Source organism: Oncorhynchus keta, chromosome 17 (genome assembly GCF_023373465.1).
Source record: "Oncorhynchus keta strain PuntledgeMale-10-30-2019 chromosome 17, Oket_V2, whole genome shotgun sequence".
NCBI lineage: Eukaryota > Metazoa > Chordata > Actinopteri > Salmoniformes > Salmonidae > Oncorhynchus > Oncorhynchus keta.
Window position 1 is genome coordinate 277,999 of NC_068437.1, and position 72,089 is coordinate 350,087.

A 72,089-nucleotide genomic window follows, 5' to 3' on the forward strand; every position below is an offset into this window, starting at 1 on the left:
CACGCCACCTGGTAGGAGCGACCTGTCAGGTAGGACGCGATCCAAGAGTGGGCCGCGCCGGAGATGCCCAACTCGGAGAGGGTGGAGAGGAGGATCTGATGGTTCACAGTATCGAAGGCAGCCGATAGGTCTAGAAGGATGAGAGCAGAGGAGAGAGAGTTAGCTTTAGCGGTGCGGAGCGCCTCTGTGATACAGAGAAGAGCAGTCTCAGTTGAATGACTAGTCTTGAAACCTGACTGATTTGGATCAAGAAGGTCATTCAGAGAGAGATAGCGGGAGAGCTGGCCAAGGACGGCACACGTTCAAGAGTTTTGGAGAGAAAAGAAAGAAGGGATACTGGTCTGTAGTTGTTGACATCGGAGGGATTGAGTGTAGGTTTTTTCAGAAGGGGTGCAACTCTCGCTCTCTTGAGGACGGAAGGGACGTAGCCAGCGGTCAGGGATGAGTTGATGAGCGAGGTGAGGTAAGGGAGAAGGTCTCCGGAAATGGTCTGGAGAAGAGAGGAGGGGATAGGGTCAAGCGGGCAGGTTGTTGGGCGGCCGGCCGTCACAAGACGCGAGATTTCATCTGGAGAGAGAGGGAGAAAGAGGTCAGAGCACAGGGTAGGGCAGTGTGAGCAGAACCAGCGGTGCCGTTTGACTTAGCAAACGAGGATCGGATGTCGTCGACCTTCTTTTCAAAATGGTTGACAAAGTCATCTGCAGAGAGGGAGGAGGGGGAGGAGGATTCAGGAGTGAGGAGAAGGTGGCAAAGAGCTTCCTAGGGTTAGAGGCAGATGCTTGGAATTTAGAGTGGTAGAAAATGGCTTTAGCGGCAGAGACAGAGGAGTAAAATGTAGAGAGGAGGGAGTGAAAGGATGCCAGGTCCGCAGGGAGGCGAGTTTTCCTCCATTTCCGCTCAGCTGCCCGGAGCCCTGTTCTGTGAGCTCGCAATGAGTCGTCGAGCCACGGGGCGGGAGGGGAGGACCGCGCCGGCCTGGAGGATAGGGGACATAGAGAGTCAAAGGATGCAGAAAGGGAGGAGAGGAGGGTTGAGGAGGCAGAATCAGGAGATAGGTCTGAGAAGGTATGAGCAGAGGGAAGAGATGATAGGATGGAAGAGGAGAGAGTAGCGGGGGAGAGAGAGCGAAGGTTGGGACGGCCCGATACCATCCCAGTAGGGGCAGTGTGGGAGGTGTTAGATGAGAGCGAGAGGGAAAAGGATACAAGGTAGTGGTCGGAGACTTGGAGGGAGTTGCAATGAGGTTAGTGGAAGAACAGCATCTAGTAAAGATGAGGTCGAGCGTATTGCCTGCCTTGTGAGTAGGGGGAAGGTGAGAGGGTGAGGTCAAAGAGGAGGAGAGGAGTGGAAAGAAGGAGGCAGAGAGGAATGAGTCAAAGGTAGACGTGGGGAGGTTAAAGTCGCCCAGCACTGTGAGAGGTGAGCCGTCCTCAGGAAAGGAGCTTATCAAGGTATCAAGCTCATTGATGAACTCTCTGAGGGAACCTGGAGGGCGATAAATGATAAGGATGTTAAGCTTGAAAGGGCTGGTAACTGTGACAGCATGGAATTCAAAGGAGGCGATAGACAGATGGGTGAGGGGAGAAAGAGAGAATGACCACTTGGGAGAGATGAGGATCCCGGTGCCACCACCCGCTGACCAGAAGCTCTCGGGGTGTGCGAGAACACGTGGGCGGACGAAGAGAGAGCAGTAGGAGTAGCAGTGTTGTCTGTGGTGATCCATGTTTCCGTCAGTGCCAAGAAGTCGAGGGACTGGAGGGAGGCATAGGCTGAGATGAACTCTGCCTTGTTGGCCGCAGATCGGCAGTTCCAGAGGCTACCTGACCATACAAACGCTCCACACCGCGTGGCCGCGTCCACCCTAACCTGGTGGTCCCAGCGCGTACGACCCACGTGGAGTTCCAGGTCTCTGGTAGCCTCTGGAACTGCCAATCTGCGGCCAACAAGGCAGAGTTCATCTCAGCCTATGCCTCCCTCCAGTCCCTTGACTTCTTGGCACTGACGGAAACATGGATCACCACAGATAACACTGCTACTCCTACTGCTCTCTCCTCGTCCGCCCACGTGTTCTCGCACACCCCGAGAGCTTCTGGTCAGCGGGGTGGTGGCACCGGGATCCTCATCTCTCCCAAGTGGTCTTTCTCTCTTTCTCCCCTTACCCATCTGTCTATTGCCTCCTTTGAATTCCATGCTGTCACAGTTACCAGCCCTTTCAAGCTTAACATCCTTATCATTTATCGCCCTCCAGGTTCCCTCGGAGAGTTCATCAATGAGCTTGATGCCTTGATAAGCTCCTTTCCTGAGGACGGCTCACCTCTCACAGTTCTGGGCGACTTTAACCTCCCCACGTCTACCTTTGACTCATTCCTCTCTGCCTCCTTCTTTCCACTCCTCTCCTCTTTGACCTCACCCTCTCACCTTCCCCCTACTCACAAGGCAGGCAATACGCTTGACCTCATCTTTACTAGATGCTGTTCTTCCACTAACCTCATTGCAACTCCTCCAAGTCTCCGACCACTACCTTGTATCCTTTTCCCTCTCGCTCTCATCCAACACTTCCCACACTGCCCCTACTCGGATGGTATCGCGCCGTCCCAACCTTCGCTCTCTCTCCCCCGCTACTCTCTCCTCTTCCATCCTATCTTCTCTTCCCTCTGCTCAAACTTTCTCCAACCTATCTCCTGATTCTGCCTCCTCAACCCTCCTCTCCTCCCTTACTGCATCCTTTGACTCCCTATGTCCCCTATCCTCCAGGCCGGCTCGGTCCTCCCCTCCCGCTCCGTGGCTCGACGACTCATTGCGAGCTCACAGAACAGGGCTCCGGGCAGCCGAGCGGAAATGGAGGAAAACTCGCCTCCCTGCGGACCTGGCATCCTTTCACTCCCTCCTCTCTACATTTTCCTCCTCTGTCTCTGCTGCTAAAGCCACTTTCTACCACTCTAAATTCCAAGCATCTGCCTCTAACCCTAGGAAGCTCTTTGCCACCTTCTCCTCCCTCCTGAATCCTCCCCCCTCCCTCCTCCCTCTCTGCAGATGACTTCGTCAACCATTTTGAAAAGAAGGTCGATGACATCCGATCCTCGTTTGCTAAGTCAAACGACACTGCTGGTTCTGCCCACACTGCCCTACCCTATGCTCTGACCTCTTTCTCCCCTCTCTCTCCAGATGAAATCTCGCGTCTTGTGACGGCCGGCCGCCCAACAACCTGCCCGCTTGACCCTATCCCCTCCTCTCTTCTCCAGACCATTTCCGGAGACCTTCTCCCTTACCTCACCTCGCTCATCAACTCATCCCTGACCGCTGGCTACGTCCCTCCCGTCTTCAAGAGAGCGAGAGTTGCACCCCTTCTGAAAAAACCTACACTCGATCCCTCCGATGTCAACAACTACAGACCAGTATCCCTTCTCTCTTTTCTCTCCAAAACTCTTGAGCGTGCCGTCCTTGGCCAGCTCTACCGCTATCTCTCTCAGAATGACCTTCTTGATCCAAATCAGTCAGGTTTCAAGACTAGTCATTCAACTGAGACTGCTCTTCTCTGTATCACGGAGGCGCTCCGCACTGCTAAAGCTAACTCTCTCTCCTCTGCTCTCATCCTTCTAGACCTATCGGCTGCCTTCGATACTGTGAACCATCAGATCCTCCTCTCCACCCTCTCCGAGTTGGGCATCTCCGGCGCGGCCCACGCTTGGATTGCGTCCTACCTGACAGGTCGCTCCTACCAGGTGGCGTGGCGAGAATCTGTCTCCTCACCACGCGCTCTCACCACTGGTGTCCCCCAGGGCTCTGTTCTAGGCCCTCTCTTATTCTCGCTATACACCAAGTCACTTGGCTCTGTCATAACCTCACATGGTCTCTCCTATCATTGCTATGCAGACGACACACAATTAATCTTCTCCTTTCCCCCTTCTGATGACCAGGTGGCGAATCGCATCTCTGCATGTCTGGCAGACATATCAGTGTGGATGACGGATCACCACCTCAAGCTGAACCTCAGCAAGACGGAGCTCCTCTTCCTCCCGGGGAAGGACTGCCCGTTCCATGATCTCGCCATCACGGTTGACAACTCCATTGTGTCCTCCTCCCAGAGCGCTAAGAACCTTGGCGTGATCCTGGACAACACCCTGACGTTCTCAACTAACATCAAGGCGGTGTCCCGTTCCTGTAGGTTCATGCTCTACAACATCCGCAGAGTACGACCCTGCCTCACACAGGAAGCGGCGCAGGTCCTAATCCAGGCACTTGTCATCTCCCGTCTTGATTACTGCAACTCGCTGTTGGCTGGGCTCCCTGCCTGTGCCATTAAACCCCTACAACTCATCCAGAACGCCGCAGCCCGTCTGGTGTTCAACCTTCCCAAGTTCTCTCACGTCACCCCGCTCCTCCGCTCTCTCCACTGGCTTCCAGTTGAAGCTCGCATCCGCTACAAGACCATGGTGCTCGCCTACGGAGCTGTGAGGGGAACGGCACCTCAGTACCTCCAGGCTCTGATCAGGCCCTACACCCAAACAAGGGCACTGCGTTCATCCACCTCTGGCCTGCTCGCCTCCCTACCACTGAGGAAGTACAGTTCCCGCTCAGCCCAGTCAAAACTGTTCGCTGCTCTGGCCCCCAATGGTGGAACAAACTCCCTCACGACGCCAGGACAGCGGAGTCAATCACCACCTTCCGGAGACACCTGAAACCCCACCTCTTCAAGGAATACCTAGGATAGGGTAAGTAAGGGTAAGTAATCCTTCTCACCCCCCTTCTCACCCCCCAACAAGATTTAGATGCAAGTGGCTGTTCCACTGGTTGTCATAAGGTGTATGCACCAATTTGTAAGTCGCTCTGGATAAGAGCGTCTGCTAAATGACTTAAATGTAATGTAAATGTACCGGAGACCTGGAACTCCACGTGGGTCGTGCGCGCTGGGACCACCAGATTAGGGTGGCCGCGGCCACGCGGTGTGGAGCGTTTGTATGGTCTGTGCAGAGAGGAGAGAACAGGGATAGACAGACACATAGTTGACAGGCTACAGAAGAGGCTACGCTAATGCAAAGGAGATTGGAATGACAAGTGGACTACACGTCTCGAATGTTCAGAAAGTTAAGCTTACGTAGCAAGAATCTTATTGACTAAAATTATTAAAATGATACAGTACTGCTGAAGTAGGCTAGCTGGCAGTAGCTGCGTTGTTGACACTACACTAATCAAGTCGTTCCGTTGAGTGTAATAGTTTCTGCAGTGCTGCTATTCGGGGCTAGCTGGCTAGCTAGCAGTGTTGTTTACGTTACGTTGCGTTAAAAGAACGACAATAGCTGGCTAGCTAACCTAGAAAATCGCTCTAGACTACACAATTATCTTTGATACAAAGACGGCTATGTAGCTAGCTATGTAGCTAGCTACGATCAAACAAATCAAACCGTTGTACTGTAATGAAATGAAATGAAAATGTGATACTACCTGTGAATGCGACCGGGTTGTTGAGTTCTATTCAGTAGACGTTGGCTAGCTGTTAGCTGTTAGCTGTTGGCTAGCTAGCAGAGTCTCCTACGTTAAGGACGACAAATAGCTGGCTAGCTAACCTCGGTAAATTAAGATAATCACTCCAAGACTACACACTCTAAACTACACAATTATCTTGGATACAAAGACAGCTATGTAGCTAGCTAACACTAAACTAATCAAGTCGTTCAGTTGAGTGTAATAGTGTAATAGCACTACAGTGCTGCTAATCTGTGGGCGTTTGCTAGCGTTTGCTAGCTGGCTAGCTGCTGGGCGAATAGCAGTGAAGGCTACGTTAGGGCGACGAAATACGATAATTATGCAATTATCTTTGATACAAGGACGGCTATGTAGCTAGCTAAGAAGAAATTGCTAAGATTAGACAAATCAACCGTTGTACTATAATGAAATGTAATGAAAAAGTTATACTACCTGCGGAGCGAAGTGCCGATGCGACCGCTCGCTCCAACCCGGAAGCATTGACAGCGACAGATCAAGGTAAACGGCGATAGCCGACACTCGGAGGTTTAACTGCATTGGAGCTGTCAAATCGGTGAGCAGCTGCTCTTGATCATTGTCACGAAGCCACACTCATCTCACTCATGTTAGAAGGTCCCACTAGTTCAGAACGAGAAAGTGTAGGCTATATAGAAATAATTATGCTTAAATTGAAATTATTAAATAAGATAATTTGGAGTTTTATCAGCCTAATCGAGGCGATGTAGATTGTATCCCACATTCCAATGTTCAAACGTGGCTCTTAATGTGATTCCATGCAGCCAATGGCAATGTCAGCTTTAGGTATAATGTCAATTGCTAAGCATCATAAGTTTAAGCATCATTATTTCTATATAGCCTACACTTTCTTGGTATGAAATTCCCCTTCTCCTTTCGTCTGGTAAGGCTCCTCCTGCTACCTTCTGCCACTCAGAAAAACAATATGGTTTTCACTTTAGCCAGCATGTTTGAGGCAGAGGAGGCAGGTGAAGGGAGAAATAGGGAGGAAGGGCTCCTTGTAATTGCTGCAATGGAATAGACAAACAGTACCTCACTGGTTTAAGACATATTTCAAAAGTCTGATGATACTGGGTTTGTGCTAGCATGGAACTGTGATTATACCACAATGGTAGTGGGTTGGTACTGGGATGATACTGGCAAAATCCTGGATGTGTCCTTTCATTTCAGGTTCTGCAGGCAGCTAAGATATTACTCCAGCAGCAACAGAAGAAGAGTGGTTTGAACTCTGCAAAGAGTCACACTAAACCACGTCCCCTACAGGTGCGTATTAAATCAAATTAAAACCAAAATCAAATTTTATTCGTCACATGCGCCGAATACAGCAGGACCTTACAACCTTACAGTGAAATGCTTATTTTCAAGCCTTTAACCAACAATGCCGGTTTAAGAAAAATAATTGTAAAGAAAGTATTTACTAAAATAAACTGAAGTAAAAAATTAAAATGTCAAATAAAAAATATAAAAAAATAAGAAAAGTAGACATTTAAATTATTTAATTATACTGAAATTATATTATTATTATTATACCAAATATTCATTTTTATTTTATTTAACCTTTATTTTAACAGGGAAGACATTTTGAGACACTGCACTGTATAATACAACAAAAAATACACATTATACTATATTGTCACACCCTGACATTAGTATTCTTTGTTTTTTTTGTTATTTTGGTTAGGTCAGGGTGTGACAAGGGTGATGTACAGTGGGGCAAAAAAGTATTTAGTCAGCCACCAATTGTGCAAGTTCTCCCACTTAAAAAGATGAGAGAGGCCAGTAATTTTCATCAACTAATCCAGAAAATCACATTGTAGGATTTTCAATGAATTTATTTGCAAATTATGGTGGAAAGTAAAGTATTTGCTCAATAACAAAAGTTTATTTTCCACCATAATTTGCAAATAAATTCATTAAAAATCCTACAATGTGATTTTCTGGATTTTTTTTTCTCATTTTGTCGTCATACTTGAAGTGTACATATGATGAAAATTACAGGCCTCTCTCATCTTTTTAAGTGGGAGAACTTGCACAATTGGTGGCTGACTAAATACCTTTTTGCCCCACTGTATGTGTTTTTTGTTTTGTCTAGGAGTTTTGTATGTTTATGGGGCTGTTTTCTTTCTTGGTAAATTGTATGTCTATGGTTGCCTAGCTTGGTTCTCAATTAGAGGCTGCTGTCTATCGTTGTCTCTGATTGGGAACCATATTTAGGCAGCCATATTCTGTGGGTATTTTGTGGGTGATTGTCTATGTTAGTTGCTTGTGTTCTCTCAATGTAATTGTCTGGGTAAATATATAATATATTTATATAGGTTTTTAAATATTTTCCTTCTTTATTATTTTCCCTCTTTGTAGCACCTGACTACGCAACTGAACAGTAGTCCAGTAAACTAATCGACAACGATACTTAAGCTTACACTTCCAGCTTATACGTACTTATGACATTTCACGGACAGTATATTTTACATGAGTCATTCTTTGTTCGTTTTTAGTCCGAGTCCTCATCTACCCTCAACCCCTCGCATCTCTGAAGACCATAGAAAAGTTTTTAATCTGGCGGCGCTTTATTTATCAGTTCATACACCATGTGCTATCGAATCGGTACATCAAAAATCTCCTCCCAACTTCAAATTTTTGGCCCTTATCCCTTGTGTAGTCTTAACATTATTTTAGTGTATACTCCCCTAAAAATGACCCGCCTTCAACAAACACCTAAAATGAAGCAGCTTTAATTGAATTTTAAACCCCAAATCTATTTTGCATGAAGAAACAACCTGTCATTCATCACAAACTTTGTGAATATCTAAGTTTTCCCTCTTCACAATGCAGAAAGACTGCATTTAATCAGTGGAAACCACTCATTTTTATTACAACACCTGTCATAATTGTTTTCTCTACGAAAGTACAGGTTTATTAGTATTGCTAAAGGTACTGCATAGGTGTAAACATACTTTTTTGTAGCAAGCGATAGCACTTGTATAGCCTAAGAAAGGAGCAGAAATGTGCAGAAATTTGTTTTGCATGCATTTTATCGAAGGGAAATATTGTCTTGAACTTTTTTGGCAACATAGTGATATTTTCTTATATAATGTACAATGAGGAATTTAACTACAAAATTCTAGTCTTCTCCCATATTTTAAAACATTGCCCCCATTCAAAAGGTGTGTAAACAACAACAATAAATAAGAAAAAAGTAAGATAATAGATAAAAAGACAAAAACAGGAAGAACATAAATCAAGCAACTCTAATTAGCACATGTACGACAGTATGCAAGTGTGTGTGCATGGACTTTGCAGATTTATTTCTCACATGTGCAGCACATAGTATTTATTTTACAGTCCTTCTTTGGGGGACAGATTTGGAATCCTGTCCTCTTGCCTGCCCCAGCTGCAGCCTCAAGTGGATCAGGACAAGATTCAGCCCCCTGAACAGCTTTCACAAGCGCTGCAGTGGCTGCTGTGCGGGGGAGGCGCTCCCTTCTTTGAATGTGTGGGGTTACAATTGCCTTTCCCAGCTGCTTCAGGAACACCCTCCTCTTGTTCCGCTTATCAGGCATCCAGGTAGGGTTAATCTTGTTCCATATCACAAAGGCATTATATGAGGACACATCAATGATGTCATGTAAGATGACCAGGGGCTAGCAGGCAGTCATCCTCCTGCAGCTGTAAGTGCCAATCACCGTGTCCAGGTTGTCCACGTCTCCTTTGTTGTGGTAGTAGTCCAGGATGATGGCTGGCTTCCTGTCCTCATGATCACTGATCTCAGCCGTTTTGTTTTGTGCAGTGTGCTCAGGAGGACCACATTCTTGTTCCTCTTTGGGAGGTAAGAAACTAGAGTGGTGGTGGGGTTGAAGGCAAACTTTGATGAGAAGGCCTTTCTCCCCCTTGTCGCGCAGAGGGGAACTCAGGCTTGTTCTTTCTAACTGTGCCAACCATGGTGATTTCCTATTCAGGCTGAGTTCAATCAGTAGCACACATAATCTCAATTTCTCATTGTGTGTGTGTGTGTTTTCATGGTGTGTAAATAATTTTAGAACTACCGGGTAAAAAAAATACCCTAAGACAACATTTGTACCCTGGTGGTGTACAGCTTTCATGAAAATATGAACAAAGGCGATGTTTCACTTTCCCTCATTTTGGGTCCACTCTAAGAAAAGTCAACAAATGTGAAGTTGATAAAATATCATTTAGGGGGTTTTCTCTGCTGTTACACATAGTGCCATGTCATTTTCTACCCTTAAGACAACACAAAGGAAACTTTTTTTTAATCATAATTTTTATTAGCCAATTTTGGTCTTTAATGCAGGGCCGACCTTTCTACCTGCCTACTCCATTTTTGCAGCAATGCTGTAATCAGTTGGTTGTCATTTTGGATAGAGCATTTCCATTTATTATTTAATTTACCAAGATTATACGTAAATATCTCCCAAAATTATTTTTTTAAATCTATTTGTATATTTCAGTTTCAAATACCCCGAAAGTGAGCGGTTATAATTTGAATGAAGGGAAACAGGACATTCTTGAACAAGGGGTGAGCTATTCTTACTAATCTTCTGGAGAACCAGTTCAAATTTAAGTATAGTTTTTGTATGACTGAAACCTTTAGGGAGAGGTCAAATGCTTAAATGTTTAATTATTTCTGTCCTCAGAATTCATATTCCTTGTAATAAATAGGCCTGGTTCATTTTGTCTGGCTGGTCTTTCCAAATAAAGTTCAATATTTTTTTCTCATATAATTAAAACAAGTCGTTAGGTGTAGGCAGGGCAATAAGTTCATAGGTAAACAGGGATATGACTAAAGAATCAGGGTGATTTATCCACAAATGGACAGGTGTTGTCCTTTCCACTGTAGCAAAATTGTGTACAACTTTCTATAAAAATGTATTGTAGTCAGATGATTTCTTTCTTTTGGGATATGAATACTGAGTATGTCCACTTCACCTTGGACCACTTTATTGGTAAATTACACGGTAATGTAAAAGTAGTATTTTTTTAGAGATCCAATCTATAATATGGTGCATTTATCATAATTCGTTTTTAATCCAGAGAGGTTAGGGATCCAAATTGCGGATTTAAAAGAAAACATGAATTGTCAGTGTACAATTTTAACCACTGGATATTTTGTCCCTTGATATTATTGTTGGATCTGATTTTAATAGCTAACTCTTCAATGGTCATAATAAATAGATATGGCAATAATGGACAGCTTGTTTTACTCCTCTTGACAATTTAATACCTTCTGAGAAGGAGCCATTATTTACTATTTACACCTGGGGTTAATATATATCATTTTAACCCATTGTATAAAGAGATTTTCCAAAATTAAAATAGTCCAGGCATTTATATATATATTCCAGTCATACTTCATCAAAGGCCTTTTCAAATTCAGCTATGAATACCAGGCCTGGTTTCCCGGATTTTTAATAGCGTTATAGTCTTTCCAGTACTTGTCTAATATTATCTCCATGTAAAAAACCTGTCTGATCAGGATGAATAATAACTGACAATACCTTTTATATTTCTATGAGCTATGCATTTTGCTAGGATTTTGGCCTCACAACACCGAAGTGTAAGGGGTCAGCAGTTTTTGATTGACTGCACATTTATATTTACCATCTGGGTCCTGTTTCAGTAAAAGTGAAATCAGACCTTGCTAGGTATCAGATAGTCTACCATTGTTTTAGGAGTGGTTTAAAATTCTTTAATTTGCGTCTTACAATTTCCTCCTCTGTAATTAGTAATTAGGCCTTTTCATGAGTCTTTCTGCATAGCTGTTCATTTTACACTATTAATGTAAGAAAAATCCTTACAATTAGCATGGACATGGAGGAGACTGAAATGAAAACATATACTTAAGGCACTATGCTTCCCCTTTCAAAATATTGTTTAAGGAATCATGGATTACTCTGTCATTAGTAACAAGGTTCTGTATATTATTTTTGGTAGTAATTATATGTTGAAAATTAAAAACGTTTTTTCTGTATTTTTCACCATATTCCATCCAGTTCACTTTATTCCACTTGATCGTTCCTCCATATTTTTTTTTTCATCTAACTTATTCTGTGCCTCTGTTAGTTTCTATTGCAATCTATCTGAACTCTTTTGACTTCAATAGTGTTGACTTGTATGGCCTCTAAAGGCACATTTTAAAGTGTCCCATACAATAAGGGGATCTGTTGTACCTATGTTACACTATATATACAAAAGTATGTGGACACCCCTTAAAATGTGTGGATTCGGCTATTTCAGCCACATCCGTTGCTGACAGGTCTATAAAATTGAGCACAGTCCCATGCAATCAACATAGATAAACACTGGCAGTAAAATGGCCTTACTGAAGAGCTCAGTGACTTTTAATGTGGCAGCGTCATAGGATACCACCTTTCCAACAAGTAATTTAGTTACATTTCTTCCCTGCTAGAGTCCTCTATCAACACTCTTTTAACTTTTGGTGCAGGCAAAAATTACATAAGAAAGTAGTCAAGACGACTAGCTTGATTGAGCCTCCGCCATGTATATCTCAGTAAGTAAGGATTTTTAAGCCTCCATATATCCAGTAGTTACAATATATCCATAATATTCATAATTGCATGAGGGTGATATTTTGTAGTGATTTCCTTTCTGGTCTATTGAGGTACTTAAAACCGTATTATAATCCCCCAACATAATTATTGAGTCATGTATTGCCTGTAAACTTGATCAATTATTATGCATATTTTCAAAGAAGCTTGGATCATCATTATTTGGGCCGTATAGATGAATGAGCCAAATCTGTTTATAGGATCCACCTTCCTTGCGGATCTGTTTGAACAGTTTGCACATTTGGACCAAAATAATTTTAAATTGATATCATCACTCCTATTGAGTCCCCCCCGCCCTTGCTTTTTCCATACAACTTCATCTAAAGGTTTAGAATGAGTTTCTTGTAAACAATAGATATTATATTCCTTATCTTTAGGCCAGGTAAAAACAGATGGTCTTTTCTTATTATCTGCTAAGCCATTACAATTATAACTACTTATGTCACACCACTTACCATAATGAAATAAACATTTTGATTGTACTTACCATAATATATATTTGTAAACTTACCATTACGAAGTACCATGATAATTAAGTGTCCATATAGTTGTACCAGGATATTTGCACTGTTAAGCATACTGTAGCTGCAACTAAGTAAACCTCTAATTGTCCTCAAATATTCCACCCTCTAAAGCCTCCCCCTCATGTCAAGTTGGGTTGTCATTCCAGTGACTGGCTGACCTGAACACATGGATCCTAGGGCCTTTAGCCCATCCTTTAAAAAAGAGCACATAGTGCCACCTATAGTACAGAACCAGATCTGCAGCCAACATAATTTTGAATGGCTTCGCCTCGGGTATAGTGTATCTAGTGATTTAAAAACACATATACACACACAGGCGCACACACACAAGCACAAACTCAAATATTTAACAGTTGTTCAATCCCCGAGCCCAACTCAACAGTAGACTTGATGCGTTAATGCGTATACAGTTATGCTGTTTAAGAAGGCATGCCAAATTGCTAAATTGCGCAGGAATGGAAACATTTGATTAACCAATATCTAGTCCAAGTTGATGGAGCTCAGATACCCCCCAACACCCACACATGTTGGTCCCTCATTGTGACACATTTTTCCAAGTACCTGTGTGCAGTCAGACCGTTTAACTACTCTGTACCGCCAGGGCCACAATAATTGTTGCCAGCACTGCCATTACCTTGGTATGGTACTCCACCAGAATTCCTAACAGCTAGGTACAAGGTTATCAAGGTTCTCATTAGCAGCTTTAAGATAATCCTTGTATTTTATGCTCACCCATCTGGGGACTTTGACTTTTGGACCAGGCAGGCTCAGACTCTTGATGGGGTGGTGCTGCTTTAGTGGGTCTCTGACAGCGTCCACCTTTCTGTCATTGCTGCACAAGTTTAAATTACCAAGGGATTCCTGCATAGCTATAGAATCGGACTGTAGTTTTGACACAGACAGATCAACAGTCGGGGCATTAGCATACATAATAGTCTCATCCGCATATAGATGAACCATTTTTAACATAATGACCAATGGTTTTACTACAAATAGTGACGAGAACATGTCCCAAAATTGACCCCTGAGGTACACCTTCATGTACTTCAAGAAACTCCCATGAAACCATGATCAGGCCTTTTGAAGACAACTTATTCAATAAAATAGCATGATCAACAGTATCAAAAGATTTTGACAGGTCCTCAAAGAAAGCAGTACATTTTCTTTTTTGTTTGAAGCGTTGTCAAGATCATTAACAGCTAAAGTGGTTGCTGTAATAGTGCTATGCCCAGGCCTAAACCCTTTTTTTAATGACATTTACCAGATAAAGAGCAAAGTTGTACATTTACCAAGGATTCAAGAATTTTAGCTAGACAAGGAAGCCTTATGAAGATCACGACCATCCCTGCACTTATGGAGTGGCAGCACAAGAGGTGAATTCCATACTTTCAGAATATTTCATGATATCAATGTTAAATAAAATTATTGAGTCAACAATTACTATTATTTCATCATACCAGAATCATAGTTTGCATTATTTGTGTGTTTTCTTAACAAAAAAGTACATTTTAAGTGTGTTTGCATTACCAAAATAATGACAGTGTACATTTTTATTTGATATTCTGTTTTGCAGTCTTTTATTTGATGTTTTCTTGCAATTGAAACAATGATAAAATATTTATTTCCAATTGGCATTAGATCTGTCGAGGTGTATTTTGTCCTCAGATTGCATAAGACATACATTTAATTTAGTCATGTCAGTTGTTTAGGTTCCTGATACAAAATAAGATAAAACATGCTGCTGTTTATTCTTTATCACTGTGGACATTCACCAGTATCATTGGGCACTGGTCAGTTAGTATTCAGTGTGTATTTGTCTCGAATAATGTCCATAAATTCCCATTAGGAGTGACATCATGCATGTAATTATGTTGTTAATTAACCAGTGAACACAGCTTCTTCTCATTCTAGGGTCACCTTCAGAAATAGACGCAACCTATTGTTATGCAGTCATATAGTCAGACATTTATGAATGTCTGTTCTCTTGTGCGCTACCCCTGTGTCTTCAAAATTCCATACTATTCCATATGGTTTATAGGTGCAAATTCAAATAAAATAAAATAAAATTGTATTGTCATGCGCCGAATACAACAGTGAAATGCTTACTTACAACCAATAATGTAGTTTTAAGAAATAAAATTGTACTAAAAAAACAGTAGCAGTAGAGTAGAAATGGGGGGGACAATGCAAATAGTCCAGGTAGACATTGTATTAGCTGTTCATGTGTCTTATGGCTTGGTGGTAGAAGCTGTTAAGAAGCCTTTTGGGCCTAGACATGGTTCTCCGGTACCGCTTGCCATGACTAGGGTTACAGGAGTCTTTGGCTATTTTTTGGGGCTTCCTCTGACACTGCCTGTTATAGAGGTCCTGGATAGCAGGAAGTTTGGCCCAAGTGATGTACTGGGCCGTATGCACAACCGTCTGTAGTACCTTGTGGTCGGAAGCCAAGCAGTTGCCATAGAACCTTTTGAGGATATGAGGACCCATGCCAAATCTTTTCAGTCTCTTGAGGGGCATTGTCGTGCCCTCTTCACGACTGCCTTGGTGTGTTTGGACCATGATAATTTGCTGGTGATGTGGACACCAAGGACTGCTTGTATGCAGGATAATGTTATGAGTTATGGTCAGATTTCCCAAATGGAGGGCGAGGGAGAGCTTTGTACGCGTCTCTGTGTGTGGAGTAAAGGTGGTCAAGAGGTTTTTTCCCTCAGGTTGCACATTTAACATGCTGGTAGAAAATAGGTCAAACGGATTTAACGACATCACGCTACCACGTTCCCCAAGGGCCCCCCCCACACTCAACTCAAAAGGTGGCGCACAGAATGCAAAAATATTCTTAGAAATATTTAACCTCCACACATTAACAAGTCCAATAGCTCAAATGAAAGATAAACACCTTGTTCATCTACCCAGCTAGTCAGATTTCTAAAATGTTTTACGGCGAAAACATAGCACATATTTATGTCAAACCACCACCAAAGACACAGCTAATTTAAATAGCCATTTTGTTGAACAAAAGATGCAATCACAAACGCAGGATTAAAAGAAAAATAATTTACTAACCTTTTGAAAATCTTCATTAGATGACAGTAATAGGACATGTTACACAGTACATTTATGTTTTTTTTCAATAATATGCAATTTATATCCATAAATCTCTGTTTACAATGACGACATGTTCAAAAAATGCTACTAAAATGTCCGGAGAAATTATGATAACTCCACCAGATAACAGCAATACACATCATAAACTTTGACTAAATATACATGTTCTACATATAGTTAGAAAGATACACTGCTTCTTAATGCAACCACTGTGTTACATTTATTTTTAACGTTACAGAATTCGTTCACTAGGCTATAATCTGAGACGGCGCTCTAGTGGTTAGAGAGTTGGACTAGTAACCGGAAGGTTGCGAGTTCAAACCCCCGAGCTGACAAGGTACAAATCTGTCGTTCTGCCCCTGAACAGGCAGTTAACCCACTGTTCCCAGGCCGTCATTGAAAATAAGAATGTGTTCTTAACTGACTTGCCTGGTTAAATAAAGGTAAAAAAAATAATAATAAAAAAGACATTAGCAATATTTCTCCGCTATGTTGGAGTCAACAGAAACACAAAATTACCACATAAATATTCCCTTACCTTTGATGGTCTTCAATCAGAAGTCGTGGAAGGAGTCATACTTACCAAAAACAGCGTTTGGCTTTCAAGTCTGTGTCTTTGGGTTATCAAACGCGACAAATTCCGGCTGAAATGCAGTGAAAATTTGAGGGGTTGCGCATCAAAACTTCAAAATTACATATTATATGTCGACAAAACTGGTCAAACTAAGTGCAGAATCAAGCTTTAGGATGTTCTAAACGTGCAAAACAATTCTCAACTCGAACAGACAAACTCACATCGTGTAGTGAATCATGGAACAAAGGGAACTCCAGGCACGACGCGCGCATGAGAGTGCATATATTTTCGCGTGACCCGAAGGGTTTTGCCCGGCAAAGGGTGAGAGAGCGCGGGATTTTCACAATGAAACGCCCTATTGAAAGGAGACATCTCGCTGAAGACATAGAAACTGTTCCCAGATCCGTAGCTGGTTGGGAAGGGTGGGGGCGATGACGTCAAAGTTGGCCCAACTTTCCTGATGACAGAGAGAGTTTGGGAGAATGGCTGCCCTGTGAGTTCTGCTTTACATACAGACATAATTTGAATGGTTTTAGAAGCTTTAGAGTGTTTTCTATTCAATAATCCATCCAACCTCACTGAGCTCGAGCTGTTTTGCAAGGAGGAATGGGAAGAAATGTCAGTCTCTCGATGTGCAAAACTGATAGAGACATACCCCAAGCGACTTACAGCTGTAATCGCAGCAAAAGGTGGCGCTACAAATTATTAACTTAAGGGGGCTGAATAATTTTTGCACGCCCAATTTTTCAGTTTTTGATTTGTTAAAAAAGTTTGAAATATCCAATAAATGTCGTTCCATTCCTTCATGATTGTGTCCCACTTGTTGTTGATTCTTCACAAGAAAATACAGTTTTATATCTTTATGTTTGAAGCCTGAAATGTGGCAAAAGGTCGCAAAGTTCAAGGGGGCCGAATACTTTCGCAAGGCACTGTATTAGCAATTTTGGACAGATTTTTTTTCTGTTTACTATGGGCACGCAATTCCTCCAAAGGGGCAGTATTCTGCCTAGCTCTAACTGGTTTTAAGTTTCCCTGCATTAAAGTCCCTGGCCACTATGAATGCCGCCTCTGGATGAGCATTTTCTTGTTTGCTTATGGCCTTATACAGATCATTGAGTGCTGTCTTAGTGCCAGCATCGGTTTGAGGTGGTAAATAGACAGCTACGAAAGATATAGGTGAAAACTCTTTTGATAAATAGTGTGAAGTACCACTTTTCATGAGATAAGAAACATTGAGACTTCCTTAATATTCAATTTTGTGCACCAGCTGTTATTTACAAATAGACACAGACCACCACCTCTCGTCTTACCGGAGGCAGCTGTTCTATCTTGCCGATGCACTGAAAACCCAGCCAGCTGTATGTTATCATTCAGCCACGGCTTGGTGAAACATAAGATATTACAGTTTTTAATGTCCCATTGGTAAGATTGTCTTGAGCGGAGCTCAACCATTTTGTTATCCAATGATTGCACGTTGTCTAATAGGACTGATGGTACAGGGGGATTACTCACTCGCCGTCGGATCCTTACATGGCACCTCGAGCTATCTCCGTCTCATCTTCATGCAAATGAATGGGATTTGGGCCTTGTCGGGTGTCTGAAGTAAATACTTTGCGTCCGACTCGTTAAAGAAAAAGTCTTTGTCCAGTACAAGGTAAGCAATCGCTGTCCTGATATCCGGAAGCTCTTTCCAGTCATAAGGGATGGTGGCAGAAACAATATGTTTAAAATAAGTTACAAATAATGCGAAAAAACAAATAATACACATAATAGCACAATTTATTAGGAACCCGTAAACGACAGCCTTCTCCTCCGGCGCCATCATATGCATTTTGAGTGTAAAGTAGTGCATTATACAGGGAAAGGTGGTATTTTCTGTCAAAATGAGTGGACAATATAATGAATATATGCACGTGGAAAGTCCACAAGAGCATGGTACAATGTTTTCAACTCTAGTCAGGCACTATATAGGGCAGCGTTCTCCAACCTTGTTACTGGAAAGCTACAGTCCTGTAGGTTTTCGCTCCAACCCTAATCTAGCAGAAGAAAAAGGAAGGGAAGAAAAAAAAGGGAAGAAAACATATTTGCCGTGGAACTGGCTTTGCCTGGAATAGGGTGTAATTTCCTATGCAACACTTTTACACTGAATATGCTCTCTCTCCTCACCTGTGTGTATGACAGGGGTCATGGAACGCATGGCGCAAATTAGTCTGAGTCATCGAGGAACATGTATTGGTTGATGGGATTAGCCAAAGTGATTAATTATTCTGAGGTGAATTACTTCATGAATGTGTATTGTGTGACTTAAAGAAGTTATGGCACAAGTTATTGAAGTCTTTGTTTATGTAAAACTGTTACATATATTACATATTTATTATACATATTACATATTTATGGTAGAACTGTGTTATAAGGCTGTCATAGTGGAACATTCCTACTTGAAGGCAGTTCCTAGAAAGAGTACTAAGTGCTAAGTTGATTTTGCCTGAGGGAGAGCAGTCGAGGCAGGTAATATTTTCTGTACGAAGTTTATGGGCCAATTAGTCCAGCACCTGTTAATATTGTAAATAAAAGCCTCTAAGAGAGGTAAGCACCAGAACATCCTGTCTCCTCAATGTCTGATCCGCCGCTTCTTCTTCACACAGGTCTCAATGACTATGATGAGTCCTCAGCAGATGCAGCAGCTTCTGTCCCCGGGTCAGCTCCAGGCTCTGCTCCAGCAACGGCAGCACACTATCCCGCTCCAGCAGGTACAGCACAATCCAATCCAAATTACTATACTATACTATACTATACTACAAAGGTCTTCAACCTTTTCTTGCCCAGGGACCACCGCCCAGGCAATTTGGCGACCCAGGGACCCCCATCATATGTTTTTTTTCCACGTCTTGTCTTATTGTCCGGTGAATGGTAATGGCAAAGACAAGTAATCAACATTTTAAACTGAATATATTTGGTTTTCATTATTTTGACCTCCCCACACTATAATTGGAAGAAGTGTAAAGTCTAACAGCCTGTTGCTAGAAAGGTAACTCGGGCTGTGACGATTATGGAATTTGGGGAAACGATTAATTGTCATGCAAATGCCCACAATTACTGTCATAATTGTCATTTTTGTTGAAAAAAGTTTTGAGCTTGTAATGCATCTTTGAAAATTTGCTAATGAGACACTCCTGTCCCATAAACCAATAGTTTTGAACGCTTACAACTTTTGGAAATGAAGCTTCTCCTCCCAACTGAGCCACTCTGCTTGTAAAATGAATACCAACTTCACCCACTTGAAAAACTGAAATTTGGTAAACTATATCTACTTGATTATAAAGTTCAATCCACCTGTCTCCTAAACAAATGTATTAATATCAGCCCAAACACATCTTCACTAATAGCAGCTGTTTAACTTGTTAAGCAAGGTTAGTATTTTTATTTGTATTTATTATAGGCAGCTAGTCTTCCTGGGGTCCGGCAAAATTAAGGTAGTTACTTATACAATTTTAAAAACATTACAATACATTCATAACAGATTTCACAACACACTCAGTGTGTGCCCTCTGGCCTCTACTTGAGGATTTCTTTCCTATGCTGTTTGTAACTACCCTGGTTAGCAATGTGTATGTCCAACTGAAGCGTTTTTGCCAAAATGCTATACACTGAGTGCACAAAACATTATGAACCCCTGCTCCTTCCGTGACATAGACTAACCAGGTGAATCCAGGTGAAAGCTAGTCAGTGTATATGATGGGGAGGAGACAGGTTAATAAAGAAGGATTTTTAAGCCTTGAGACAATTGAGACATGGATTATGTTTGCCATTCAGAGTGTGAATGGGCAATACTAAAGATGTAAGTGCATTTGAACATGGTATGGTAGGTGATAGGCACACCGGTTTGTGTCAAGAACTGCAACACTGCTGGGTTTTGCGACACTCAGTTTCCCTGTGTCTATCAAGAATTGTCCACCACCCAAAGGATATCCAGCCAACTTGACACAACAGTGGGAAGCATTGGAGTCAACATGGGCCAGCATCCCAGTGGAACACTTTTGACACCTTGTAGAATCCATGCCCCGATGAATGGAGGCTGTTCTGAGGGCAAAAGGGGGTACAGCTCAATATTAGGAAGGTATTCCTAATGTTGTGTACACTCAGTGTATATCAATTTTCGGAAATGTTGGTAAAATGAGCTTTTATTGTTTAAAGAACTTATGAAAGAGATTGTTGTGTTTAAGTATCAAATCACGGCATGGGGTTGTTCAATGAAAGATATATTTGTTTGAAATCTATCACTTGATGGTTAAATTTCAGAGAGACAAAAGTTTTTAGCAAAACACTATATATATCTGCCTCACTCTCAGAGAAATACATAGTTCTGCGGGGTTTTACACAGTCAAATGTATACAAACCATCAGACTGCTGAACATGCTCTGATGCTCCACACATTAGCACACATGCACTCATTCATACATATACATTGATGCTGCACACACATCACAACTGCTGCTAACAGACTCTTATTATCATGCTCAGTTTATGCACTGCCCCCTATTCCCCCTTTCTCCAATACACATGTAAATATTGGACTATAAATGGTGCCTTCCTGTATTATACTTATGCTAAAATGTTTATTCTATTCTACTAAGCCATTTACTTTTTGTTCGTATTCTTATATTTTATTATTTCTTATTGTTGTGGCATTGTTGAGAGGTAACCTACAAGTAAAGTAGGTGTTGCAGTACTTGGAACAATGTAGCAAAGATGTGGTGTCTATATATGAGTTCAGAGTCACTCGGACTACAGCACCTGCTTCAAACTCCAAGTGACACAACTTCTATGGATGTGTGAATATGTGGTCCTTCTGTGGCTCAGTTGGTAGAGCATGGCGCTTGTAACGCCAGGGTAGTGGGTTCGTTTCCTGGGACCACCCATACGTAGAATGTATGCACACATGACTGTAAGTCGCTTTGGATAAAAGCGTCAGCTAAATGGCATATAAAAAAAATATGAGCACTGTAAACATAGACGCTGAACCCTTAGCATGTCTCACTCACTCTCTCACTCAGCTCTCTAGGCAGCAGCTAGTGTTCCAGCAGATCCTCCAGCAGGAGCTGTTCAAAGTGCAAAGACCAGACCTGGCCTCCCACACCTTGTTTCCAGGTAAATCCTCTCTACTCTAGCTAACTCCTTGGTTTACTTAGTGCAGGGGTTCCCCAAACTTATTTTGTCCAAGACCATATCTTGATATTTAAGAAAAAATTGAGACCACACGAAAAAATGTTAATGAAATCAACAGCCAACCTTTTTATTTGGGGCTATGAGAGTCTATAACAAATCAGTCTGACAGTACTTTCAATCAGAAGAAAGTATGGTTTGAAGGATAACGTTTTACTTTGACCTCATAGCCATAACGCATTCAATACAAATCTATTAGCATTTCATTAATGTGCTATAACAGATCCCAACTGCATTATTAAAGGTTCATGAAATATTTCCAAAGCATATCTATTGCGTATTCATGTCATGCTATGCAAGAGCTCATATTTAGGTATCTTGATACATGTAGTGTCATCATTATGGCTGTTCTCAAAAGTTTTTTTTATGTATTATGTTGATACCAGCCCCATTTCCCCCACTGGCCAGTTTACCACTGCTACTACTACTACTCCTCGAAGTCAATTGTGGATGAAGATCCGCACAAGGTTACATCTTCAGGACAAATTTTACAGATCAAATCGCAAAGTTCAGGATCATATCAAAACTCTTTCGTAAAGTCATTACCAGCCCTCCTCCTCATCACAAATTACTTGGTCATACTAGTCTAAAGTAAAAATCTATTTTCCCATTCATAAAGCATTTATAAACATTACTCACATATCAAAAAGAATATGGACACAACACAGAATGTTAATAAAATATGAACTTTTCCTTGCAATTTTCCAGATTGAGGACTTCACCAAAGACTCCTAACTACTATTGACATTTGGGGGGTTGATTTTCTTACAGCTAGCTAAGCCCCTGGCACAATGTCAACACTTGTTTTAACTTTGTCAATAAACATTACAAAATGTAATACAACTCATGAGGCATTTAGTTAGTGATGTTTTTTCACTATCTCCATTGTGCATTTGCACATTGTGACAGTTATTTAAACCGGGACAAATTAGGGGACTGGTATGGTAGAAACACACATTTGAGAATAGCAATTATGATGACACTACACCATCATTGAAATAATGCAGCTATTAGGATGCCAAAATATGAGGTCTTTCATAGCATGACATGAATGCACTATGCTATGGATATATTTCATTGACCTATAATAATACGTTTCGGATCTGTTATTAGATGTTCATGAAAATCTTATAGATGTGTAATGCATGCGTTTTTGATGTAGTCAAAGTAAAAAATAATTTCCTCAGAATATCATCCGGCATTTGTGTATGAACTTCTGTGTAGAAATGAACACAAGCATTGTTTTCAATGATGATGTTTTCTTTTGGTGCTGTCCACTCTGTTCTAGCATTATAGAGGGAAACAGCATATATTCCCGAGAGTCCAAGCTTTCAGGAAAGGGGTCATAATAGTGTATAGCTCCAACCGATCAAAAGTTAGAGCCACATTTGTCATCTAGTGGATATCGGAGGTTACTCACGGTACCCGAGTTCGATGAACCAAGCAGCCCATTTACATTTTTTCCAGAGTTTCTTTCACGGCCCCATTTTCAAATCAGGTGACCCAAAATATTCTCATCAATCATACTCTTATATCTGCCCTTACTTTCACGGCTCAGAAAGACTCAAGTAAAGCTAGACCCCTACCTACACATACTCTCTCCCTGAAGCTATAACCTTTAACCCCAGTGTTTAACCCCAGTAACCCCAAGGTAATATTGTACATGTATGTCTATGTGTTTCAGCTGGCTTGAGTACTATTGAGCTCCAGCAGATATGGAAGGAGCTAACCAACAGCACAATGGAAGATAAAAGCACAAAGGATAGGTGTCCAGACCGTATCATCACTCTGTCCCCTACTGAACCCGTAACAACAGCCAAAGCATCAATGTCAAACACCCACAACTTCCCTACCAACGGTCAATCTCATAGTTCCAGCCCAAGAGAAGGGTAAAGCCTTCTCCATAACACTTTACAATAAAGGTATATGGATTAGAATCCTTAGGGCACATGTGTCAAGCATAGGCCAGCTGGCCAAATCCGGCCCATTAACACATTTCTCTCCGGCCTGCGCAATTATATGTTGTCAATTAATTTTGGCCATTTACCATATAGCCAGCAATAGTCTCCTCAAAAATCACAGCAAGCACTGCCGATGTGCTGCACGCCAAATGGCAGTGCATTGCCACACACACATGCCAGCAATCCAGGGCACTGTGTCATATCATCACTAATGGCACTGACAAAATCTTCTACCAGACCGAAGTTTAAAGGTGTTGTAGGGTAAGTGTCCATGCCAAATTTCGATTCCAACAGTAGCCTACAGCAAATATAATCTTGGTTGTCAAAAAGTTAGAAGATACAGTAAAGGACTAACAGTAAAGGACTAAATTACTATACTACTAAAGGACAATAGGACACCCAAGTGAGTATAAATGAGTCAACAGTTGAGTCATTTACTTTATGACATCACAGCCTGATGTGCTCACATCTGTGAATTCAACATCAATTGTGCTGCATTCACGTGTCCTGTTTACATCGAGTAGTGGTGCAGTCCACATGCCACAGTCCTAGCTAGGCTACTAAAATGTTGCACTCCGGCTTTGGTTTTTAAAGCATGACAATGAATAACCAAAAAACTAAACCTGCAACAAAACATCATGCAACGAAGAAATATCTAGGCCTATTACAGCAACATTTGAGCAGTAACCTAGGCTGGCTAGTCAACGACAAGACATTTTGAGTGCACCATACAGAAATGCTGCAGTCAACCACAATAGTGATCAATGCAGTGCAATTTTGTTTCTTAATGTTACACCAACCTAGCAACATTTGTTATTTGCAGTTAAATACTTTTAGGGTTGCAGCACTTTATGCAAGTATAGCAGCAAAGGCTGGACAAATATTATTGATATTATTTTATTAAAATATGTTAAAATTGTAATATGTTAAAAATGATTTATACCACAGGTGGGTCTAATACTGAATAATGATTGGTTAAAATCACATTGCAGCCGAAGTCTATTCCACAAGAAACCAAAGGCTAAATCTATGACGTTAAAATGCCTATTTACTATGTTCCACCTGACTGTGCAATCCACTGTCTCACTTAATACACTTGATCTCCACTATAAAAAGCATCTATGTAACGGCGTTCTTCATTTGTAGAAAGAGAGTCGGACCGAAATGCAGCGTGGTGGTTACTCATGTCTTTAATGAAGAAAAACGGAACGATACATGAAATAACTAATACATTTTTTTTTAAACAAATGGAACGTGAAACCTATTACAGCCTATATGGTGAACACTACACAGAGACAGGAACAATCACCCACGAAATACAAAGTGAAAGCCAGGCTACCTAAATATGTTTCCCAATCAGAGACAACGAGAATCACCTGACTCTGATTGAGAACCGCCTCAGGCAGCCAAGCCTGTGCAACACCCCTACTCAGCCGCAATCCCAAATACTACAAACCCCAATACGAAATACAACAAAATAAACCCATGTCACACCCTGGCCTGACCAAATAATTAACGAAAACACAAAATAAAGACCAAGGCGTGACAATGAACTCAGTTGGTAAAACACAAAACCACCCATACTAAGACCAAGACTGCGCTTTGACAAATCTAGACATTATCTCACATTTCTTTTAGACTATTTAGTTTTCATGATCATCCTATTGTCAGGCTGTGGGTAACTGGTGGTGAATGGAATCAGGTGCAGGAGAGCAGAGATGAGTGTACAAGGAGATTTATTCTACGAAAAGTCCCAGTATAAAACAAATACTAAAGGTGCGTGAAAATACCGGTCACTCGTAAATAACGGGCGTAATAACGAACCTGGCAAACAATACCAGCCAACAAGTAAAGCTTCGACCAAGCACCTTGCGCACCTAGGACACATGCTCGGCACGTGTAGCGGAGTATATCAGAATGTTGTCGCTATACACCACTACACCCTGCACGTGCAGGTCCCGGAAAATCTCCTCTACAAAGGCCTGGAAGACTGATGGAGCATTCATCAACCTGTATGGCATGACAAGGTATTCATAGTGCCCTGAGGTGGTACTAAATCCCGTCTTACACTCGTCCCCCTCCCGGATACGCACCAATCCCGTACATTGACTCGATCGCACTGACGATGAGAGGCAGCGGGTAACTGGTACCTCACAGTGATTTGGTTCATCCCTCGGTAGTCAAAACACGGACGCAGACCTCCATCCTTCATTTTAACAAAAAATAAACTCGAGGAGGCAGTTGAAGTGGAGGGCCGAATGTACCCCTGCTCCAGGGATTCCGGAACATATGTTTCCATAGCCGCCGTCTCCTCTTGCGACAGGGGATACACATGACACCTGGGAAGTGGAGAGGAGATTTATTGCACAATCCCCTCGTCGATGGGGTGGTAATTGAGTCGCCTTCTTTTTACAGAAGGCGAGAGCCAAATCGGGCGTATTCAGAGGGGATGCGCACTGCGGAGACCTGGTCTGGACTTTCCACCGTAGTAGCACCAACGGAAACCCCTAAACACCTCCCCCAGCACTTGTGTGACCACCTGTGAGAGCCCTCTGTTGCCACGAAATAGTGGGGTCATGACAGGCCAACCAGGGTAGGCCCAGCATCACGGGAAACGCAGGAGAATCAATAAGGAAGAGACTGATTCTCTCCTTGTGACCCTGCTGCGTAACCATGCCCAGTGGAGCGGTGGCCTCCCTAATTACCCTGACCCTAACGGTCGACTATCTAGGGCGTGCACAGGGAAAGGCATATCCATAGGAACAACGGGGATCCCTAAACTATGGACAAATGATCTGTCAATAAAATTCCCAGCTACGTCTGAATCTACGAGCGCTGGGAATGTGGGGAAAACTCAGGAAAATGAATAAACAAAAACATGTGAGCAACAGGGGGCTCTGGGTGAGCCTGGTGCCGACTCACCTGGGGTGACACGAGAGTGCCCTGCCTGCTGCCTTGACTCCTAGAGGAAGCTCTCCAGCACCGACCGGCAATGTGCCCTCTGCGGCCACAGATGGTGCATGGATCGGCCCCTCCTCCGGTCGCCATAATTGCAGCACCTCCCAGCTCTGTAATGGTGCATGGAATGAGCAGAGATGAGTGTACAAGGTGTACAATGTAATTTATTGTACGAACAGCACCAGTATAAAACAAATACTAAAGGTGCGTGAAAATACCGGTCACTTGTAAATAACGGGCGTAATAACGAACCCGGCAAACAATATCAGCCAACAAGTAACCACCTGAACGTTATATACAAACACGCACACAAACATGGGGGAAACAGAGGGTTAAATAATGAAAATGTAATTGGGGAATAGAAACCAAGTGTTTAGAAAACAAAGACAAAACAAATGGAAAATGAAAAGTGGATCGGCAATAGCTAGAAAGCTGGTGACGTCGACCACTGAACGCCACCCGAACAAGGAGAGGGACTGACTTTGGTGGAAGTCGTGACACCTATATACATAAGTGGACATTATAAAGGGCCATATTTTTTTAAAATTAAACAATGGCCAGTTTGGGTAGCAGTTGTATGCAATAATAAAAAATAAATACATGTCTGGCAAACAAATTCGTTGTATTTTTTCAATTTGGCCCTTGGGCTGATTGATTTTGACACCCCTGCCTTAGGGTAAAGTAGTACCACTTTCTCTGTGCAGCCTACTGAAAGAATACATTTAAAACGGTCTGTTTTTAAACATCAATTAAACTGTTAGCCACAGACAGCTTCACTTCCCCAAGTCGTTTGTTCTCAATTTTAGTAAGAGTCCCACTGGGACAACTTATTTTGTTTGTTGTTTTGCTTTAGGTTTTTTTTATCAGCAAAATCTGTAGTAAAGTTTATAATAAAGCACTGTAGCAGCTTGTTCAAAATCCAAAGCAAGGTGATTTTCATTTTTATTTTAACCCCTCCCTCTTTGTTCCTTTGACTGTAAAATAACACTTTTTTTTCTGTATTTTTTTTTATATGATGGTGATGCTCTTCTGTATGTGTAACCCTTAAACCTTCCTCCTCTACCTACAGCTTGCTGGATGTGGATCAAACAATCACACACTCACTCTATGGATATGGTGTGTGTATTTGGCCGGGCTGTGAGACTGTTTGTGAAAACGTCAGCCAGTTTATCAAGTAAGTTTTCCTATGGAGAGTGTATGTATAGTGTATAAAGCAGTTTCTGCGTGTGTGTATCACCCCAGTAACTTATGTGAGCGTTCTCAGGCACCTAAGTATTGAGCACATGCTGGATGAAAGGAGCACAGCCCAGTGCAGAGTCCAGATGCAGGTGGTGCAGCAGTTAGACCTCCAGGTAGGTGTGTGTGTGTGTGTGTGTGTGTGTGTGTGTGTGTGTGTGTGTGTGTGTGTGTGTGTGTGTGTGTGTGTGTGTGTGTGTGTGTGTGTGTGTGTGTGTGTGTGTGTGTGTGTGTGTGTGTGTGTGTGTGTGTGTGTGTGTGTGTGTGTGTGTGTGTGTGTGTGTGTGTGAGAGAGAGAGAGACTGTGGTTACGGCGTACCTCAGCTCAAACTACTTTGGGGTTTCCTCACCTCTTCTTGCTCCCTCCATCCCTTGGTACCTCTCTCTCTTTCCTCCCCCTCTCTCTCTCCTCTTCTTCTTGCACTCTCTCCTCCTCCTCTCTCCGCCTCTCCTCTATCAGCTCTCTAAAGAACAGGAGCGTCTCCAAGCTATGATGGCCCACTTACAACTGCCAACTTTGCAAACACAGTCCCCTTCCAAACCTGTAAGTATACAGACAGACCACACCTACAGTGTCTCACAGAAAATGACCTATTCAGTCAACATGTATAACGTGCTTTGATGAATGATGAGTTGTGAACAACAGATTCTAAATAGTATGATTCTTTAGAAATAATGCCATACCATAAAAGTTCCAACAGAAATCCAAGTGTAAGTGTAGGTGACACTACACATGAGCATGAGGAGGCAAATTATATTTCTGGAGTCCTTTGGTATATTGCTCTAGCTATAGTATGCGTCCCAAATAAACTAAAATAAAATGTTATTGGTCACATACACATGCTTAGCAGATGTTAATGTGAGTGTAGCGAAATGCATGTGCTTTTAGTTCCGACCATGCAGTAATATCTGACAAGTAATCTAACAATTTCACAACAACTACCTTATACATTCACAGTGTAAAGGAATGAATAAGAATATGTAAAAATAAATATATGGATGAGCGATGGCCGAACGGCATAGGCAAGATGCAGTAGATGGTATAGAGTACAGTATATACATTTGAGATGAGTAATGTAGGGTATGTAAACATTATATAAAGTGGCATTGTTTAAAGTGACTAGTGATACATTTATTACATCCAATTTTTAATTCTTAAAGTGGCTAGAGATTTGAGTCAGTGTGTTGGCAGCAGCCACTCAATGTAGTGATGTTCTGTTTAACAGTCTGATGGCCTTGAGATACATTACATTTACATTTAAGTCATTTAGCAGACGCTCTTATCCAGAGCGACTTACAAATTGGTGCATTCACCTTATGACATCCGGTGGAACAGCCACTTTACAATAGTGCATCTAAATCTTTTAAGAGGGGGGGTGAGAAGGATTACTTTATCCTATCCTAGGTATTCCTTAAAGAGGTGGGGTTTCAGGTGTCTCCGGAAGGTGGTGATTGACTCCGCTGTCCTGGCGTCGTGGGGAGTTTGTTCCACCATTGGGGGCCAGAGCAGCGAACAGTTTTGACTGGGCTGAGCGGGAACTGTACTTCCTCAGTGGTAGGGAGGCGAGCAGGCCAGAGGTGGATGAACGCAGTGCCCTTGTTTGGGTGTAGGGCCTGATCAGAGCCTGGAGGTACTGAGGTGCCGTTCCCCTCACAGCTCCGTAGGCAAGCACCATGGTCTTGTAGCGGATGCGAGCTTCAACTGGAAGCCAGTGGAGAGAGCGGAGGAGCGGGGTGACGTGAGAGAACTTGGGAAGGTTGAACACCAGACGGGCTGCGGCGTTCTGGATGAGTTGTAGGGGTTTAATGGCACAGGCAGGGAGCCCAGCCAACAGCGAGTTGCAGTAATCCAGACGGGAGATGACAAGTGCCTGGATTAGGACCTGCGCCGCTTCCTGTGTGATGCAGGGTCGTACTCTGCGGATGTTGTAGAGCATGAACCTACAGGAACGGGCCACCGCCTTGATGTTAGTTGAGAACGACAGGGTGTTGTCCAGGATCACGCCAAGGTTTTTAGCGCTCTGGGAGGAGGACACAATGGAGTTGTCAACCGTGATGGCGAGATCATGGAACGGGCAGTCCTTCCCCGGGAGGAAGAGCAGCTCCGTCTTGCCGAGGTTCAGCTTGAGGTGGTGATCCGTCATCCACACTGATATGTCTGCCAGACATGCAGAGATGCGATTCGCCACCTGGTCATCAGAAGGGGGAAAGGAGAAGATTAATTGTGTGTCGTCTGCATAGCAATGATAGGAGATAGAAGCTGTTTTTCAGTCTCTCTGTCCCAGCTTTGATGCACCTGTACTGACCTTGCCTTCTGGATGATAGCGGGGTGAATAGGCAGTGGCTCGGGTGGTTGTTGTCCTTGATGATCTTTTTAGCCTTCCTGTGACTTCGGGTGATGTAGGTGTCCTGGAGGGCAGGTAGTTTGCCCCCGGTGATGCGTTGTGCAGACCTCACTACCCTCTGGAGAGCCTTGCGGTTGTGGGCGGAGCAGTTGTGGTACCAGGCGGAGATACAGCCTGACAGGATGCTCTTGATTGTGCATCTGTAAAAGTGTGTGTTTTTGGTGACAAGTCAAATTTCTTCAGCCTCTTGAGGTTGAAGAGGCACTGTTGCGCCTTCACTACGCTGTCCGTGTGGGTGGAGCATTTCAGTTTGTCCATGATGTGTACACAGAGGAACTTAAACTGTCCACCTTCTCCACTACTGTCCCGTCGATGTGGATAGGGGGGTGCTCGCTCTGCTGTTTCCTGACGTCCACGATCATCTCCTTTATTTTGTTGACGTTGAGTGCGAGGTTATTTTCCTGACAGCACACCACACATTAAGAACACCTGCTCTTTCCATGACAGGCTGACCAGACCTCGCTCAACAGTTTCCAGGGTGTATCAGGAATAGTCCACCACCCAAAGGACATCCAACCAACCTGACACCTGTGGGAAGCATTGGAGTCAACATGGACCAGCTGCCTTGCGGAACGCTTTTGACACCTTGTAGAGTCCATGCCCCAAAAAAATTGAGAATGTTCTGAGGGCAAAAGTGGGTGTTTTAGATTAACTGTCTTCAAAGTATTGACTCGGGACGTCGGGTTTGATATGAAAGCTTCTTTTAGTAATAATCCTTGTTCACGTTACACGATTAACAACTTTAGATTCTACAGAGAATGCAAACAAGATGTCAGCGGAAAGTCAGCTTAATCAACTTTGCACCTGCACATAACTGGCGCGTTCTCTCTCATTCCTGTCGCAAGGCATTCTGGAACTTGCAGTCAAAAGCGTAATTCAATACTAACCAATACAATTACATATGTAAATAACTGTATAGAAATATTTTTAGATACAGCTCAATTAATTGACTTAAACATTAACTCTGTAACACATTAAAGTTACAACAGGGTGCAACTCAATAATAGGAAGGTGTTCCTAATGTTTTGTACACTCAGTTGATATGAGTCCAGATCTATAATAAGTGAGGTTATATCTGATTTTAAAAAGGTGCAGCATGGGATGAAAGCAATAATTGTTCTGACCCTTTGGCCTGGAGTGAATGAGGGAAACCATTGTAGTCCTTGTGAATCTCTCAGCAGCCTATAAGGAGAGTCAGACGTCTCTTATCAGGTTCGTGGGCCTAGAGAACACTAACAGAAGCTATTGTAAAGATATGATGTGTAAGCAATTGTTGAGCAAAAGGTGCGTGTGTGTGTATGAAAATCTAAGGTGACTTTTGACCTCTCCCAACCCCATCAAGAATGTTTTCGAATGGACTCAATAGGTTACCCACATTCAATTAGTATTGCTTTTTCATGAGATTAGTGTCCTTCATTACATTTCTTTATTAGGATTTCACAGCGAAAGTAGAGGCCATGAGTATCTTGGTCAAAAATAATGTCACTGATTGGCCTATAGCTGGTGTAGTTATAAGCAGTCTCACTTAAAACCTCATATCCGCTGCCCCATTTGACCTAGAGACGTGAAACGTTGTATGTAGGTGTCTTTACTCATGCTGAACCAATATGGCCATAAGGTCCGAGAGGATACATTTTCCTCCATATTGGACATTTTGGAAAACATTTGAAAAAAATACTTTCATTATCCATTAGTCCAATTAACACACGTATGGTAGATCTCATAACTTAGTTTGAAAAAATATAAGGGATTGGTTCAGAGATGGCTGTTATTGATATATCAGGAAATTTGATTTTACATGTCACGTTAAATTCTTTGCTAATCCAATCGATAATGGTCTATCAACTTGAAACTTTTTCTGGTAATCAAAGACATGATGAACGATGTTAAGTTTGGCATTGATATCATACAAAATAAGGTAACTAAAAAAGTGCTCATTTGAAAATAACATTGATGCATTCAATGATGTCCACACTATACCAGTAGATGCACATATACTAATACTTCTTCTCACAAGCCATAGGACGAAATGACACCAAATTTGAAATGTAAGCCCATCAGTGGAGGTTCCTCAGAGGAGGAAGGGGAGGACCATTCTCAGTGAATTTATTTAAAAATTGTAAAAAGTTAAACTTTTTAGATAAAACTATACTAAATGTATTAATGTCACCCAATAATTGGTTAAAACACACTGTTGTGTAATCACAGTAGCCTCAACAGCACTCTGTAGGGTAGCACCATGGTGTAGCTGGAGGACACCTACCTAGCTTCCGTCCTCTGGGTACATTGACTTCAGTACAAAACCTATGAGGTTCATGGTTCTAACCCCCTTCCACAGAATTACACAGTAATTATGACAACTTCCGGAGGATGTCTGCCAAACTATCAGAGCTCTTGCTGCATGAACTGACACGTTGTCCACCCAATCAAAGGATCAGATAAGGATCAGAAAACAGCTTACTGAGTATACACTGTAACGTTAATGCATGTTTGTAGCGGGTTTACTTTGACGTTAATTTAGCTAAAATGGTGACAACTACAGTGCACTCAAAGTATTCAGAACCCTTGACGGCCTTACTTAAAATTAATTAAATTGTTCCCCACCCATTGTTCCCCACCCATGACAAACAAAAACAGTTTTAGGAATGTTTGGAAATAATAAACTGAAAAATCACATTTACATAAGTATTCTGACCCTTTACTCAGTACTTTGTTGAAGCACCTTCGGCAGCGATTACAGCCTCGAGTCTCTTGGGTGTGAAGATAAAAGCTTGGCACACCTCTTTTTCTCTTCTCAAACTCTGTCAGGTTGGATGGGGAGTGTCACTGCACAGCTATTTTCAGGTTTCTCCAGAGATGTTCGATCAGGCTCAAGTCCGGGCTCTGGCTGGGCCTCTCAAGGTCTTTCAGAGACTTTTCCCGAAGCCACTTCTGTATTGTCTTGGCTGTGTGCTTAGGGTCATTGTCCTCTTGGAAAGTGAACCTTTGCCCGAATCTGAGGTCCTGAGCGCTCTGGAGCAGGTTTTCATCAAGGATCTCTCTACTTTGCTCCGTTCATATTTTGCTTGAGCCTGACTAGTCTTCCAGTCCCTGCTGCTGAAAAACATGACACAACCATGCTTCACTGTAGGAATGGTGCCAGGTTTCCTCCAGACATGACACTGGGCAGTCAAGCCAAAGAGTGCAATCTTGGTTTCAGCAGACCAGAGAATCCTGTTTCTCATGGTCTAAGAGTCCTTCAGGTGCCTTTTGGCAAACTCCAAGCAGGCTGTCATGTGCCTTTTACTGAGGAGTGCCTTCCGTCTTTCCACCCTACCATAAGGCCTGATTGGTGGAGTGTTGCAGAGATGGTTGTCCTTCTGGATGGTTATCCCATCTCCTTTCTCATTTTCGGTACCCTTCCCCAGATCTGTACCTTGACACAATCCTGTCTCAGAGCTCTACGGGCAATTCCTTTGACCTCATGGCTTGGTTTTTGCTCTGACATGCACTGTCAGATATGGAACCTTATATAGACAGGTGTGTGCCTTTAACACAGGTGGACTCCAATCAAGTTGTAGAAACATCTCAAGGATGGTCAACGGAAACAGGATGTACCTGAGCTCAATTTCGTGTCTCAGAGCAAAGGGTCTTAATACTTATGTAAATAAGGTATTTATTGCTTCTATACATTTCTCAAATTTTCAAAAAACCTGTTTCCACTTTCATTATGGGGCATTGTGGGTAGATGGATGGGATCAGTGGTGTATTTATTCCGCTGATTCTGGTGAAAAACATTTCTTAAACGGATGCAAATGGAACGAAACGAAGGTTTCCATTTGTCCAATAAACACTCTCGTTTGCAACTGTTGGACTAACAATTACACACAAGATCAGCTAGATGCAGGCAAGAGTGTGCAATGTAGTATTGAGTCAATATTGTCTGTCCATGTGTCACCAAAAAAATGTATCTCGATCTGTGTGCACCTACAATGTAAACTTTCATTCATAGGCTAGGTTGTAGCAACCTCGTGATGGGTATAGGGAAAATTAGAGTATCATGTTGAAGCCTAAACCTATCGATGTTACACACTGGGTGAATGGAATTTGAATGACAGTCATCCAATATGCTATAATATAAATAATGCCATGCTCAGGAGAAAATAAAATCACCTTCCCTCATCAACTTCTTCGGGATAGGGGGCAGCATTTTCACTTTTGGATTAATAGCATGCCCAATTTCATCTTCCTGCTTATTCATCCCCAGAATATAAGATATGCATATTATTAGTAGTGTAGCGACCCGCATAGACAGTGTGTTATGTGTTAGGCTAGTAGGTGGTTGTGTTGTACTTACCAGTACCCAGTGTTCGCGGGGTCTGACATGCCAATCAACCTGCTATCTGCCAATCACGGGAATGCCTGGAATGTTCTGATGCCGGTCATCCTGGCGGTTGGCAGAGTGGCGTGGAGGGGGGTTGGGCAGGGGGATGGAGCATTGGAAGTTAAGACCAGGTTTAGCCTTTGTTCTCTCTCTTACGTCTGGCCTTCACAAGAGAAGGTCGTGGTTGGCTTGTGGGGTATCTTTAGTTTATTTGGCATGGGCTACGGCCAAACAGTAGCCTGTGTAAAGTTGGGTTAATAAACCGTCAATTCGTAAACTCAACCCTCTGTCTGGACAATTGTTCCTTTATGATCTAGTCAGGTCATTACAGTAGATAATATTAGTAGGTAATAATTAGTAGAAAACACTCTGACGTTTCTAAAACTGTTTGAATCATGTCTGTGAGTGTAACAGAACTTATGTAGCATGCAAAACCCAGAGGACAAACCATTCAGATTTTTTTGTTTTTGAGGTCAATGAGGTTTCATTGGGAAACTAGATTTCTAAGGGTCTTGTTCTCAATTCCTACCACTTCCACTGGATGTCACCAGTCTTTAGAAATTGGTTGAGGTTATTCCTTTGTGTAATGAAGACGTACGGCCATCTTGAATGAGTGTCATTTGAAATTTACTTTTTGAGAGAGGCGCATGACTCGAAAAGTAGAGTCAGTTTGTTGTCTTCCTGTATTGAACACAGATAGTCCCGTCTTCAATTTGATCGATTATTAACGTTTAACAACACTGTCATCTCAGATTTTCAAAAATATGCTTCTCAACCATAGCAAAACAAGCATTTGTGTAACAGCATTGATAGTTAGCATAGCATTTAGCGTTAGCATTCAGCAGGCAACATTTTCACAAAAACCAGAAAACCATTCAAATAAAATAATTTACCTTTGAAGAACTTCGGATGTTTTCAATGAGGAGACTCTCAGTTAGATAGCATATGTTCAGTTTTTCCTGAAAGATTATTTGTGCAGGAGAAATCGGTCCGTTTTCTGCGTCATGTTTGTCTACCAAAAAAAAATGAAAATTCATTCATCCAAACGCCAAACTTTCTTCCACATTAACTCCATAATATCGACTGAAACATGGTAAACGTTGTTTAGAATCAATCCTCAAGGTGTTTGTCTCATATCTCTTCATGATATATCATTCCTGGAAGTCTCCCCTCTGTCTCAATCACATGGATGAAGGCGAGCAGCTTGGAGATTACGCAACAATTTCAACAAAGGACACCGGGCGGACACATGGTAAATATAGTCTCTTATGGCCAATGTTCCAATGATATGCCTACAAATACGTCACAATGCTGCAGACAACTTGGAGAAACGATTGAAAGGGCAGGCTCATCCGTGGCGCTTTCACAACCATATAAGGAGACAATGAAAAACAGAGCGTCAAAAATCCTGCTCATTTCATCTTGTATTCGCCTGTAGCATCAGTTCTGGGGCACTCACAGGTAATATCTTTGCAGTTTTGGAAACATCAGAGTGTTTTCTTTCCAAGCTGTCAATTATATGCATAGTCGAGCATCTTTTTGTGACAAAATATTGCGCTTAAAACGGGCACGTTTTTTTTTTATCCAATAATGAAATAGCGCCCCCATAGCTTCAACAGGTTAAAATACCTAAAGTTGTAGTACAAAAGTAGTTTGAAATGTTTTGGCAAAGTTTACAGGTAACGTTTGAGATATTTTGTAGTGACTTTGCGCAAATTGGAAGCTGTTTCTTTTCTGGATCAAACGCTCCAAATAAATGGACATTTTGGATATATATCGACGGAATTCATCAAACTAAACAACCATTGTGATGTTTATGGGACATATTGGAGTGCCAACGAAAGAAGCTCATCAAAGGTAAGACATGATTTATATTTTATTTCTACGTTTTGTGTTGTGCCTGCAGGGTTGAAAAATGCTACTCTTTGTTTTATGTTGTGCTATCCATAGATAATAGCATCTTATGCCTTTTTTAAATCTGACATGTTGGTTGGATTCACAACAAGTGTAGCTTTAATTTGGTATCTTACATGTGTGATTGAATGAAAGTTAGATTTTTATGGTATATTTATTTTAAATTTGGCGCTCTGCATTTTCCCTGGCTATTGGCCAAGTGGGACGCGACTGTCCCGCCTATCCCAGAGAGGCTAAACGGCATGAAGCCTATAGAACACTTCTTAAACACTAATTAGCATAGCACCATGGTCAAAAAATATTACTAGAAAATATTCATATTCATGAAATCACAAGTGAAATACAGTGAAACACAGCTTAGGCTTTTGTTAATCACCCTGTCATCTCAGATTTTGAAATTATGCTTTACAGCCAAAGCAAGACAAGCGTTTGTGTAAGTTTATCGATAGCCTAGCATAGCATTGTGTCCAGCTAGCAGCAGGAAGCTTGGTCACAAATCAGAAAAGCAATCAAATTAATAGTTTACCTTTGATGAGCGTCGGATGTTTTCATTCACGAGACTCCCAGTTAGACAGCAAATGTTCCTTTTGTTCCATAAAGATTATTTTTATACCCAAAATGTGTTTGTTGGTCACATTATGTTGAGTAATCCACCAGAAATAGCGATCACGACAACGCCGAAAAAAAATCCAAATTATGTCCATAATATCGACAGAAACATGGCAAACGTTTTTTATAATCAATCCTCAATGTGTTTTTCAAATATCTATTCGATAATTTATCAACCAGGACAATTGGCTTTTCAGTAGGAGCGAGAGGAAAAATGGCTACCTCTGTCTTTTACGCAAGAATCACTCTGAGAGCCCTCAGCTGGCCGCTTACGCAATGTAGTCGTTTTACGCTCATTCTTCAACATAAAGGCGTGAAACTACATCAAATGCTGTAGACACCTTAGGGAATACGTAGAAAAGGGAATCTAGTTGATATCCCTTTCAATGGGCCAAAAGGGATGCATAGGAACACAATGGTTTCAAAACACGAGTCACTTCCTGATTGGATTTTTCTTAGGCTTTCGCCTGCAATATCAGTTCTTTTATACTCTCAGACAATATTTTTACAGTTTTTTATATGCATATTCTAGCATCTGGTCCTGAGAAATAGGCCGTTTACTTTGGGAAACTTATTTTTCCAAGAGGTTAATATACCTGCACTGTCCACTTTATAGTAGCTAGTACTGTGAAAAAAAAATGCCATGCTATTGTTTAAGGAGAGTTCCTAACAACAAAACACTTTTTTCACCGCGATAGGTTTGACAAATTTACCGCTGAAGGTGAAATGTGTACTTACATTCTGAAATCTTGCTCTGATTTATCGTCCAAAGGGTCCCAGAGATAACATAAAGTGTCGTTTTAGATTTAAAAAAAAAAAAAATTCATATCCTAAAAAGGTCCATACATCATGCACGATTGATTTTGTATTTCCACTCGTTCAATTTGTAAAGAAAGGAATATGTGAAAATCTAAACCTAAACTTTGTTTCAACCAGTCAAATCACGTTCGTATTTATTCCTCAGAGATCGTAGAACGTAACCAGACTTCACTATATCAGTACGGGTGTAGTATATCCTATAGGATACCAAATTTGGTAGAGAGCGACGCCTTCGTGGCACACCGATGACGCGGGCGGTCTTCACTTAATCGGGGTCCCTTTAGCGGGATCATTTTCATCAACACCCGCTGAATTGCAGTGCACCAAATTCAAATGAAATTACTAAAAATATATAATTTTCATGAAATCACAAGTGCAGTATTGCAAAACCCAGTTTAGCTTGTTGTTAATCCACCTGGCGTGTCAGATTTCAATGAGCTTTTTCGGCGAAAGCATAACAAGCATTTATGTAAGAACATCTCTCTCAGGAGACAAAATATTAAACACTAGCAGCCAAGTAGATTGGTCAAGAAAGTCAGAAAAGCAATATATTAAATCACTTATCTGTTATGATCTTCTGATGTTTGCACTCACGAGACTCCCAGTTACACAATAAATGTTCCTTTTGTTCCATAAAGATTATTTTATATCCAAAATACCTCCATTTGTTTGGAGCGTTATGTTCAGAAATCCACAGGCTCAAGCAGTCATGACATCGCAGATGAAGATTCCAAATAGTATCCGTAATGTCCACAGAAACATGTCAAAGGTTTTTTTATAATCAATACTCACGTTGTTTTTAAAATATATAATCGATAATATATCTACCGGGACTGTCGCTTTTTCAATAGGAGAGGGAGAGACAATGGCTGCCCCACTCTGTTGCGCAAGCAAAACTCTGCGAACACCCAGCTATCCACTGACGCGATGTTATAAATAAATAAAAATAAAGAAGAAAAATAGCAAATAATTAAGGAGCAACAATATACAGGGGTACCGGAATAGGGAGGAGGTTACATTATTATGTGGTCTGAACGTAGTGAAAGTGGATATTTTATTAGGGAAAATTTGAAACCGGCAGTCTTGCCACTTCAACAGTCAGTGTGTTACATATGTATTGAAGTATTTTGAAACGCTAATGTAGAGTGTACAAACTGAGATTTAAATCCTTTACAAACAGATTGACAAAATAAAGTCCTAGAATTCAAAAATGACCGCAATATACCAATTCACTAATGCTGAAATTATTTCACTAATCTTAACATAAACCACCAATCAAATTGACCCCAGAATTGGTATATAAACTCAATAATGAATTACTTTAACAATCGTTACCTGCTGCATTCAAAGAACCAACCTAAAGCACTATACTAAACTTCCCTTGCATCCTCCTTGTGGTACTGAGAGATAAACATGGTAATAATTTCACTGATTGCACCTAGAGGAAGATAGTTCCTACATGATAGAGTGCTTGCTTTGTTATCCAACTGATCTTGCGTCATTTTAGTCATCCTGTGAACCCCATTCATTGCTGCTGCTCACAGCTATATTTTATCTTTATTGTCTGAATGATATTTAGAGGCATGATATTTTCAACCTGAACATGACATAGTGCTTAAAATATCAGCGATGCAAAAATAAAGCTGAAATAAAGCTGACATTAAATTAACGTGATCACAGTAACATTTAGTTTTGTGAATTCTGTTTACATCAGACATTGATCAGATATTTTGAAGACAGCAGGCTAAGACACAAGCTTGGATAATAGAGAAGCTAATTATTAACTAATCAAGCTAACATGACGCTGTAATGACAATACTTATGATACAATTTCACCCTTTAATTACTGACGATTGACTTCCTTCTCCAAAGGATATTAGTGGAAACACCAATGAAGAAGCAAATCCAAGGGCATTGGTCACACCCATTTAAAAAGCTCCCTCTCCCTCTGGTCTTTTTCTTTCCTCTCCTCTCCTTTTCCACCCTGGTCTGTGTTTCTATTTCTTCTTCTGTGTGCAGCTGAGTTCTGGGTCCGGTGTCACCATGTCCAAGAGCCTGCCACCACTGTCCCCTCAGATGCCCCCATTGGCCCCTGTCACCTCCCCATCCTCACCCCGGGGGCCTGCAGGACTCTGCCCCACAAGTGTGGGGGCAATGCGAAGACACCACTCAGACAAGCACCCCTCTCTCTGCTCTCTGTCTTCAGGTAACAACCCGCACAGATGTCATCACAGTCCATACTGAATAGATGTACATAGCTTCGTCCCTGCTTCACTGTTGCTCCAGTCTTGTACTATGAAAAACTCAATATTGGCCTTTGCATGTCCTTTTCAATATCATTTTGGACACTTATTTAATACTCAGGATTTTTGCTGAATATTAACCAACCTGGTTGAAATATCTGTTTGAATGAAATGAACCAATTGTACAATGTATTTTTTTAAAAATAGAATTGAACCCAAATCATGAGATGTACAGCAATGCAGATATCAGGCCACCTTTTACCTATGCTACTCTGATAAGACAGGTAAGAAGACATGGATTTAACTTATAGTTTCCCCTATAATCCCTGCGTAAAAAGGGGTACATCAGCATTCACCCCATTTGATGGATTACAACCTACATGTTTTTTGTGGTTATCGTTTTAGGCTATAATGGATGCATCGGACATGCAGTTAACACTTAATGAGATATACAGCTGGTTTACACAGACCTTTGCCTACTTCAGACGCAATGCTGCAACGTGGAAGGTACTGTATTGACTTAATCTTTGTTATAATGTTGATTGTGACTTACAAGTTGAAAATAACAAAGTGTACAGCATCCATATTAGGAAGTCATCAGTTTTCAGTTTTGTCAGACGTGTCAACTTCCTAATAGGGATGCCATAACTGTAATAACGCCTCCCTTGAGTTCTGTACGTGAAGCATTTTCTGACCCTATTGCCTGTCAAACACACACAGAATGCAGTCCGCCACAACCTGAGCCTGCACAAGTGTTTTGTGCGTGTAGAGAACGTGAAGGGGGCCGTGTGGACAGTGGACGAGATGGAGTACCAGAGAAGGAGGTCTCAGAAGATCACAAGGTATTGTATATTGGGTTGATACCTTTATAAAATGATATAGAGCATACAGTTATTTATTTCACCTTTATTTACCCAAGTATGTCAGTTAAGAACACATTCTTATTTACATGAAGAGTGTTATATCTCCAAATAGGTATTTTATACAGTATTTTGTACACATACTGTATGTATTTCTGTTAAGGATGTCTATTCTAGAAATCTGGCTTTTCAGATTTTTTAAAACTTTGTTTTGAAAAGGAAAGAGATTGTACCAGTCAGATTTAATTAGTGTTAGATAAACCTTGCCTCTAACTACATCAGTTGCTTGGAATTGTATTGATTTATGAGAATACATTACTATAAGACCTTGTCATTTTGTAGAAGCCCAACGCTAGGGAAGAACCTTCTCTCCAGCCTTGCTTATTGGACTGCTCTTAATACCAGTTTACAAGTGAGTATACATTTATTATTAATCTTCAGAACTGTTACAAAAGGCATTTCACCATACTTGTGCATGTGACATTTAAAACTTTAAACAGCAAAACTATACAAACTCCTACTCTGACAAAAAAAAAATAACAGGGAGACAAGGAGTCAAAGCTGAGACCAAGGTCTCGTTTTCAGATGAGCCCTGTATAACACAACGCAGCGATACAGATCAAGATCCAATATACACCTCAAACTACACATCCATAGACACATTAATGTAAACAACACAAAACCCCAAATAAAATCAATCATAAAAAAAACATTCTTCTTCCATAAAAAGGTATCGTACCCCCTAAAAAAAATACCACTCCAAACTCATCTCTCAGCATGTCCAGCCCATCCATCCTCTCAGCCAATCATGGCTAGAGTTAGGATTCCGTCTTTTTCTGTGGCTAAACGAACTAGGCTTTTAATTTAACAATTGTATTCTTATTGACGGATGGAATACAAGTTTGTTATTAAGGCACATGAAAGTTAACATGTTCCAGAAGGCATTTCTGCCCCAAAACATGTATATATTTGTTATCCTGTGTGATGTGTGACATACGCCTAGCTACCTGTAAAGGGTCACATTTGACAGTTTTCCAGAATTTAGCTGGATTCGCCTTTCAATCAGAAAGGGTAGTTACATAATAATCTGATTTCAGCCTTTCTGATCAGTTTTACACATTAATCCTCAATTACCTAATAGATTGCCAATCTGAGTCCAAGCCTTTGTTCCTGGCCTTGATTTAGGCAACAATTATTTTATGAATGATTTCAGATCATTCAGGAATTAACCAGGCATGCAATCTATTTAACTCTGAGTTTTGAAGGGGGAATGATTATCTACAATTGTATTGAATACATTTGCAAGAAGCTTAAATTAAGTTCAGGGATAGATGAGATACAATCAAGGTCACTAAAATAAAGATAATGTAAAAAAAAATAACATTTAAAAGCTTGTTCACTAAAGTTTTTAAAGTTCCTCTTAGTGTTGACATGAGGTTCATGAGTGATACATTGTGTCATCCATTCCCTCCCAATCGCATCTACTCAGGCTCCACTGACTGAAAATGCTCTGACTGTATTAAAGAACAGGAGCCCTGCAGGCCTGATAGGCAGCAGTTATTTGGGTCTGATACACCGGACCAAGTCACTAAAACATCCGGACCTCCAGGACACCAATGGACAACGCAGCCCACACTCCACTGGCCCAGCTGTGAGTATGTCACAGTATATCACTGTTATGGTAAAGACATGACAGGTGTCATGTTGTCCCGTAAATCCCAGACCTGGGTGTTTTATTGGCTACTTGGACAGACAACTCCCCAAAGAAATCATGATTTTGGGTAGGGGTTTAATAAAATGTGGGCAGGAATTGGGCTTTTGAAAAATGATTGCACCAGAAACATGACAGAGGCGGACACAATACGGACGCAGAAAGCTAGGCTAATTATAGCCACAGCCAGTCAGTGGTGATAAACTTGTAATACTAACGGTTAGCTGTCCATAGCGCATGCGAACGACTCACGTGTGAAATACACTAATTGAAAATATCCTCCATGATTTCCATTTAGCTAGCTATCAACTTTGTATCTGGTGGGGATGTTTATACCAGGGCATAAAGCTGTGGACAGATTTCCTGCATGTCTATTTAGGACTATAATAACCGGACTTTAGTATCTGATCAGACGTGTATGCTGGAACAATGCAATTGCCCCTGGTTTTTAAACAGTTTGGGTGGCATCTATATGAGCCAGAAACATTAATTACAGTGTCAAAATGAACTACAAAGTGTTAATAGGATAACTTTGGTCATAAAGTCAGTCTCGTTCAAATTTTGTTTTGTGAGTTCTGCGCGAATTACTGGAGGGTTGGGTAAGAATTACTTACTTGCCCACTTTTGCCAATGATGCCCCAATTGCCCAGAGACAAAACGTTGTGGTCTGCCCCCAGCTGCCATGTGGACATTTGTTGTGAAGTGTGCATATGGATGTAATGCAAGAACATTTCATTCGGCAAATAGGAGTGAAAATAGGCTTCCATAAAGTTGGTGCAAACTTCCAATGCATTTGGTCTGGAATGGATTACATCCGACAGAGTCACTTCTGCTGCCTGTCAACTGTCAAACCACTGGTGTTGGTGAGTATGTTAGCTCAGTAGATATCTGGTTCAAGCTAGCTAGTGCTACCTTTGGTTATACAATATTATATGATATACTGTAGACCTCTGCTACCCGACCAGGGCCCGACATTATACAATGGATTAGGGCCTCTTTTTCATAAATAACTAGGGTACGTACAGGGCTCTGATATTACCGAATTGATCACTAACATTTTGAAGCTGACATTTGCACATGTTCTGCTGCGCAGTATAGTCAAATCTGACAAAGAGCAGAACATGGTGTCAGAAGTACTTCAACCTCAAATATAGAACAGGGGAGATTATTTCACAGAAAATAAAACTGTTCCTTAACTTTTGTCAGAGTTGAAAGTAACTGCTCTCTCTTCACAAAGTCAGTGCACCATGAGCTGCGTGCAGGGAACAAGTCACAGACAGAGGAACAGCTAATGGATTTACTAACGGGGAAGTTATTTCTGATTTTATGTTTCAGGCAGGGCCTTAAATTTGGCAGAAGCAATTGGGCCTGCGGAGGGTAGGGACTGAATATTGCGGGCATGGGTAGGGCTAGGGTTTCAAATTCATGCCCTTGCAGGGTTCTTGTAATCCAAGATGGCGTAGCAGTGAAGATGTGTTTGTTTTGTCCTTTGTATTTTTTTGTATTTTTTGTATATATATTTAAATGTATTTTCAATCTCTTCTCGATTTTTTTTATTCGATTATACCTTCCGGTAATCTGCCTCACCCAATGTGATACGGATTCGCTATTATTTTCAAATTTAGAACAAATTCAAGAATCTCCAGAAGTTAACCAGCTAATTAGCTACAAGCTATTTAGTAATTGTTAGCCACTGCTAGCGGCTTTTACCTTCTGCACAGATACCAGCCCTGTTTTTAGCCTGGACAATACTCGCCTGTCTACCAATATCGCTTGTCTACCAATATCGGACTGTCTCTCCACAACAACACCGAATTCCGTAATCCCTGGACCACTACTTCTGATCTTCACAGCTAGCTAGCTCACAGCTAGCTTTCACTCACCGTGGCACCGAGTACCGAAGCTATTCCCTGAGGCCCACCTCCCGGCCTACTCAGCTGTTCACCCGAACCCCACTCATACACGGCTAGAGCCCAAAACTCCACCGGATCCTTGCTGTAAACTCTGGACCTTGGCACCGGATCACCGCTGCTACCGATTGGATATAGTGGCTAACGCCACTGCCACGAAGCTAGCACCAGTTAGCCGTGAGCCAGGCACATCTCCCGGCTAGCAAATTAAATTCCACAATACCTCTTTCGCCATCTGGCTTGGATTCTCTGTCGACACGGCGCCCCACCACGACTGGTCTGCCGATGAATACTCCATCCGCTGTGCCTTCATCCGGCCTCCGTCGGAGCAGATGCTACTAACTTTAAACGCTGTGTCGCTAGCGTAGTGGGGCTCCCCTGTTCCATCTACTGCTGCCCCCTGGATACTATGATCACTTGGCTACATTGCTGATGCCTACTGGACTGTCCATTAATCACGGTACTCCATTCTGTTTATTTATTTTTTATCTGTCGGCCCCAGCCGCGAAATCAGGCTCTGTGTGTAGTTAATCCGACCCTCTCTGCCTAGTCATCGCCATTTTACCTGCTGTTGTTGTGTTAGCTGATTAGCTGTTGTTGTCTCACCTGTTGTTTTAGCTAGCTCTCCCAATCAACACCTGTGATTACTTTATGCCTCGCTGTATGTCTCTCTAATGTCAATATGTCTTGTATACTGTTTTTCAGGTTAGTTATCATTGTTTTAGATTACAAAGAACCCCCTAGTTCCACTCTTCATACCTCTGATACCTCCTTTGTCCCACCTCCCACAAATGCGGTGACCTCACCCATTACAACCGGCATGTCCAGAGATACAACCTCTCTTATCATCCATCACCCAGTGTCTGGGCTTACCTCCGCTGTACCCGCACCCCACCATACCCCTGTATGCGCATCCTGTCTATGCCCTGAATATATTCTACCACGCCCAGAAATCTGCTTCTTTTATTCTTTGTCCCCAACGCTCTAGGCGACCAGTTTTGATAGCTTTTTTGACCAGTTTTGATAGCACCCTCATTCTACTCCTCCTCTGTTCCACGGGTGATGTGGAGGTAAACCTAGACCCCAGGCACCCTCATTTGTTAACTTCTGTGATCGAAAAAGCCTTGGTTTCATGCATGTCAACATCAGAAGCCTCCTCCCTAAGTTTGTTTTACTCACTGCTTTAGCACACTCTGCTAACCCTGATGTCCTTGCCGTGTCTGAATCCTGGCTCAGGAAGGCCACCAAAAATTCTGAGATTTACATACCCAACTAAAACATTTTCCGTCAAGATAGAACTGCCAAAGGGGGGGAAGCCTGCAAAGTAATTTCATACTTTCCAGGTCCATACCCAAACAGTTCAAACTTCTAATTTTAAAAATTAATCAGGAACCAATACACGCAGCCAGTCAGGAAAGCAAAGGCCAGCTTTTTCAAGCAGAAATTTGCATCCTGCAGCTCTAACTCCAAAAAGTTCTGGGACACTGCACTGAGGCTAAGTAACACGGTCACCACCGATAAATCCATGATAATCAAACTTCAACAAGCATTTCTCAACGGCTGGCCATGCCTTCCTCCTGGCTACTCCAACCTCGGCCGACAACTCCACTCCCCCCCGCAGCTACTCGCCCAAGCCTCCCCAGCTTGTCCTTTACCCAAATCCAGATAGCAGATGTTCTGAAAGAGCTGTAAAACCTGGACCCGTAGAAATCAGCTGGGCTTGACAATCTGGACCCTCTATTTCTGAAACTATTGTTATTGTCATTGTCGCAACCCCTATTACCAGCCTGTTCAACCTCTTTCATATCGTCTGAGATCCCCAAGGACTGGAAAGCTGCCGCGGTCATCCCCCTCTTCAAAGGGGGAGACACCCTGGACCCAAACCGTTACAAGTCAACAAACAGATCACTGACCATCTCGAATCCCACCGTACCTTCTCCGCGGTGCAATCTGGTTTCCGATATAATAACCGCCATCGATAATAGACAGTACTGTGCAGCCGTCTTCATCGACCTGGCCAAGGCTTTCGACTGTCAGACTCAGTAGCGTCGGTTTTTCTAATGACTGCCTTGCCTGGTTCTCCAACTACTTTGCAGACAGAATTCAGTGTGTCAAATCGGAGGGCATGTTGTCCGGTCCTCTGGCAGTCTCTATGGGGGTGCCACAGGGTTCAATTCTCGGGCCGACTCTTTTCTCTGTATATATCAATGATGTTGCTCTTGCTGCGGGCCATTCCATGATCCACCTCTACGCAGACGACACCATTCTGTATACTTCTGGCCCTTCCTTGGACACTGTGCTATCTAACCTCCAAACGAGCTTCAATGCCATACAACACTCCTTCCGTGGCCTCCAACTGCTCTTAAACGCTAGTAAAACCAAATGCATGCTTTTCAACCGTTCGCTGCCTGCACCCGTATGCCCGACAAGCATCACCACCTTGGATGGTTCCGACCTAGAATATGTGGACATCTATAAGTACCTAGGTGTCTGGCTAGACTGTAAACTCTCTGTCCAGACTCATATCAAACATCTCCAATCAAATCTAGAGTCGGCTTTCTATTTCGCAACAATGCCTCCTTCACTCACACTGCCAAACTTACCCTAGTAAAACTGACTATCCTACCGATCCTCAACTTCGGCGATGTCATCTACAAAATGGCTTCCAATACTCTACTCAGCAAACTGGATGCAGTTTATCACAGTGCCATCCGCTTTGTTACTAAAGCACCTTATACCACCCACCACTGCGACCTTTATGCTCTAGTCGACTGGCCCTCGCTACATATTCGTCGCCAGACCCACTGGCTCCAGGTCATCTACAAGTCCATGCTAGGTAAATCTCCGCCTTATCTCAGTTCACTGGTCACGATGGCAACACCCACCCGTAGCACGCGCTCCAGCAGGTGTATCTCCCTGATCATCACTAAAGCCAACACCTCATTTTGCCGCCTTTCCTTCCAGTTCTCTGCTCCCTGTGACTGGAACGAATTGCAAAAATCGTTGACGTTGGAGACTTTTATCTCCCTCACCAACTTTAAACATCTGCTATCTGAGCAGCTAACCGATCGCTGCAGCTATACATAGTCCATCGGTAAATAGCCCACCCAATTTAACTACCTCATCCCCATACTGTTTTTATTTATTTACTTTTCTGCCCTTTTGCACACCAGTATCTCTACCTGCACATGACCATCTGATCATTTATCACTCCAGTGTTAACTTCTTGCATGGAGCCATGCCGGATCCGGTAGCGTAATCATAGCCTCAAGCGCAATACCATAACGCAACGTTAACTATTCATGAAAATCGCAAATGAAATGAAATTAATATGCTAGCTCTCAAGCTTAGCCTTTTGTTAACAACACTGTCATCTCAGATTTTCAAAAATATGCTTCTCAAGCATAGCAAACTAGCATTTGTGTAACAGTACTGATAGCTAGCGTATCATTTAGCGTTAGCATCAGCAGGAAACATTTTCACAAAAACCTGCAAAAACATTCAAATAAATAATTTACCTTTGAAGAACTTCGGATGTTTTCAATGAGGAGACTCAGTTAGACAGCAATGTTCCGTTTTTTTTAAAGATTTTTTGTGCAGGAGAAATCGGTCCGTTTGGTGCATCACGTTTGGCTACCAAAAGAAACCAAAATTCAGTTATCCAAACGCCAAACTTTTTTCCAAATTAACTCCATAATATCGACTGAAACATGGAAAACGTTGTTTAGAACCAATCCTCAAGGTGTTTTTCACATATCTCTTCAATAAGGCACACTTCCAGGAAAGATACTTCTCTGTCTGTATCGCATAGTAAAATTATTGCCACTGAGAATTACGCACCAACATAGACAAAGGCCACCGGACGGGCCCCTGGCAAATGTAGTCTCTTATGGCCAATCTTCCAATGATATGCCTACAAATACGCCACAATGCTGCAGACATCTTGGACGAACGGCAGAGCGCATAAGCTCGGTCACAGCATATTCACAGCCATATAAGGAGACAATGGAAAACAGAGCTTCAAAAATCCTGCTCATTTCCTGTTTGAAGTTGCATCTTGGTTTCGCCTGTAGCATTAGTTCTGGGGCACTCACAGATAATATCTTTGCAGTTTGAGACGTCAGAGTTTTGTCTTTCCAAGGCTGTCAATTCCATGCATCGTCGAGCATCTTTTCGTGACAAAATATTGCGCTTAAAACGGGCACGTTTTTTATCCAATAATGAAATAGCGCCCCCCTAGCTTCAACTGGTTTTAATCTGCTAAATTGTAATTATTCGCCTACCTCCTCATGCCTTTTGCACACAATGTATATAGACTTTTTTTTTTTTAATTCTACTGACTTGTTTATTGTTTACTTCATGTGTAACTCTGTGTTGCTGCCTGTTCACACTGCTGTGCTTTATCTTGGCCAGGTCGCAGTTGTAAATTACAACTTGTTCTCAACTAGCCTACCTGGTTAAATAAAGGTGAAATAAAAAATAAAAATAAATAAATACTATGATACCACAGATGAAAGGGGAATGATACTGTAGACAGATAAATGCATCAAGCTGCCATGTCAAAGGAGATGCATAGCTAACGTTAGCCAGCTACCTTGCTAAAATCAGCAAACTGTAGCCCATTGGCATTTAGGGTCAATAAATGTACACTTAGATGCTAGCTAACAATAGGATGTAGTCGGCTTGATTTCAATAATGTTTCAATAATGTTTCAACTCAAACTAGCTAGCCAACTAATTTCAACTCAGACAAAGCTATGATAACTATCCTGGATTTGCAAGTTAGGTAGCTAGATAGATAGCATTTGGGGGCTAACCCATGACATCTCTGTTCTCATGAAAGTGTGTGTATTTTCTAGAGCAAAGATAAATTAAGGATGGTACTTGTCTACTACAAATATAGCTACTGCTCTGGGAGCAAATAGCAAAACGTATCAGCAAGCATTCGGCAACGTACACAGCTTGTTACATCGTAATGGCGTCACCAGTCTGAATTTATTCTGAATCTACAACAGTCCGCCCATTAGCATATACACCGTTTGTGTGATGATATTTTATTACATTCACAACCTACATACAAAACCTGGTGTATTTGTTGTTCAGTGGCATCATGGGAACCCCCATACCATATCATGAGTTGTTATAGAAGGCTCAGGCAGTGGCCAGACACCAGTCCCACTGCAGAGTAATGGAGGACAGTTTAACCAGGTCGGTCACATTTGATCTGGTCAAAATTCCATCTATCCTGGAATTGACCTAACCACCATTGATATTGTAATCAGTGCTGTGTGTATATGTTTGTCTTGTACTTTGTAAGGAGGTCCCCTTCCACTGAGCCATTGGCCTGAGTGAGTAATGCCAACCAGTCAATGCCATCACAACCACAAACCAAGTGTATAGTGTCATGTGGGCGAGCTTTTTTCTTATGTCAACGTTGTGAGTAGAGTGCCCCCGGGGTTATGGTTTGGGCAGGCATAAGCTACGGACAACGAACACAATTGTATTCTAACGATGGCAGTTTGAATGTACCGTGACGAGATCCTGAGGCCCATTGTCGTGCCATTCATCTGCCGCCATCACCTTATGTTTCAGCACGGCCCCGTGTCACAAGGATCTGTACACAATTCCTGGAATCTGAAAATGTCCCAGTTCTTCCAAGGCCTGCATACTCACCAGAAATAACATACATTGAGAATGTTTGGGATGGGCTGGATCGACGTGTACGACAGCGTGTTCAAGTTCCCGCCAATATTCAGCAACTTTGCACAGTCATTGAAGAGGAGTGGGACAACATTCCAAAGGCCACAATCAACAGCGTGATCAACTCTATGTGAAAGAGATGTTGCACTACATGAGGCAAATAACATTCACACTGACTGGTTTTCTGATCCAAGCCCCTACTTTTTTTGTTGTTGGTATCTGTGACCAACAGATCTGCTTAAGGGCTTGTAAGTAAGCATTTAACGGTAAGGTTGTGTTAGGCACATGTGACAAATAAAATTTGATGTGAAATCCATAGATTAGGGCCTAATGAATTTATTTCACTGTAACTCAGTGAAATCTTTGAAATTGATGCATGTTGTATTTATGCTTTTGTTCAGAATAATAAGACAGTACATCACAAGTGTTTAGTCATATCACCCTTTCAATGCGTGTCACTCATCAACTCTTCCTTGTTTTTCTACAGATTTGCAGAAGAGATGCTTTTGAAATGGATTCCTCTGACTTAAAACCTGTTATGGCTGTGATCCCCGTACAGGGACCAACATCAGGGGAAATTTCAGAGCGACAACTAAAAATACAACTTCGTAACATTAAACATTCTTGAAAATGCACATGTCTTACACCCTTCAAAAGATTAGAATCTTGGTAATCAAACTACGTTTTCCAATTTAAAATAGCTATTACAGAGAACAAATCTAATGCTTTTGTTTGAAAAGAGCAATCAACAACAAACATTTTCCGCCATGACAGTTTTTACACATTCACATCTGAAGGTAAAATTATGACTTACATTCTGATATCTTGCTCTTATTTCTCTTCCTGAGTGACCCATTGATCAAATGAAGTGTCATTTTCTTTGATAAAATCCATTTTTATCATTTTGTAAACTGTTTGTGCCGTGAATTCCATCTCTATCAATTTTTTACGGAGCATTCGCCGTGATTCGCCCCTGTAAACAATTGTTTATCTAGTCATGGTGGGTTTCAGTGCATTCCTCTGGATGTTTGCAACACAGCCAAATAAAGTTTTTTTTTGGGGGGGGGGGTAGTATTGACCGAAGTGAGCTGATTTGAAGACAACGATAAATGACTACCTTACGCACCAATAATTTTAGCGAAGCTTCATTGATTGACTATATTTCTGCCCAATGACCACTGATCTTCTTGAAATCTAGCTGGGTAGATAGCCAATGAGCTGAGGTAAATGCCAGTATGTAATGGTTTGGGGTTGGACCACAATTCCTTGTTTGTAATTGCATGCGCAGGGAACTCCATTCTCGCCTTGACGATCAGAGGAGTTACTGTAAGGCTTTTTATGTGCAGCTGTATTTCGGAAAGTTGAAGTCTCAACGATTTCATTGAAGATATCATGGCGAATAAATCATGTAAAGCGAAGTCAAAGTCTAAAGTGAAAGTGAGACAGATTTTTTGTTTGAGGAATCTTGGAGTGTTATGATTCAAACAAACTGAGGAGCTGTTTCTGCAAGGACAGGACGTACTTCTGGACGGGTAAGTGCTAATGCCGTTTTATGAAATATAAATATATATATATTATATATAAAAAAATATAAATATTGAAATGTGTAGTTTGTGTGTGTGTGTGTGTGTGTGTGTGTGTGTGTGTATACATACACACATACATACATACAACAATGGCCGGAGTTGAATGGAACACCTTAGTGACTGTTCCCTCTGCTCTATACAATCAATACATATCTGTTTATTTTATGTGATGATAAAAGGCTCATGCAATAAAAACATGTTTAAATGTTTTCTTTCACAGTGATAGCGACTCCGACTGGGAGCCCCCAGTGCCCGCTCTACCTGTGCCCCCAGTGGTGTTATATGCCACAGTTCATTACTGCAGGCATGACTGTGCCTCAGGGCCAAAAGGGCACAGCATGGAGGCGTCGTTGTGTTCTGTGTCGCATGAAATGCACCACCTGTTCAGTTTGCCTCTGCTTTACATCAGAAAGAGATTGCTATGGGACATGGCAAAATATTATGACGGGGACTTCCAAGGTGTGTACAGTTATTTCTTTAATATTTTTTTTATTTTTTTTTCCTAATATAAAAAAACAAAAGTGTGTGTGTGTGTTATAATTGCTTTTTGATATGTTGTATATAGTTATTTGCACTGCTGTATATAGTTATAGGTCATTTCACCAATTCGGCCACTTGGGTACATTTGGGCAACTTGTGTGAGGCACCTGGGTGACTTCATGCTAAATGTCATGTAGCTCACCCAAGTTATCAGTCTGAAACTTTGCAAACCTACAGTTGCCATCGTGTTATCCATCAAAATTATCTCCAGCATCCTATCTGACTGTGTGGCTATTCTAGTACATGTGAAAGATGATACTACAACAATAAAAAACAGAAAACATATGCTCTTTCTTTATCTTTTCTTCCACCAGATCTACTGTGTTATATTCTCCTACATTCAATTAACATTTCCACAAACTTCAGAATGTTTCCATTTAAATGATACCAAGAATATGCATATCCTTGCCTCTGGGGCTGAGCTACAGGCAGTTAGATGTTTTCAGGCGGAAATTGAGAACAAAGGGATGCAGCCATAACAGGTTGATTCTGATGTCTGAATTGGGAGAGACCTTGCCCTCAGCATTAAAAATGTAAAGACTTACTTTTGATCATCTTTTGTTATGATTTAATCATAGTACTATCAATGTGTTTGAGGGGGGTGTATTCTTCAAACCTGTCAGGGAACTCCTGTTTTAAATGGGACACCATACAGGAAGGTATAATATTTGCACATTGTTGTATTAACAGAACACTGCTTCTACAATATTATGTGGCGTATGGTTTACATGAAACTGTTACTTGAAATGTATCAAAACACTATAAAAAATATCTACATAACTTTAGCAATTGCACTCATGTTACTAGGTAGGCTACTGAATGATGCAAAGTTTCCTCTTGCTATCTTGCCATAACTGATTTGACAGAGAAATATCAGTTAGATAGGAAATAGCTGCAGCTGGATATGTTTGCTAGCTGCTGCAAAACGCAATGTCAGTCCAGGCTTTAACCTACACATAGAACTAAATTAGCTGACCATCTTGATATGGTGAGTCAGGAGGGGAGAAGTCCAACTTCAAAACTGTGTTCTCTCCATAGCAAAGCTATCTTTGCTTACCTTGCTGTACTCACTACTGCTTGTTTGTTGTGATTGAAAGGCAAACACACACCCAAGAAACACCCACTGTGCTGCCAAGTCTCACCCAGTGGGTGTGAGACACGCATTTGACCCTATTCACATACAGAAACAAATGTAAACGTGATTGGTGTAGTAAGGGTCCGAGACCCAAGGCACGTTTGTAAAGAAATGCCCCTCACAATTAGAGTGGAGCAGGCTGCCATGCAGACTGGACAGGCGTGTTCATTTTCCACTGAATGTTTATGACCTCAAAATGTTGTGTCAAAAGAGCAGCATGGCAACTTTTAGCGTTGTTCTGTACACATACTTGTCAACAAATTAATTTGCTGTCACTCCGGTTTCTGTCGCAGAATACTTCCTTATGTCAGCAGGTGATGATAGGCTATAGCCTAATACTAGTGATTTAATCCACCACTTGCATGAGCCCAGATACATAGGCTACATTATTTAACATGTTTGGTCAATGTAAATTTAGCAATAGGTTCATCAGGCTGTAACATCAAAGGCAGCATTCAGCAGGAATTTTGGTAGGATGACCAGATTTGTAAAACTGTTATGAACGTTATTTTGCGCAAACAGATTGTGAACCCAAATGTGTTACTGTTTCTAGCGGGAGGACAATACATTAATTTGTGTTGGGTTTAGGGGGCAGATTTGTCATCTTCAGGAGATTTTATGTATTTATTTTATTTGTTCTTTCACAATAGCTGATATAAGTCATTAGAACTATTCTCATCCCCTACTATGGGCAATAAGACTAATTTGTGTGCCTTTCTCAACAAGAACACTACTGTTATTCCACAGACTTATTATTTCACTTCTTACTAATATTGCTGGTGTCATTTGAAATCTGATATGCTATGTCCATGCATTTTGTAAGAATTTATGAACAGTGTTGAGTACAGGCTAAGTCATAAAATGAGAATAGGTTATATTGAAATGCCCCTTGCTCCAATATACTGTTTGTCATGTTAGTGTTGTGCACAAGCCTGCTAGACAAAAATAGGAGTCAGAAATGCAGAAGATGTTGCCCATGTATGCAGTGTTTCCCAGCTCAACCCCTTGATTACCCCCAAAAGCACATTTTTTATGTTGCCCGGGACAAGCACACCTGATTCAACTAATCATCAAGCCCTCAATCAGTTGAATCAGGTGAGTTTGTCTGGAGCTACAATGAAACTGTGTGCTGTTGGGGGTACTCAAGGATTGGAGTTGGGAAACATTGAGTGGAGTAAGATTAAAAGTTTTGCAAATCAGACTCAGCCACCTGAAGATTTACATTATTTAGATTTTTCTTAAATGTGGAGTAATTTGTAGAAATCAAATGTCACATGAACATAGATCAGAGGTAGCCAACCCTCTTGGAGAGCTACCACTAGGCAGGGATAGCCAATTTCACCCAAATGAATGACATATTCACATTTTTGTTTCTTAAGGACAAGGAGAGACTGCATGTTTAGCCACTGCCACCAACCGTTAATATCAGCATTTTCTAACCAAAAACCAATGTAATTATTATATATATATTTTAACTAATCAAGTCAGTTAAGAACAAATTCTTGTTTACAATGACATCCAAACCCTAACGACGCTGGGTCAATTGTGCGCCACCCTATTTAATGTCCCCCAGTTAGCATACTCTAAATGGCCAAATAATGGCCAAATAATCTCAAAGTAACTTCAAACAAAGTGGTCAATTTTTTTGTGTGTATTCAACTTTAAAATAATTATTTGTAACATGTTTATTCCACCCTGGTCAAGGGCCTAAGCAATGTGAAAATATGTAGAATTGGAGGAAATTATAGTGACTGCACTATAACTTTCCCAGTTGGGACAATACATATATTGATTGACACACATCGTTTGGTTGGTTGGTTGATTGAGAAGAACTAAGTCATCTTGATAATGTATGTTTTTTTTTTTTATCGCAGGCCCCTCGTTGTCAAGGAAGAGGAGACACCACCAGTGATTAAGAATTTGGAGGATAAAGAATGTCTGATGTAATTGCTGACAACAGCAAATCCCAGTCCAGAGATGCAGCATGACATGGAGCAAAAGAAGGGACATCAATCAGATCTGGAATAACAACGGGAACCTCAATGATTGAACATAGCTACAACTCAACATCCTGACTCCTGACACCAACGCCTTCTAAATCTGAAGTTGTCCTAATATGGACACCGTAATCTGGAATGGACTCCACCCTACGGTCAGAAACCTTACCGACTGGCCTTTGTTACCCAACTCTATTTTATTGTTAATAAGACTTACATTCCATGACAGTGAGAACTCTCAACTTCCAGTGTGTTCAGTTTGCATTTGTTTCTCTAACTGGAAAAAAATATCCTTTATAATCACTTAATGTAATAATGGCTCACAGATTATGTTCATTTGTTTACAATATTATGAGACGTGCAAACTATTGCATTGTAGTGATTTTTTTATTCATGATTGTCTTCTCTGTCAGTGTTTTTTGCAGAACTGTAAACATATTATTGTAACATGCACTCAAGAAGTACATCAAAACAATATATTGAATATGATTGCTTCTCTTGAAATCTTTAGCCCACAACGCAAAAAACATGCAAACCAAACATAATACAATCTGAATGAGCCGCAGTGGTTTGACCAGGACCGTGTTCTTTAGGCACACAACGTTTTAAAGCGTATTGCAATGGAAAGTGTAAATGAGACTTTCTTATTGGACATGTCCAGGTATTCTATCCCCGTTTCAGTCCATTTTCTTCCATTTGGTGCCTAATGAGCACAACCCAGATGCAAATATGTGATTCGCAGAGATACGTAAGCTTGTTTAATGTTTAATCGTTGTTTTGTCTTTGACTTGCCTCTAAAAGTAAGAGATGTAAATGTGACAAGTATGTCCTATGTCTACTTATGTTTGGCTCATGCAATATAGTAGTTACACAAATGCAAAAACACCGTTTTTTACGACACAATAAATTAATGTGAATTACAGTGTGTGTTTGAACAGTGGGGAACCATATAATGGCCTATTTTTTTTTATTTGACCTATTTAAATAGGCAAGTCAGTTCGGAAAAATTATTATTTTCAATGACTGCCTAGGATCAGTGGGTTAACTGCCTGTTCATGGGCAGAACGACAGCTCGGGTATTTGAACTTGCAACCTTTCGGTAACTAGTCCAAAGCTCTAACCACTAGGCTACCATGCTGCCCCATCCCCAAAAATGTTTTGTTTTTATTTCATTTTAGTCTTTGTTTTAAATTAAATTATGATTTCTTCACTTCAGTTTGTGTTGGAAAAACACTGAAGAGAAAAAAATATATCCCATCAGGATTTTTCTTTGGTGCCCTTCGGGGAGAAAAATCAAGCTAGCTATGTCAGCCACTGGCTAGGTCCTCAGAAGGTAGACCAGGGATGAGCAACTGATGGTGGTGGGGCCCACAAAAAAATCTAAACTCATCATGAGGGGCCGCAGTTTTGTGTACCCATATCCCCAAAATGTTACGATTTAGAGTTAAATTAGTGCAATCTAAACATTTTGCCAAGGGGTGTAAAGAAAAACTTGCCGTTTTAAAGCAATTTTGCTACTATTCTGACCTGTTTCAGGAAACTAGGCGTATGTCGCAGGTCACTTCTTCACAGGAGAGCCATTTTAACTTTTTTTGGCAGAAATGCCTTCTCGAACATGTGAACTTTCATGTGCCTTAATAACAAACGTGTATGCCATCTGTAAATACAAATCAAATTGTTAAATTATGAGCCTAGTTGGTTTTGCCGCAGAAAAAGTCAGCAACCTTCCCGCTAGCCGTGATTGGCTGAGATAATGAGTGGGCTGGACATGCTGAGAGATGAGTTTGGACTGATCTGCCATATAGCACGCTTCTGTCTATTTCAGCTGGTCAGTATGTGTAGGTAATACGGTCTAACGCGGCTTTTACATTTTTTGATCACGTAGTAAAACTGCATGAGTGTTGCTCTCCACTTTCTGGAGGCCCGAGTTTTGAAATCAGTGGAATTTGAGTATGATGGCTATAGAGATGGAGAAAACACCTGTTTCCGGATTACATCTTCAAACTAAGGCATCTGTGACAGGAGACGCTAACCCCATAGGATAACCCAGGCAGAACCGTTTTGGGTTCCATGTAAATCCCTTCCCACGGAGGGTTCTACATGGAACCCAGAAGGGTTTTTACCTGGAACCAAAAAGGGTTCTCCTATGGGGACAGCCAAATAACCCTTTTGGAGTGTATACACAACTGTAATCCCATCCCCTGACAGGAAAAGTGGAAGAGTTGCACAATTATTGCATCAACACAATTACACTTAGCTCCTTGTTTGGTGGAATCCTAAAATCTACCTGAGAATAGATCTTTAGGAATCTCCAGGTGGGGACCACGGCCCCTACACAAATGTGTATTCAAATAGTCATCCAGTCAAACACAGATAGACATAGCCCCTACCAATTTACAATTCCTACTAATTCCTTATAGGGCATGGTTTAACCACTACACTCTGAAAATAATTATAGGACAGGAAAATGTTCTGCCAGGACTTGGTGTGGGTGAGTGGTCAGCAGGTGGTGGTTAAAAGTGTTGGGCCAATAACTTAAAGGTCACTGGTTTGAATCCCTGAGCCGACCTTGGTGAAAAAAAATATGTTGATGTGCCCTTGAGCAAGGCACTTAACCATAGCCGCAGGATGATGTATGGTGGGTGTGGAAGAATATATTTTTCTGCATGTGCTACAGATCGCTATATCAGTCCGCTCCTGTAAATTGCTCTGGATAAGAGCATCGGCTAAATGACTAAAATGTCAAATGTACATGTAAAAGTCTGGCTGTAGAGTTTTGAACCATTTGGAGTTTATGGAGGGAGCTTGTGTTGATTTCAAAGAGTAGTGAGTTACAGAAGTCTAGTTGTGCAGAGATTAATATATGAATGAGGGTTTTAGCGCCAGGACAGGAGAGGGAGGACCCGACTCCAGAGATGTAGCAGTGGTGGAAGAATGAGGTTGACAGTCTGTCAGATGCTAGGGGGTGGGGCTGCTGCAATTTATTTTGCCCAAGCTACAGACAGACATATTAGACGGCTAATACAGGACTAGTAATACCTTTGTGAGAAATAAATAAATAAAAATGCAATTAAATATACATATATATTTGACCGACCAGTTCGATTCGGTCTTATATTGAAAAATGTGAAATTGTATTTTTTACATTGGATAAAAGTAGAGACTGAGCTACAAAATGGTATATCATCCACTACAGTTGAGGAACAATGGGAAAGTTATTCTGCTGTGAATGTTGATAAACTTGTAACTCCACTTTTGAGAAAATGGCACTTCAGTGTTTTGGTACACCTATAGTCACTTCGCCCTCACCTACATGTACAGATTACCTCAACTAGCCTGTACCCCTGCACACTGACTTGGTACCGATGCCCCCTGTATATAGCCTTGTTATTGTTGTTCTTATTGTGTTACTTTTTATTTTAGCCTACTTGGTAAATATTTCTTCTTCTTATATCTTCTTGAACTGCACTGTTGGTTAAGGGCTTGTAAGTAAACATTTCACAGTAAAGTCTACACTTGTATTCGGCGCAGGTGGCAAATAAAGTTTGATTTGATTTGTATAGCACACTATTACTTATACAGCTGATATAAGGACAGGACATGAGACAGGAGTAGAAACTAATGTGGGCATGTTTAATGCTTTCCACAGGACAAAAAAATCCAAGCATTGCAATGTACGTAAAAAAGGGGGGTGTTAGAGATCCATAAAGGGACCAACTAGAATATCAATACACAACATATTCCTCCCCCTTTACTTTCGATACCTTGTAAGGAAAACGTAAATATTCACTGTTTTTCATATTATTTTCTTTTCAACATAACTGTTCTCTTTATGTACATAAAGGAACTTTTCAAACAAACCTTTTCTGACCTAGGGAAAGAGGGAAGAATGCCTCATTTCCCAGACTTAACCCTGGGGTGTATTCTGCCCCAATTTCGGAGGTTAGTCTGAACTAAATATTCAACCTTTCACATTTCAGGGGTCGTCTTTCTTTTGCAGGGTAATGACGACGTACAGGTGAGTCTACAGTCCCATTGACTCTGAGTCTGAGTGGTGATGGTGTATGCCCAGAATGGGGTGTAACAGTACTCTGAATAGGCACACTGGCTGTTTCAGGTGAGTCAGGTGCACTTTCCACATTTGTAGGTTGCTGCTGTGGATGTTAAGGTGATGGCTCGTAGTCATGGTAGGTCTCCAGTAGCTGATCTTGGTTTGCCACTTGACATGAGTCATCTCTGAGGTTGGTTCCTGGCAACATTTGATCCACATGTCTCCTCCAGATTATGTTCCCCGGTGTGGGAACTGTGTAGGACACAGGCCCTGTTTGTGCGACCACTGTTGCTGGTACTCACTTTGAACTTTTGTAGTAGCTCCGAACAAGAACTTTCTCTGAAGCTTCTGTCTTTTGTCTCTCCACCTGTGCTCTCTGTTGTGTCTGTACAACCTGTTTAGTCTTTGGAAGTCTCAGGACATCGAGTCGCGTGTGAAGCGGTCTTTTCATCATGGCTGACACAGGTGTCACTTTGGTTGTAGCATGGGGGGTGTTTCTGTAGGTCAACAGGAAGGTGTTTAGGCACCCATTGAGGGACCTGTTGCCTTGTGATGATTTTAAAGCTTGCTTCGTCGTCTGAATAAATCTTTCAGCTAGGCCGTTCGTTGCAGGGTGATACGGCGATGAATCGATGTGCTGAATTCCATTTGCCTCCATGAATGACCACAACTCTTCAGACACCAGTTGGGGGCCGTTATCGCTTAATGAGTTGCGTTGGCAATCCGAAGCGACTGAAGATTGACCGTAGTGCTTCGATGATTTTCTCTGATGAGGAGCTCTTCATCATTGTGACCTCAGGCCATTTGCTGTGAGAGTCAACTATGACAAAGAACATACCAGTGGGCCTGCATAGTCTATGTGGCCTCGCTGCCAAGGCTCCTCTGGGAAGTCTCATGGGTGTAGTGGTGCTAGCTGAGGCATGTTAGCTAATAGCTAATAGGTCCATCGGCCAATTTCTCGTGCCACTATTTCCATTTTGCCAATCGGCCTGGGCCCCTTTTACCACACAAAGCCCTGCTTATCCATCACGACTGGACTACTGACGTAATCTAACTGAGGTTTTTCTTTCCCAACAGGCCCCTTCTTTGCGACGTCCCCTGAATGCCCATCTGCTAGCCGCAAGCTGTCTAGAGCATATTGGAGTGTTAGCTGAATAGATCCATTTGCCAATTGGACTGGACCCCTCTGCTACTACATGGAACTCTACTAATCCATCACGACTGGTCTATTGACGGAACCGCACGAGGAGGCTAAAACAACAACGACGAGACGGCCTACAGGAAAATAACCTCACACTCAACGTCAACAAAACTAAGGAGATGATTGTGGACTTCAGGAAACAGCAGAGGGAACACCCCCCTATCCACATCGATGGAACAGTAGTGGAGAGGGTAGTAAGTTTTAAGTTCCTCGGTGTACACATCACAGACCAACTGAATTGGTCCACCCACACAGACAGCATCGTGAAGAAGGCGCAGCAACGCCTCTTCAACTTCAGGAGGCTGAAGAAATTTGGCTTGTCACCAAAAGCACTCACAAACTTCTACAGATGCACAATCGAGAGCATCCTGTCGGGCTGTATCACCGCCTGGTACGGCAACTCCTCCGCCCACAACCGTAAGGCTCTCCAGAGGGTAGTGAGGTCTGCACAACGCATCACCGGGGGCAAACTACCTGCCCTCCAGGACACCTACACCACCCGAAGTCACAGGAAGGCCATAAAGATCATCAAGGACAACAACCACCCGAGCCACTGCCTGTTCACCCCGCTATCATCCAGAAGGCGAGGTCAGTACAGGTGCATCAAAGCTGGGACCGAGAGACTGAAAAACAGCTTCTATCTCAAGGCCATCAGACTGTTAAACAGCCAACACACTGACTCAACTCCAGCCACTTTAATAATGGGAATTGATGTAAAATATATCACTAGCCACTTTAAACAATGCTACCTAATATAATGTTTACATACCCTACATTTTTAATCTCTATGTATACACTGTACTCTATATCATCTACTGCATCCTTATGTAATACATGTATCACTAGCCACTTTAACTATGCCACTTTGTTTACATACTCATCTCATATGTATATACTGCACTCAATACCATCTACTGTATCTTGCCTATGCCGCTCTGTACCATCACTCATTCATATATCTTATGTACATATTCTTTATCCCCTTACACTTGTGTCTATAAGGTAGTAGTTTTGGAATTGTTAGCTAGATTACTTGTTGGTTATTACTGCATTGTCGGAACTAGAAGCACAAGCATTTCGCTACACTCGCATTAACATCTGCTAACCATGTGTATTTGACAAATAAAATTTGATTTGATTTTAAAACAGACTTCTCTCCGTCGCGACGTCCTTCTAAGGCCCTTTCTGCTAGCTTGCTAGCCCTGGCCTGCTAGCTGTCTGAATCGCTGTGTCTCCAGCCAGCCCAACCATTCACTGGACCCTTATGATCACTCGGCTACGCATGCCTCTCCCTAATACCAATATGCTTTGTCCATTACTGTTCTGGTTAGTGATTATTGTTTTATTTCACTGTAGTGCCTCTAGCCCTGCTCAATATGCCTTAACCAACCATTTTAGTTCCACCTCCCACATATGCAATGACATCACCTGGTTTAAATGTTTCTAGAGACAATATCTCTCTCATCATCACTCAATGCCTAGGTCTACCTCTAATGTACTCACATCCGACCATACCTTTGTCTGTACATTCATTATGCCTTGAATATATTCTATCGCGCCCAGAAACTTTCTTCTTTTACTCTCTGTTCGAAACGTTCTAGATGACCAGTTCTTATAGCCTTTAGCCGTACCCTTATCCTAGTCCTCCTCTGGTGATGTAGAGTTTAATCCAGGACCTGCAGTGCCTATCTCCACTCCTATTCCCCAGGTTCTCTCATTTGTTGACTTTTGTAACCGTAATCACCCTCTGCCCCCAGCTGTGTCCTGGACACCATATGTGAATTGATTGCCCCCCCATCTATCTTCAGAGCTCATGCTGCTAGGTGATCTAAACTGGGACATGCTTAACACCCCGGCCATCCTACAATCTAAGCTTGATGTCCTCATTCTCACACAAATGATCAATGAACCTACCAGGTACAACCCCGAATCTGTAAGCATGGGCACCCTCATAGATATCATCCTAACCAATCTGCCATCCAAATACACCTCTGCTGTTTTCAACCAAGATCTCAGTGATCACTGACTCCTTGCCTGCATCCGTAATGGGTCTGCGGTCAAACGACCACCCCTCATCACTCTCAAACGCTCCCTAAAACACTTAGGGGAGCAGGCCTTTCTAAATCGACCTGGCCAGGGTATCCTGGAATGATATTGACCTCCTCACGTCAGTAGAGGATGCCTGGTTATTCTTCAAAAGTGCTTTCCTCACCATCTTAAATAAGCATGCTCCGTTCAAAAAATGTAGAACCAGGAACAGATATAGTCCTTGGTTCACTCCAGACCTGACTGCCCTTGACCAGCACAAAAACATCCTGTGGGGTGCTGCATTAGCATCAAATAGCCCAATGTGATATGCAACTTTTCAGAGAAGTTAGGAAACAATATACACGGGCAGTTAGGAAAACTAAGGCTCGCTTTTTCAAGCAGAAATGTGCATCCTGTAGCACAAACTGAAAAAAGTTCTGGGACACTGTAAAGTCCATGGAGAATAAGAGCACCTCCTCCCAGCTGCCCACTGCATTGAGGGTAAGAAACACAGTCACCACCGATAAATCCACTACTATTGAGAATTTCAATAAGCATTTTTCCACGGCTGGCCATGCTTTGCACCTGGCTACCGGTCAACTGCCCGGCACCCCCCACAGCAACTCGCCCAAGCCTCCCCCATTTCTCCTTCACCCAAATCCAGATAGCTGAAGTTCTGAAAGAATTGCAAAATCTGGACCCCTACAAATCAACCAGGCTAGACAATCTGGACCCTCTCTTTCTAAAATGATCTGCCTAAATTGTTGCAACCCCTATTACTAGCCTGTTCAACCTCTCCTCCGTATTGTCTGAGATCACCAAAGATTGGAAAGCTGCTGTGATCATCCCCCTCTTTAAAGGGGGAGACACACTAGACCCAAACTGCTAAAGACCAAAATATAACCTACCCTGCCTTTCTAAGGTTTTCGAAAAGCCAAGTTAAACAGATGACCGACCATTTAGAATCCCACCATACCCTCTCCACTATGCAATCTGGTTTCAGAGCTGGTCATGGGTGCACCTCAGCCACGCTGAAGGTCGTAAACAATATCATAACCGCCATCGTGAAGAGACATTACTGTGCCGCTGTATTCATTGACCTGGCCAAGGCTTTCGACTCTGTCAATCACCACATTCTTATCGGCAGACTAAACAGCCATGGTTTCTCAAATGACCGCCTCACCTGGTTCACCAACTACTTCTCTGATAGGGTTCAGTGTGTCAAATCGGAAAGTCCTGTTGTCTGGACCTTTGGCAGTCTCTGAGGGTGCCACAGGGTTCAATTCTCGGCCCGACTCTCTTCTCTGTTTACATCAATGATGTCGCTCTTGCTGCTGGTGATTCTCTGATCCACCTCTATGCAGACGACACCATTCTGTATACATCTGGCCCTTCTTTGGACACTGTGGACATTTAGAAAGCAACCTCCAGACGAGCTTCAATGCCATACAACCTCCAACTGCTCTTAAATGCAAGTAAAACTGCTGCCTGCACCTGCCCGCTCGTCCAGCATCACTACTCTGGACGGTTCTGACTTAGAACATGTGGACAAATTCAAATACCTAGGTGTCTGGTTAGAATGTAAACTCTCCTTCCAGACTCACATGAAGCATCTCCAATCCTAAATTAAATCTAGAACCAGCTTCCAATTTCACAACAAAGCATCCTTCCTTCATGCTGCCAAACATACCCTCGTAAAACTGACCATCCTATCAATCCTCGATGATGTCATTTACAAAATAGCCTTCACCACTCTACTCAACTAATTGAATGCAGTCTATCACAGTGCCATCCGTTTTGTCACCAAAGCCCCATATACTACCCACCGCTGCAACCTGTACGCTCTCGTTGGCTGGCCCTCTCTTCATACTCATCGCCAAACCCACTGGCTCCAGGTCATCTACAAATCTCTGCTAGTTAAAGTCCCACCTTATCTCAGCTCACTGATCACCATTGCAGCACCCACCCGTAGCACGCACTCCAGCAGTTATGTCTCACTAGTCACCCCCAAAGCCAATTCCTCCTTTTCCTTCCAGTTCTCTGCTGCCAATGACTGGAACAAACTGCAAAAATCACTGAAGCTGGAGACTCATATCTCCCTCACTAGCTTTAAGCACCAGCTATCAGAGCAGCTCACAGATTACTGCACCTGTACATAGCCCATCTGTAATATAGACCATCCAACTACCTCATCCCCATACTGTATTTATTTATCTTGCTCCTTTGCACCCCAGTATCTCTACTTGCACATTCATCTTCTGCACATCAATCACTCCAGTGTTTAATTGGTATATTGTAATTACTTCGACACCCTGGCCTATTTATTGCCTTACCTTGCACACACTGTATATAGATTTTTTTCCTACTGTATGTTTGTTTATTCCATGTGTAACTGTGTTGGTGTATGTGTCGAACCGCTTTGCTTTTTCTTGGCCAGATCGCAGTTGTAAATGAGAACTTGTTCTCAACTAGCCTACCTGGTTAAATAAAGGTGAAATAAATAAAAAATAATTTTAAAAATGTTTTTCTTTTGACATGCGGAACTTGACTTGGCCTTGTCTTCGATAGCTGCGTCCAAACCTGGACAACAAAAGTAGCTGCGTGCAATCTCCTTCATTCGCACCATGCCACAGTGCCCTGAATGGAGTTCTTCAAGCTCCTGCCTTCTCAGTGGCGGCGGTATGATGACTCGAAAGCCCCATAGCAAGCATCCAGACTGAACTGTGAGCTAATTTCTCCTCACTTGGTAAGGTTTTAGACTAGTCAGAATTGAGGTAAAGATGAACGGAGCAAAACACAAACATTTACATTTACATTTAAGTCATTTAGCAGACGCTCTTATCCAGAGCGACTTACAAATTGGTGCATACACCTTATGACATCCAGTGGAACAGCCACTTTACAATAGTGCATCTAAATCTTTTTAGGGGGGTGAGAAGGATTACTTACCCTATCCTAGGTATTCCTTGAAGAGGTGGGGTTTCAGGTGTCTCCGGAAGGTGGTGATTGACTCCGCTGTCCTGGCGTCGTGAGGGAGTGTGTTCCACCATTGGGGAGCCAGAGCAGCGAACAGTTTTGACTGGGCTGAGCGGGAACTGTACTTCCTCAGTGGTAGGGAGGCGAGCAGGCCAGAGGTGGATGAACGCAGTGCCCTTGTTTGGGTGTAGGGCCTGATCAGAGCCTGGAGGTACTGAGGTGCCGTTCCCCTCACAGCTCCGTAGGCAAGCACCATGGTCTTGTAGCGGATGCAAGCTTCAACTGGAAGCCAGTGGAGAGAGCGGAGGAGCGGGGTGACGTGAGAGAACTTGGGAAGGTTGAACACCAGATGGGCTGCGGCGTTCTGGATGAGTTGTAGGGGTTTAATGGCACAGGCAGGGAGCCCAGCCAACAGCGAGTTGCAGTAATCAAGACGGGAGATGACAAGTGCCTGGATTAGGACCTGCGCCGCTTCCTGTGTGAGGCAGGGTCGTACTCTGCGGATGTTGTAGAGCATGAACCTACAGGAACGGGACACCGCCTTGATGTTAGTTGAGAACGACAGGGTGTTGTCCAGGATCACGCCAAGGTTCTTAGCGCTCTGGGAGGAGGACACAATGGAGTTGTCAACCGTGATGGCGAGATCATGGAACGGGCAGTCCTTCCCGGGAGGAAGAGGAGCTCCGTCTTGCTGAGGTTCAGCTTGAGGTGGTGATCCGTCATCCACACTGATATGTCTGCCAGACATGCAGAGATGCGATTCGCCACCTGGTCATCAGAAGGGGAAAGGAGAAGATTAATTGTGTGTCGTCTGCATAGCAATGATAGGAGAGACCATGTGAGGTTATGACAGAGCCAAGTGACTTGGTGTATAGCGAGAATAAGAGAGGGCCTAGAACAGAGCCCTGGGGGACACCAGTGGTGAGAGCGCGTGGTGAGGAGACAGATTCTCGCCACGCCACCTGGTAGGAGCGACCTGTCAGGTAGGACGCAATCCAAGCGTGGGCCGCGCCGGAGATGCCCAACTCGGAGAGGGTGGAGAGGAGGATCTGATGGTTCCCAGTATCGAAGGCAGCCGATAGGTCTAGAAGGATGAGAGCAGAGGAGAGAGAGTTAGCTTTAGCAGTGCGGAGCGCCTCCGTGATGCAGAGAAGAGCAGTCTCAGTTGAATGACTAGTCTTGAAACCTGACTGATTTGGATCAAGAAGGTCATTCTGAGAGAGATAGCGGAAGAGCTGGCCAAGGACGGCACGCTCAAGAGTTTTGGAGAGAAAAGAGAGAAGGGATACTGGTCTGTAGTTGTTGACATCGGAGGGATCGAGTGTAGGTTTTTTTCAGAAGGGGTGCAACTCTCGCTCTCTTGAAGACGGAAGGGACGTAGCCAGCGGTCAGGGATGAGTTGATGAGCGAGGTGAGGTAAGGGAGAAGGTCTCCGGAAATGGTCTGGAGAAGAGAGGAGGGGATAGGGTCAAGAGGGCAGGTTGTTGGGCGGCCGGCCATCACAAGACGCGAGATTTCATCTGGAGAGAGAGGGGAGAAAGAGGTCAGAGCATAGGGTAGGGCAGTGTGAGCAGAACCAGCGGTGTCGTTTGACTTAGCAAACGAGGATCGGATGTCGTCGACCTTCTTTTCAAAATGGTTGACGAAGTCATCTGCAGAGAGGGAGGAGGGGGAGGGGAGGAGGATTCAGGAGGGAGGAGAAGGTGGCAAAGAGCTTCCTAGGGTTACAGGCAGATGCTTGGAATTTAGAATGGTAGAAAGTGGCTTTAGCAGCAGAGACAGAGGAGGAAAATGTAGAGAGGAGGGAGTGAAAGGATGCCAGGTCCGCAGGGAGGCGAGTTTTCCTTCATTTCCGCTCGGCTGCCCGGAGCCCTGTTCTGTGAGCTCGCAATGAGTCGTCGAGCCACGGAGCGGGAGGGGAGGACCGAGCCGGCCTGGAGGATAGGGGACATAGAGAGTCAAAGGATGCAGAAAGGGAGGAGAGGAGGGTTGAGGAGGCAGAATCAGGAGATAGGTTGGAGAAGGTTTGAGCAGAGGGAAGAGATGATAGGATGGAAGAGGAGAGAGTAGCGGGGGAGAGAGAGCGAAGGTTGGGACGGCGCGATACCATCCGAGTAGGGGCAGTGTGGGAAGTGTTGGATGAGAGCGAGAGGGAAAAGGATACAAGGTAGTGGTCGGAGACTTGGAGGGGAGTTGCAATGAGGTTAGTGGAAGAACAGCATATAGTAAAGATGAGGTCAAGCGTATTGCCTGCCTTGTGAGTAGGGGGGGAAGATGAGAGGGTGAGGTCAAAAGAGGAGAGGAGTGGAAAGAAGGAGGCAGAGAGGAATGAGTCAAAGGTAGACGTGGGGAGGTTAAAGTCGCCCAGAACTGTGAGAGGTGAGCCGTCCTCAGGAAAGGAGCTTATCAAGGCATCAAGCTCATTGATGAACTCTCCAAGGGAACCTGGAGGGCGATAAATGATAAGGATGTTAAGCTTGAAAGGGCTGGTAACTGTGACAGCATGGAATTCAAAGGAGGCGATAGACAGATGGGTAAGGGGAGAAAGAGAGAAAGACCACTTGGGAGAGATGAGGATCCCGGTGCCACCACCCCGCTGACCAGAAGCTCTCGGGTGTGTGCGAGAACACGTGGGCGGACGAGGAGAGAGCAGTAGGAGTAGCAGTGTTGTCTGTGGTGATCCATGTTTCCGTCAGTGCCAAGAAGTCGAGGGACTGGAGGGAGGCATAGGCTGAGATGAACTCTGCTTTGTTGGCCGCAGATCGGCAGTTCCAGAGGCTACCGGAGACCTGGAACTCCACGTGGGTCGTACGCGCTGGGACCACCAGATTAGGGTGGCCGCGGCGGTGTGGAGCGTTTGTGTGGTCTGTGCAGAGAGGAGAGAACAGGGATAGACAGACACATAGTTGACAGGCTACAGAAGAGGCTACGCTAATGCAAGGAGATTGGAATGACAAGTGGACTACACGTCTCGAATGTTCAGAAAGTTAAGCTTACGTAGCAAGAATCTTATTGACTAAAATGATTAAAATGATACAGTACTGCTGAAGTAGGCTAGCTGGTAGTGGCTGCGTTGTTGACACTACACTAATCAAGTCGTTCCGTTGAGTGTAATAGTTTCTACAGTGCTACTATTCGGGGCTAGCTGGCTAGCTAGCAGTGTTGATTACGTTACGTTGCGTTAAAAGAACGACAATAGCTGGCTAGCTAACCTAGAAAATCGCTCTAGACTACACAATTATCTTTGATACAAAGACGGCTATGTAGCTAGCTATGTAGTTAGCTACGATCAAGCAAATCAAACCGTTGTGCTGTAATGAAATGAAATGAAAATGTGATACTACCTGTGGAGCGAAGCGGAATGCGACCGGGTTGTTGAGTGCAGAAGTTATATTCGGTAGACGTTGGCTAGCTGTTAGCTGTTAGCTAGCTAGCAGTGTCTCCTACGTTAAGGACGACAAATAGCTGGGTAGCTGTTAGCTGTTAGCAGCTGTGTCTCCTACGTTAAGGACGACAAATAGCTGGCTAGCTGTTAGCTGTTAGCTAGCTAGCAGTGTCTCCTACGTTAGGACGACAAATAGCTGGCTAGCTGTTAGCTGTTAGCTAGCTAGCAGTGTCTCCTACGTTAAGGACGACAAATAGCTGGCTAGCTAAACTCGGTAAATTAAGATAATCACTCTAAGACTACACACTCTAAACTACACAATTATCTTGGCTACGAAGACAGCAAAGACAACTATGTAGCTAGCTAACACTACACCAATCAAGTCGTTGAGTGTAATAGTTTCTACAGTGGTGCTATACGGTAGACGTTAGCTATGTGGCTAACTGCTGGGCAGTAGACTACGTTAGGACGACGAAATACGATAATAACGCAATTATCTTTGATACAAAGACGGCTATGTAGCTAGCTAAGAAGAAATTGCTAAGATTAGACAAATCAACCGTTGTACTATAATGAAACTATAATGTACTATAATGAAATGTAATGAAAAGTAATACTACCTGCGGACCGAAGTGCGAATGCGACCCCTCGCTTCAACCCGGAAGTAATTAAATAATTAAGTAATCAAAGGTCCTTGATGAAAACCTGCTCCAGAGTGCTCAGGACCTCAGACTGGGGCGAAGGTTCACCTTCCAACAGGACAATGACCCTAAGCACATAGCCAAGACAACGCAGGAGTGGCTTTGGGAAAAGTCTCTGAATGTCCTTGAGTGGCCCGGCTGGAGCCGAAACTTGAACCCGATCTAACATCTCTGGAGAGACCTGAAAATATCTGTGCTCCAAAGCTCCCCATCCAACTTGACAGAGTATGAGAGGATCTGCAGAGAAGAATGGGAGAAACTCCTCAAATACAGGTGTGCCAAGCTTTGGGGAAAAGTATGAAAAAAAACAAAACAATAGATCATATTCATAGAAATAATAACAGCACAATATTATAAACTCATGCTCATATTTAGAAAGTCCAAGCAAGCCTTTAGGCATGTCAGCCCAGCCTGCTCATTTCAGTGGATCCAATTAAGATAAAACAACCTATATACTGTATATCGCAAGACCATTTCTTTATGTTGATTACATGCAAGACATATGTAGTCCTCATTATATCCTGTTTTATTCCGAGAAAAAAGGGAGGAGGAAAAAGGAACATGGGTTCTAACGGCCACTAATGACTGCCAGTGGAAATGTGTCTTAGGCATCACACTACTTATAAAGGAATACGTAAGTTTAACTTACAATCAACCCAGACACAGCCATGGCACAATAGCCAAGAATAGATGGAGTTATGACAATGCAAACCGAATAAACATGTAATAAAACAATCCTCTCTCCACCCACACACATTTTGTTTTTATTTCAGGGTTGTTGCTTTATCACCTCGGCTGTTTTACATCTAGGCCTATGTCATTAGGATCAAGAAAATAAAAAGTAGTTTAAACAGCTGATATAGAATAATAACCTGGGTGGTTCGAGCACCGAATGCTGATTGTCGGAGAGGTGTGGCACATCAGACCTTTTACCACGGGTATGACAAAGCATCATATTTTTACTGCTCTAATTACATTGGTGACCCGTTTATAATAGCAATAAGGCACCTTAGGGGTTTTGGGTATTTTGCCAACACATCACGACCCGTAACCAGGCACTTCGCATTGTGTCACGTTTAAGAACAGCCCCTCGGGCCTCACTGTTTAAATATACCCGTCAAAAGTTTGGACACTCCTACTCATTCAAAGGTTTTTCTTTATTTTGACTATTTTCTACATTGTAGAATAATAGTGAAGACATCAAAACTATGAAATAACACATGTAGGAAGCAAAAAAAATTGTTAAACAAATCAAACTATATTTTATATTTGAGATTCTTCAAAGTAGCCTTTGATTTGATGACAGCTTTGCACACCCTTGGAATTCTCTCAACCAGCTTCACAAGGAATGCTTTTCCAACCAGTCTTGAAGGAGCTCCCACATATGCTGAGCACTTGTTGGCTGCTTTTCCTTCACTCTGCGGTCCCACTCATCCCAAACCATCACAATTCGGTTGAGGTCGGGTGATTGTGGAGGTCAGGTCATCTGATGCAGCACTCCATCACTCTCCTTCTTGGTCAAATAGACCTTACACAGCCTGGAGGTGTGTTGGGTCATTGTCCTGTTGAAAAACAAATGATAGTCCCACTAAGCGCAAACCAGATGGGATGGAGTATTGCTGCAGAATGCTGTGGGAGCCATGCTGGTTAAGTGTGCATCAAATTAAAAATAAATCACTGACAATGTCACCAGCAAAGTAATCCCCACACCTCATCCTCCATGCTTCATGGTGGGAACCACACAGATCATCAGGTCACCTACTCTGCGTCTCGCAAAGACACGGTGGTTGGAACCAAAACTCTCAAATTTGGACTCACCAGACCAAAGGACAGATTTCCACTGGTCTACAATCGATTGCTCATGTTTCTTGGTCAAAACAAGTCTCTTCTTCATATTGGTGTCCTTTAGTAGTGGTTTCTTTGATGCAATTTGAAGCAGGCCATGAAGGCCTGAATCACGCAGTCTCCTCTGAGCAGTTGATCTTGAGATGTGTATGTTACTTGAACTCTGTGAAGCATTTATTTGGGATGAAATTTAAAAATATATATTTGGGCTGGTAACTAATGAACTTATCCCCTGCTGCAGGGTTAACTCTGGGTCTTCCTTTCCTCTGGTCGTCCTCTTGAAATGTTCCGGATTGACTGACCTTCATGTCTAAAGTAATGATGGACTGTAATTTCTCTTTGCTGAGATGAGCTGTTCTTGCCATAATATGGGCATGGTCTTTTACCAAATAGGGCTATCTTCTGCATAATCACCCATACCTTGTCACAACACAACTAATTGGCTGA

The 72,089-nt window shown here is 42.4% G+C and overlaps 1 protein-coding gene and 1 long non-coding RNA gene across 2 annotated transcripts; both read left to right on the forward strand.

Annotated features, from left to right (window-relative positions):
* Positions 1-18,937: 18,937 nt before the first annotated feature.
* LOC118373219 (forkhead box protein P2-like) lies at positions 18,938-42,570 on the forward strand. Its single transcript, XM_052465207.1, has 12 exons — positions 18,938-19,036; positions 21,341-21,434; positions 23,194-23,398; positions 27,498-27,602; positions 27,693-27,780; positions 28,125-28,208; positions 39,794-39,980; positions 40,225-40,301; positions 40,423-40,524; positions 40,738-40,859; positions 41,220-41,289; positions 42,403-42,570. Exons 1-12 carry the CDS (start codon positions 18,938-18,940, stop codon positions 42,568-42,570), a joined length of 1,401 nt encoding a protein of 466 aa, XP_052321167.1.
* Positions 42,571-51,356: 8,786 nt separating this feature from the next.
* Positions 51,357-56,345, forward strand: LOC118373221 (uncharacterized). The gene is made up of 3 exons (XR_004823380.2): positions 51,357-51,729; positions 52,004-52,242; positions 55,333-56,345. It is a non-coding gene; the product is annotated as an uncharacterized LOC118373221 (long non-coding RNA).
* The last annotated feature ends 15,744 nt before the right edge of the window (positions 56,346-72,089 follow it).

What these genes read in the sequence shown, in the direction of transcription:
- LOC118373219 (XM_052465207.1), top strand. Translation starts at nt 18,938, where the DNA reads ATGACTATGATGAGTCCTCAGCAGATGCAGCAGCTTCTGTCCCCGGGT. An exon ending in GCAATGCTGCAACGTGGAAG is followed by an intron (nt 40,525 to 40,737) that starts GTACTGTATTGA and finishes AAACACACACAG; the next exon opens with AATGCAGTCCGCCACAACCT. An exon ending in AGGTCTCAGAAGATCACAAG is followed by an intron (nt 40,860 to 41,219) that starts GTATTGTATATT and finishes GTCATTTTGTAG; the next exon opens with AAGCCCAACGCTAGGGAAGA.